This window comes from Ursus maritimus, unplaced genomic scaffold, assembly GCF_017311325.1.
Source record: "Ursus maritimus isolate PB19 unplaced genomic scaffold, ASM1731132v1 scaffold_30, whole genome shotgun sequence".
NCBI classification, from domain to species: Eukaryota; Metazoa; Chordata; class Mammalia; order Carnivora; family Ursidae; genus Ursus; species Ursus maritimus.
Window position 1 is genome coordinate 18,808,851 of NW_024425564.1, and position 72,089 is coordinate 18,880,939.

Genomic DNA, 72,089 nt, shown 5'->3' on the forward strand with positions numbered 1-72,089 from the left:
CCCCGAACCATCATAATTCAGTAGTGATTCCGCATCCTTCTTCAAGGGGACCTGTGGACATTTGCTCACAGTAATCATGCGTTGAGGAAAGGGGAACACCCAGACCTTTGGAGGATTGTTGGACACAAGATCTGAACTGATGTCATATCCAGGACCTAACTTGCCAGCATGGCCCCCTTTTAGGGTAGGAGTATAAGGGAGCCAGGCAATAAATGGAGTCCCACCCTGGGTCCAGCCAACAGTGGGTCCTTTAGGTTATCAGACCCACCCATATTTGGTGCCTAAAAGTACAGATGGAATGGGCATACTTGGTGGTTGAAAGAACGCTTACATTGGTTCCTAGGGGAGCCATCAAGAGTATTATGGTAGGCATTTGGGTGGCTCAGTCAGTTAAGCATCTGACTCTTGGTTTCAGATCAAATCATGATCTCAGGGTCGTGAGATCAAGCCCCAAGTCAGGCTCTGCGCTCAGCGTGGAGTCTGCTTAAGATTCTCTCTCCCTTTACCTCTCCCTCTGCCCCTCCCCCATTCATGCATGCGCACTCTCTCTCTCTCTCTCTCTTAAATAAATAAAATCTTAGAAAAAAGAGTATTATGAGTAGGAAAGGCTGAATGGAAGCTTCTCTAACTGCCACTACCACTCCCCTTCCCGACAGAGAGAGTAAATTAAAAGCACACTCACATCCCAGGGGAAGGGGAAGGTGTGTGCCACTCTCATAGGGGCGGTGGTCTCTGTCAAATTCCAATTTAATTTGCCAGCGGGCCCCTCCAAAAACTAGATGGATCATGGCAGATAACAGTGAAGTACCAAAAAGTAACCGAGTAGCAGCCTCAATGCCCCACGCTCCAGCACAGCAGCTGATCAGTTTGTCCTACTAACCCTTCTCTTGTATATTCCCCAAGAACAAGACTGACCAGACTCCTGGGGGGGGGGGCAGTGGTGAAAGCAGTGATTGACTACAAATAGGTTGGAGGAGATTTGGGGTGTGTGATGGAAATTTCCAAAACTAGATTGTGGTGATTACTGCATGACTTTAAATTTACTTTATAAATCACCGCGTTCTACACTTAACAGAGGACTTTAAAAAAAAAAGGTTTTATTTATTTGAGAGAGAGAGTGAGTGAGTTGGAGAAAGGACAGAGGGAGAGGGAGAAATAAGCTCCCCACTGAGCAGGGAGCCTGAGGTGGGGCTTGATCCCAGTACCCTGGGATCATGACCTGAGCCGAAGGCAGACACTTAACCGACTGAGCCACCCAGGTGCCCAACAACAGAGGACTTTTACAGTATGTAAATCAACCTTCAATAAAAGGAAGAGTATATTTAAAGATTTTATTTATTTATTTGTCAGAGAGAGAGAACACAAGTAGGGGGAGCAACAGGCAGAAGGAGAGGCAGGCTCCCCAACAAGCAAGGAGCCCGATGTGGGACTCGATCCCAGGACTCTGGGATCATGACCTGAGCCAAAGGCAGACACTTAACCAACTGAGCCACCCAGGTGCCCCAGGAAGAGTATATTTAAAAAAATGTATGTATTAGTTGTAGTAATTCCTTGCGTATTTATGCACCGTAGTTTTTATACCTTTTTGTGACATAATAGAAAATACATATACTGGTCTCTGCCCTGGTTCCTAGCATAGAGCACCTGACCCTTTTGTATATTCCTAAGTGCGAAAAGCACTAGGAGCATCTTTTGTTCTAATGAGGCAACTCTGGGTCAGCTCCTGGATGGCTCCTGGATGGGGACTGGTCACTAGAAAGGCCAAACCATGATTAGAAGGTTGGAATTTGCAGCCCTACTCTCTATTCTCCAGAGGGGGAAGGGGTTGGAAATGGAAATAATGATTAGTCTTGGCTACATGAGGACACCTCCATAAAAATCCCAGAAGGATAGGATTCAGTGAGTACCAGGAGGGTAGCACGCCCCGACTCCACGGGGATATAATCTCCTGCCCTCAGGACCCTCCCAGACTGTATCCTGTGCAACTCCTCATCTGGTTGTTCGTCTGTATCCTTGAATAAAGTGTTAAAGGTACATGTTTCCCTGGATTCTGTGAGGTGCTCTAGCAAATTAATCAAACCAGAGGAGGGGTTTGTGGCAACCTCTGATTTGTAGACCAAGCACAGGGAACAACTTGGACTTACGCTGGGCATCTGAAGTGGGTGGGGGCAGTCTGGAGGGACTGAGCCCTTAACCTGCAGAAGCTGATGCTACCTCTAGGTAGGTAGTATGAACGGAGTTAAATCATAGGACCCCAAGCTGATGTCGCAGAGAATTGCTTGGTGTGTGAAAAAACACCAGGTACCTGGTGTCAGACTGTTTTGAGTGTGGTAGTAGCACGAGAGTAAAGGAGAAACATGGGAGGGAAGGAACTGTGCTCTTCCTAGACACAATTCTCCCGGTACCAAAGGTCTCTGATAGGGAGATTCAAATCCTCTAGTCCACATGGAAGTGGAATGTATCAGTGCAGTGGTTGTGCTATGAAATCATGGAGATTCTCTTCTTGGAACATCTTCATTGACCTTGGCCCCATTTATTATAAGGACCCCCAAGAGTACACCAGTGTCACTGAATTTTTCACCATATCGTGCTCACTGGAATTTCTTTAAAAATACATTCTAATTAAGGGGCACCTAGGCAGGTTAGTCAGTTAAGCATCTGACTCTTGATTTCAGCTCAGGTCATGATCTCAGGGTTGTGAGATCGAGCCCTGCATTGGGCTCTGTGCTCAGAGCAGGCTCTGCTTGGGATTATCTCTCTCCCTCTCCCCCTGCCACTCCAATAAATAAATAAATAAATAAATAAATAAATAAATAAATAAATAAAATCTTTAAATATATATATATATATATTCTAATTGTTCTTCATGTAAGCTTGGCCTTGCTAAATACAAGAGGATCTGTGTTAAGTTTCACAACTTACCCCTGAGGTACAATCATGAATTCATACTGACTCCCAGAGTCCTTTGTAAATATTTCAGGGTGGACCTGCTAGCTTTGAATTACATATGTCACTTGCTCATAACCCAGAGTTGTGTTTCTATAGGCAAATGTCACTATCTTTCAAAGATAAATATAATGTACAAAATATTTACATTTTTACAATAACACAGTCCTATAATTGTTTTTTTTTTAAAGATTTTATTTATTTATTTGACAGAGAGACAGGAAGCCAGTGAGAGAGGGAACACAAGCAGGGGGAGTGGGAGAGGAAGAAGCAGGCTCCCAGTGGAGCAGGGAGCCTGATGTGGGGCTTGATCCCAGAACCCTGGGATCAGGCCCTAGGCCAAAGGCAGACACTTAACGACTGAGCCACCCAGGCACCCCAGTCCTGTAATTGTTCTTAACATAATGTGACTATAAACTCTGTTCTCACAACAGCTATATGGAGGAGCTGGGTCTTGAATCTAAATCTTAATGATTCCATGGTGCGTGCTCTTTTTCCTGTAGCCTGCTGTGTTCCGTGTGCTGTGGTTTAGAGAAGAGTGTGCTGAATACCTTTAGAAAGTCTCAGGTAGGGGCACCTGGGTGGCTTAGTCGGTTAGGAGTCTGCCTTCGGCTCAAGTCATGATCCTGGGGTCCTGGGATCAAGCCCTGTGTTGGGCTCCCTGCTCAGCTGGAAGCCTGCTTCTCCCTGTCCCTCTGCCTCTGCTGCTCCCCCTGCTTGTGCTCTCTTGCGCTCTGTCAAATAAATAAATAAAAATCTTAAAAAAAAAAAAAAGTCTCAGATAAAATAGAGGAGGGTTGCCTGGCTGGCTCAGTCGGTGGAGCCTGTGACTCTTGATCTCGGGGTTATGAGTTTGAGCCCCACGTTGGGTGTAGAGATTACTTAAAAATAAAATCTTTAAATAAACAACCAAACAAGTAAATAAATACACTTTATTGCTTTCAGATAGGATGAGGGTGACATTTAAATTAGGCCTTGAAGGATATAAATGTGTTAAATACGAGGAACTGGTTGGTGGAGGTGGAGAAGGGAGGAAGTTTAATTAGGGCAGGGAAGGGCATTCCCGGGAAAGGTAACAAGATGGCCAAAGGCATACAAGTAGTGTGGGGCCAGAGCATGTAAAGCAATAGATGTGGGACTACAAAGAAAGAATTTAAACCAGCCCTTAAAATATAATTCAATAAATTATGACACACACACATATATAAACTCCATGAAATATTATACAGCCTTTAAAAATGAGGGGCATATTGAGACTGGCAGTATGGAAAAATATTCATCAGAAACACTATGAGTCGAGATGCCTGGTTGGTTAAGATCATACGTGAAAGTGCTTTGTAAACTGTCAGTCCTTTCTCAGAAGGTATAATGGGGCGTGAAAAGAGAGCAACCACGATAGCGTTAGAGGAGAAGAGGACTGCAGGCAGGATATTTTTGGGTGAGAGCAAGAATTCCGTGACAAGTTAAAAACTAAAGGTGGGAGAGAATCAAAACAATTGATGGGGCAAGTCCTCAAGAAGATGCAATGGGTCAGAATCACGGGAACGAGGAACTAGAAGGAAGAACAAAGTGGAGATAAAAACAGAAATCGTGAGGCAGAGAGGAAATTGTACCTCCTTGTCATATCCTGTGGTGAGAGCCAAAGCTCTGCTCTGTGAAGGCAGAGGCTGTGCCTGTTTCAAACCTTCGCCTCTCCCCTTGAGCCTCCCACTGCAGGAAGAGAGTGAAGCTTTCAGCCATGACCTCGCACTTACCGCGGCACAGCCCCTGGCTGCCCTGAGCATGCCTGTCCTGATTTCCTTTCTTCCAGGCACAGCGGAAGAGGTGCCCCTGTTCCTATGAGGTGCTGGGGAATCGAGGCTCTCTTTCCTCCCCTGAGACCTTGACTCACCAATTAACCCTGCTCTCCCCCTGGCCACTGGATCCTTCTCAGCATATATATAATATCTCCTGGATGTTTCACGGCACCTCACACTCATGCTGTCTTTCCCTGCACACCAGCTGTCCCTCTTGTGTTCTCTACTTCAGTAAGGACGACACACCCAGAACCCTGGTAGGCTTCCCAGCCTCCTCTGTCTTCACCCCCGCAGCTAACCAATTACCAAATCCTTTTCACTTTACCTTTGACATCACGGGGCATCCCTATCTTCCTCTTTACTCTCACTGCCCCGATTTGAGTTTCTGGTATCAGTTTTCCTTGCCTGGAGCGCTGTGGCCAGATCTCAACAGGTGCTCATGATTCTGACATTACCCATCATCAGCCCCTACCCTTCACACCACTTTTAGGGTGAGCTTTCGAAATGCATTGCTGACCACGTCATGCCTCTACTTTAAATCTTTCAGAGCTTCTCATGAGGATAAGGTTCACATTTTTTGGCAAGGCATACAATGCTATTCACGATCACCTTCGTCTCCTGCCATCTGAAGAACGTCAGTTTTAGATACGACTTGTAGTTCAGGGCATGTAACCCAGTGCCCGTCAGGCCTCCGCATGTTGAGTGTGCTGTTGCTTTCCCCTTCCATCTGTCCAGGGAATATCCATTCAGCGATAGATTTGGCTCAAGTGTCACCCTCTCTGGATGAAATCTCCCTGAACCTCCCGCACATAATCCTGGGCCATTTCATCCATGCTTCCAGAGCACCGGGGACAGGTACGCTGGCATCCCACTCTAGACCAGAGTCTATCCCCTTGATGCTCTTTGCCTGATTTTACATTGTGTCCTTGGCATCTAACACTGAGGCTGTCACATAGTTTACTGAAAGTCACTAAATGTTTATTGAAAGAAGCCCAGGCTTAGACTCTGTGTCCTTGAGTCATGTACCTAAGGAGGCACATTCATTTTGAGACAACCTGCGGGTAAAAGATCATAAATGTCTAATAATATACATGCTGAATGTAGCGCTTATACACACGCTCCTGTTTGCAGACGACCTGTCTTAATTCCTTTCCAACTGCTTCATCACCTCCCCGTGTGGATTCCAGAACTGCATTAGCCATCTTCACCTTAATATTTGCCCTTCTCCTACGATATTTTAAATTATCCTTAGAGGATCCCCTAAAACTATTAATAATAATGTGTCTTTTTAAAATTTGAATCACTTCCAAAACTTTCAATTAATTTTCTAAAACACAGCACTGTCACAGCTGCGACAGGCTGTGCATTTCTCATTTGTCTTAAATGGTATTGCAACTTGCTGAATTTGCGAAGTTAAATTTTGTCTCAAAATTCACGTAAGATTTGTCTTACAGAATTCCTCGGCAAAAATAACAGTAATAATAATAGTTTTTATTTATTCAGCACTTCCTTCAAGGCCAGATATATATATTCTCTGCATATTTTCCTCTTGTACTTACCTAAGTAATTTAAGTGAGCTAAAATCATTTCTTCCCTTCCAGTAGTTGATTCAAAAGCTACCTCTCTATCCTGGCTCTGGGATTTATCAAAAAGAGTATATGCATGTATGCACATTTGTTTTTCTGATACATCTCACAAAATCAGTTGTCGCTGGTTCCTTTGTTTAAATTCAGAACTAATTCCTCAAAACTGTGTTAAAGTAGAAATTATGAGGGTTACATCTCAGCCCAGTCTTCTCCATTCACCTGGGTTTTAATTCCAAAGGATTTCAGAATTAGTGTCTTAAAATTTGGTTGGTAGTAGGAAGAGCCTGTCTGCTTAGAGAGAAAAAGGATATCCTGCAGGGGGAAACAAAAAGTTGAAATGGGATACATTACTATTTTTATGTGTCATTAAAGGCTTGATAATATGGAAGTGGTATTCTGTGTGAATGAAAACAGACATTTGGAAAAGAAGCCACTGTATTCCTCTGTTTATGCTAAATTAGAATATGTTTCATTGTTCATGGGAATAAATTAGAAGAAAAAGAATCACATTTTTGGAATGTAAATTTCATCATTTATATAGATTTTAATGTATCATTTGTATGAATGACCTGGGTACTATACTTAAGTAATGACTCTGCTCCTGGATCGGTTGACAAAAATGAATAATGTTTAATCTTCAGTCCTGTTTAATCTAAATAATTTCTATTTCCTTCTAAAACATCTGGCATCTAAAAATGAAAGGAAAAAATGTATCTTTAATTTTTAGGAAACGTAGGCATTCAGTGACAGAGCAACTGATTCTTGATTCCCTATGGAATTCTTGATTACATATACAATTCTTATCCCATAAACAGCTAATTCTTAAATATACATGGAAAAGGGGTACAACCTATAGATAGAGGAACTTCGCAGATAATACCAATACAATAGTTTAATAAATATTTTGTTTGTTTCAACCTTTTTTCCCATTAAGGAACATAACAAGGAAAAAGGGTGTTTGAGTTTCATCTTTCTTGGTTTGGTTGCCGGCTGGCAGAATGAAGAAAAAGGAACAGAAGCAAGAATCTAAGTAATTCATGAACTGACTTATCATAACAGCATAGTATTAAGGTATTCTCATAACTCAACTATAAGAACAGCTGGGGTTCAGCGGGGCATATAGAGACATACCCTTTGATTGTACTCCTCTTCCACTAAGCTATGCCACATATAAGCCATGGGTTTTCATGAATACATACCCTTGGCCCAGACTGGGATAAGGGCAACAGTGGCTGTATCTTCTATTGAGAATTATTCCAGCACGGGTAGCATTGGTCCTGGGTCCTGAGTCTGCCTAACACTGCCTCCTATTTCATACCTATTATGGGATAGGTGCTTGGGAATACCAAAATAAATATGAGACAATCCCTATGTTAAAAGGGTTCTAGTCAAGCTGGGACTTGAGCTGGCAGGTAAATTTGTGAGGTGGGAACTAAAGTAAGGGAACACAAGGAATCGAGAGAGAGCATTCCTGGCAGGGGAATCTGTATGGGCAATAACAGGAAGGCATAAAAATAACATAGCATGTTTGGAAAGTGGCAAGTGGTTAGATATGGTTGGGTGTATGATGACAAGGAGGAAGCAGTGAAGGAGAAGAGTGGGTAGGAAGGTGAGGGCCAGGTCATAGAGGACCTTACATGTTGTGTTGGGGAGCTCCATCTGATCCAGAACGCAGCGGGGAACCACTGAAGCGTTTTATGTAGAGAAGGGGCATCATCCTATTTGCTTCTGAAAGATCATGGTCTACTCAGTGGAGAATGGAAGGAAGGGGCACCAAGCTAGAGGCAGAAGCACCAAGTAGAAGACCGTCATAGGCCAGGTAAGAAATGACGAAGACCTGACATTAAGCAGTGGCTGTAGAGATGAAGTGAAGATACCGATAAAAGGAAAATTTCAGAGGGAGCGCTTCCCAATTACAGGATGAATGATGATCAGAGGCCGAAGAAGCCTCATCTGAGGACAGAAAGGAAAGCTAAGCTGAACATTCCTGAAATTTAATCTTGTGCTACTGTTGAATTACATGAAGATATAACATTCTTTGTAACGATCATCAATATGACCTACCATGGTCAAGGACTTTGGATGATTTTCTAATCTGGGCCTGTAGGAGAGAGAAAGAGAATGAGGTAAAAAACCAGGGTGGTGGCAGTGGTGGCGAGGAGGGCTAAAACAGTGAACTTAGTGAACAAGGACGCCATTATTTGATAAATTCTTGCCCCCACTTTCAAGGGGAAATTGCTGCTTAGGATAGAACCATCAGACCCTAAGAGTTTAAGCTTTTCAGTGTGTGTGATATATGGATCAGTCTCACTGCAATTGAATAAACATATTGAGCCACTGTCTTGCTATGTTTTAACATTCTCATGGGTTTCTTTAGGATAAGATTCTGGCTCCTTGAAAGTGATAAAGAACTAGAGGCAAAAAAAAAAAAAAAAATCTGAAACTACTAATGTGCTGTGCTCACTTTTGTCTCCTTATTTCCCGGTCTTCCACTCCTGAAGACAACCAGCACCAGGAGCACCGTAATTCTGAGACAGTGCAGAGGTAGTCTAAAGCACGTTCCCATTGCTGAATTTACTAAGGCCCATGGGAAGCTTCAAGGATGGTGGCTGAAGGATCCTGTAAGTCATGGGTTTTCTAGGAAACAGCCTTGATGAGTTGGAAAGGGTCTTGTGAGCTCTTCTGCTCCAGCTCACCCCCTGGCTTCAAGGCCAGTCTTAATCTATACAAATGGGCCTCAAATCCACCATATAATCGGCTCAGTATAAGTAAACAACTACCTGAACTAGTGAAATATGTAAACTTATATGCTAATTTTCTTATTTTAAAATGATTCTGGGAAAAAAATATTCCACAGTTTCTCTCAGTAACACAGAGAAGATTCATACTCAGGTTAAACCAGCAGTTACTGAACATCCATAATATGCCAGGCATCAGATCATAGTTAACCTATTGTTTTGCAAATACTAGTATAAATCTGCCAAGGGATTTTAATTTTTAAAACATAGTTGTATTGCAAATGGTCTGCTGAACATTCATGACTCACGACATAGTCAAAATGCAACTTTAATGTCTGCCGCCCATTTCTGCTCCAGGGAGCTTTTCCTCTGCCATTGGCTGAATATGCAGCAGGCCCAGTGAGGGTTTTTGCTTACTCTAAAATAAGGTCAGTCCTCACCGTGAGGCATGCACACAATCTCAATTCGGTAAGCAGAATGTCCAGTCTTAAATATTAATCCTTTACTTGTCATTCGAAAGTAGGGTTTGTCATCCCCCTCTCTAAGCTAAGCCTTGTAGTTGGTGGATAGCACCTGCCACTGGAGGTCAATTTCTGCTCTCTCTTCATTCTCCACCTTCTCCATTTGCAGAAGGAGGGAGAAGAAGTACGGTGATAGGACATTTTTATTTGGCTTGGTGTCTTCAGAGTCTCTGGGTATGGAATGTAGCTAAGCTGATTCTTTCTCTGCAGAGCTTGCCACAGCGAGGGACCTCTGTCCTACAGTTGCCCTTGACCGAGGCTGATGCATCTCTCTTCGGGTGCTCACTTGATACTCCTTCATCAGCCCCTAAGAATCTGGCATTCCCTTCCAGCCTGTTGCTGCTGGTGTCCATCCAGGCAGCTTTGGGCAGAGCCCAAGATAACTCAACCCCCTCCTGCTTGGTTCTTAACAAACTATCACACACATCTTTTGTCCTGGTGACAAGCTCAGAGAGAACCGGCCACCCCAATGCAGCCCCTCTGTGGGGCTGCCACAGCTTGCTTTAGTGTTCTCAGGGATGGTGCATCACTGATCCTCTGTTTCCCAACTTTTAGGCAATGCAGATCAAAGCTCTCCAGGCGATCTTCTGGAAACCCCCTCGCCAGGCTTTAGATAAAAGAGGTGAATTATTTGGGGGCAATGGGAGTCCACAACATGATGGATTCAAAGAAATTTCTTCTCCAGTCTTCCCTACTCTCCACACTTTTTATATATTGGATCTGGCCAAGAGATACGAGTCATCAAACAGGTTCCTTGACATTTCCTTCAGAAACTCTGCATGGGGGGAAACTCACTCTCACTTTTAAGGACTGGCGACGGTTTTATTAACACCTCAGGGACTAGGCCTGGAAGAATCCCATTTTAACATCCTACTATGGTCTTAATCAACCCCATAGAGTTTGTGCGTATACCTTGTAGCATGCATCAAATCTACAGAAATAACGGATTATACGTTTAACATTGGTGTCAGAAAATCTGATCATAAAGTACGTATGTAAGCTGTTTTGCTGTAGACACAGTTGTAGGTCATAATCTTTATAGTATCTTCCTTAGGGGTGATTGTAAGTTCCACGAGGGCAGGTATTCTGGTTTTCCAACTCAAGTTCTACAAAAAACATTTATCAAGCAACTATTTATGCTAGGCAAAATACCAAACACCTACATATAGTTTATCTTAAATTAAGAGAAGGAAAAAAGGTTTTTTGATGTATTATTTATATACTTATGTTTTAAAGCTAAAGACATTATTATTTAGAAAAAAAAAAAGAGAAAAACTCACCTTGGTTTTCTCACTCTCTCTCTGGGCCTCCTAATTAAATCTTCCAAATGTTTATTTCTCTCTTCTAAACTGAAGGGAGAAACAATTGAGTTTTATGACTAAAATTGACTTTTCTAAACTATATTTTGTTGGACTCACTGGAGGATTTGAAAAGATGAATATAAATGGCAAATCTAGCTTTTTGGCAAAGTCTTTCATCCATCTACCTCACTGTACGACAATTTGGGATTCTTTCCTAGCAACTCCAATAATTTAATCAGTTTCTCCCTTTAGGGGTTCCAGTAGTGAGGAGGGAAAGTAGGCAGTAGTAAAAATAAAGTGACAATTCGATATTCTATTCATTGACACAGATAGTACGTAGAGAACTGATTCCTGGTTCCCTGATTCCCCACAAGGAAACCCAATATAATCCTAGGGGCTAACATGTTAAAAACACAGCCCCTGAACCGTGAACTGCTTTAACATGGGGAAATGTGTAACGGTGTCATAAGAAGGATCACAGCACTCAGGTGCCCGTTAGAGATTTACTTATGTTTTCTTCTATGGCTCCTCGCGAGAGAGATACCGGCAGGTTCCCTTCTTGCCTCTAGGAGGGCAAATTCAATTAAAATGGTCTCTTCCCAAACTCGCTTTCCCATCCAGGGACAGTTTATTACTTTCCTGAGGCTGCTGTAACAAATTACTACCACCTTGGTGGCTTGGAACAACACACGTTTATTTGGGAGGTTAGAAGTCTGAAATCAGATGCACTGGGCTAAAATCGAGGTGTCAGCAAAGATGTACTCCCTCCAGAGGCTCAGAAGAAGTATTCTTTGCCTTGCCTTTCCCATTCTGTCTGGCTGCAGTCCTAATTCCTTGCTTCCTGGCTCGTCAGCACATTGCCTTTTCTGCCTGCTTCTTGCCTGATCACAGTGCCTTCTTCTGTCATCAAATTTCTCTCTGCCTCCCTCTTGTAACAACAATTGTGACTGCATTTAGGGCTCCCCTGAATAAACCAGGCTAATCTTGCCATCTCGAGATCCTTAATTTAATCACATCTGCAAAGTCTCTTTTGCCAGATAAGGGCACATTCACAAGTTCCAGAGAATCAGATTCGGGTATCTTTAGGAAACCATTACTCAGCCTACCATGGAGATAGGAAATTCTCTTGCAGGAGTCATAACCTCAAATGCAAATGTCTATGGAAGAGTCAGGCAAGTATGTGAAATGAGTGAAGCCAGCTAAGGAGGGATTGGGGGCAAACCAGAGAGCATATACCCCTGTTGTAGAGGCCTCCTTTAGACAACAGGCTTGAGCAATGGAAACTTGATCAAGGCAAAAGGGCCCAAGGCGACCCTGACCCCCGAACTGAAGAGAGGCCCATCAGGCAACCCACCTCGAAATATCCATAAGCCCTAGCTGACCAACGGGTTACTTACAACCAGGCAAATTTACCCAAAAAGGGAAAATTCCAAATGTCCCACACCTCACCTTTCCCCTTTAAGTACAGCCCCCACCCACTGCCTCATGGCAGATAGGCTCTGCTTTGCTGTCCTGCCCACTGCTCCTCTGCAGTGTATTCAGTTGAATGTATTGAATAAATGTCTCTCTCCTTTGTTCTGCCTCCAGTGAATTCTTTCACTGCCTGAGAGCCCCAGCTTCCGCCGGATCAGGTCACCCCACGTTTGGGGGCTCCCGTCTGATGGGGAGAGACACTACACCTATTACCTGCCTAAAGGACAAAGTTGCTACCTGGCTTTTGCCTAATGTTGTCGTGTGGGAATGTTGCAGCTATGATGTCAGATCTTACTTTTAAAGAGGAGACGGAAATCTAAATTTTTACAGGAAATCTTCTTTTTTAAATATTGGCAGTATTTCAAAAATAAGTATCATATGGATGAAACAAAACACATCTGCCTCAGGATAGACTTGTTGGGTGTCATTTTGAAACCTCTGCATTATTGATCAGAGATATCAGGCTTTTGTTTTCAAAGGTTAAAGAGGAGACGTTGTCCAATCCAGGAGGAGATGACAATATTAAATAGGCCCTCTGTTTCCAAACAGCTTGAATCAATCATTTTGTCCTTCTTTCTCAGTTCTTTTGACCATTCTGCAGTCCTTTGAATTTCCATATGAATTTCAGAATCAGCCTGTCAATTTCTATTTTGAAAGCCTGCTGAAATTTTCACTGAGATTACATTGAATCTATAGATCAGCTTGAGGAGAAATGAAGTCTTAAGAATATCGAGTCTGAAAAGCCATCTCTCCATTTATCTCAGTCTTCTTTATTCTCTCTCTACAGTGTTTTATACTTTTCAGTATACAGTCTTTCACATTTTTGGTCAAATTTATCCCAATGTAACTCATATTTTCAGTGCTCTTAGAAATGTTTTTCTAAATCAGAAATACAACTGATTTTTACATATTGATCTTGTGTCCTGCAACTTTGTTCATCTCTTATTAGTTCTACTAGCTTGTTGTAGATTTCAGTCAGATTTTGTACAACGATAATCACGTCATTTAAAAAAGAAATTCATTTTTGCTTGTTCATCTTCAACATTAATCTTTTATTTCTTTCTGATTGCACTGGGCAGAACTTCTAGCACAATGTGGACAGAAGTCAGATTTCTGATCTTGAAAAAGTATTCAGTCTCTCATTATTAAGTATGATTTTAACAGTATTTTTTCTATGGATGCTCTTCATCATGTTGAATGAGTTCCCTTCTAGTTTGTTTGGAGTTTGTATCAGGAATGGCTTTTGTGAAACGTATTTTTCTATCTGACGATTACATGCTTTTTCCTTTTTAATTTTTAATATGTTGTCTTATGTTAATAGGATTACTTTACATAGAGCTGAGTCTCCCCTTTTTCTGCCCATATAAGGGAGCATTCACAGGTTCAGGGATTAGGAAGTGGATATTTTGTAGGGAGACATTTTTTCTATCTGCCATAATTATTGTTCTGCCATTTACTTTTACCTCCTTTTTCTCATGCCAACCTTTTTTCACTAAAAAAGAAAAAAAGTCAAAGAAATACAATGGAATTGTGACTATAAATACAGCAGTATCAATGCTTTTTAAATATGTTATATATTTAAATGTGGCTATTTTGTTAGGGTTACAAGTTTTAAAGGTAAACAATTGTTCACTTTTTTCTCTGATCAAGGTATTATAAACCATGGATTTTTTAAAAAGATTTTATTTATTTATTTATTGGGGCAGAGGGGCGTTAGGGGAGGGAGAGAGAGAATCTCAAGCAGACGCTATGCTGAGCGCTGAGCCTGATGCAGGGCTTGATATCATGACCCCGAGATCATGACCTGAGCCGAAACCAAGAGTTGGACATTTAACTGACTGAGCTACCCAGGTGCCCCAAGCCATGGATTTTTTTTTTTAAGATTTTATTTATTTATTTGAGAGAGAGAGAGAATGAGTGAGAGAGAGAGCACACAAGCAGGGGCAGAGGGAGAGGGAGAAGCAGACTCCCTGCTGAGCAGGGAACCTGATGCGGGGCTCAATCCCAGGACCCTGGGATCATGACCTGAGCCAAAGGCAGACGCTTAACCTACTGAACCACCCAGGTGCCCCCAAGCCATGGATTTTTAATAGCATGTTCAAGTCACCCTGTACTCAGACTATAATGGAATTAGGAAGAAAGGTTATGGATTTACACTCTGGAATTTTCTGTGACTTCTGATTTGGTTTTACATGGAAAGACATTTATACGGACTTCACGTGGGTAGAAACCACAGTTGCTGTGAAAGGGCAGGAACTGTTGTCTATGAATGCAGTGTTGTCTGTAGGAGACATGGCCTTGGGGGTATTCTTCAAGGACTCAGTGGGTACCCTATGGATGGTAATAGTGAATATATTAATGTAAAGGACACTGAGAAGTGTCCTCAAAGCCTTTAGACTACAGTCCATGATGGACAGGCAATGAAATGGAAGATCACCCAGAACAACAAGGTAGCATGGCTGGAGCATATGGGAGGCCAGGATGGGAAATGAACTGAGACTTTTTTTTTTATTACAACTTTCTACCCATTACTCCATGAATATTTTATCGTCCCCCGCTTACTTATTTTTTAATCTTCCAGTAAGGACAAACATATCTTCCCAAAGTTCATGCACATTTTTCGTTGGGAACTTTTGTTTGCTATTATATAGAGAGTTTTAAAAATTGTACTTATTTATAGTGTGTTGCTCATGTACAGAAATTCAATTGACTTTGGAAGTTTTTCTTGCAATTGTCAATTTTACTGAAGTCATTTAAAATATCAATAATTTATATGTAGATTGTTTTGGGTTTTCTGTGTAGGCAATTATATTATTGGAAAATAATGACAATTTTGTTACTTTCAGACCAATCTTTACATCTTTTCTTTCTTTTTTAAAAAAGATTCGTGTATTTATTTGAGAAAGAGAGAGAGAGAGCATGAGCAGGAGGGGCAGAAGGAGAGAGAATCTCGGTCACACTCAGTGCTGAGCACGGAGCCCAGTGCAGGGCTCAGTCTCACGACCCTGAGATCATGACTGGAGCTGAAACCAAGAGTCAGATGCTTAACTGACTGAGCCACCCAGGAGCCCCTACAGTTTTCATTTCTTTTCTCTTTTTTTGGCACTGGTCAGGACTGCTAGGATATTGCTAAATAGAATTGGCAACAACCATGGGTTTATATATCTTGTTCCTGATTTTTAGATGACATACTTGGAGTGTTTCAGTTGATTACTCTGTTGGCTTTAATTTTTTTTGGCAGAGGAAGGTGATGGGAACATAACCCTTAATCAAAAAGTGGAAGATTCCCTTACTTGTATTTTTGTCATGAGCTCTACAAAATAAACTTTTAATGTATACTGCGGTAGAATTCCTGAACCTACTGAAATGATATTTTCTCCTTTAATCAGTTGATGTGGTAGACTTTCTAACATTGAACCTTTCATTGCTGTGATAAATTTAATTTCCTCAGGATGCACTGTTGTTTTTTTCATTGCTGGGTTCAGTTTGTTTATAACTTGTTTATAATTGTTGCGTCTATATTTATGATGTAATTAACTTATCATTTACTTTTCAGGCTGTCCTTGTCTGACTTTAATGTTAAGGTTATATTATTTTTCTATCTTTTGAAAGAATTTGCTTAAGATTGGGTTTATCTGTTTATTAAATGCTCCGGAATACGCATCCATAAAATCACTGGGCTTACTATTTGTGGGGAAAAATTTCATACAACTGCTTTAATGTTTAATAATTCAGATTTTCTTTCTTCCCTGAATCAATTTAAAAAGATTTTTAAATTTTTTAAAAAATTTAAAAAAGGTGACTCAGTCAGTTCAGGTCAGGGTCATGAGATGGAGCCCAGCATCAGGCTCTGCATTCAGTGGGGGAGTCTGCTTAGGATTTTCTCTCCCTCTGCCCCTCCCCCCTGCTCTCTCTCTAAATAAATAAATAAACAAACAAATAAACAAACAAACAAACAAACAAAATCTTAAAAAAAAAACCTTTAGGGGCGCCTGGGTGGCTCAGTTGGTTAAGCAACTGCCTTCGGCTTGGGTCATGATCCCAGGGTCCTGGGATCAAGCCCCGCATCGGAACTCTGCAGGGAGCCTGCTTCTCTCTCTCCCTCTGCCTGCAGCTCCCCCTGCTTGTGTGCTCTCTCTAATAAATAAATAAAATCTTTTTTAAAAAGTTTAATTAATTTAAAAATTTTTAATAAAAATATTTTTTCTATAAACTTTCCATTTCACCTAATTTCTCAAAATCATTGGTACAAAGTTTTTATTATATCTCCTTAATCTCTGCTGCACCTGTTTGTCATTTCTCCATTTTCATTTCATTTTGAAGTTTCCAATAGTAAAGTCTTATTGTCAGTAAATGATCTATGTTTTTGTCTGCAATTTCTGTAACTCATCTGCATTTCTTCAAGAGTTCAAGTGGATCAAACATTCTCGGTTGGCACTGATTCTTACCAGCACTTTGCAGACAGTATTCCATTCTCTGTTGGCTTTTATTGTTGCCATCAACAGGAGAGCAGTCAGTCAAACTGGCTTTCATTTGCAGAGACCGTCATTTCTCTAAGTCTGGTTTTAAGACCCCCTCTTACCTAGCTTTCTTTAATTTCTCAACAACCCTGCTAGGTCTTGGCTTCCTTCAGTTTATCCTGTTCAGTTATGTAGGGCTCCCTAAACCTGAGTATTGAGTGGTGTTTATTCTGAAAAATCCTTCATAGGTTATTCTCCACTATTCTATTCTCTTTTTCTAAAATTCCAGATATTTTGGATCTTTCTACTCTGAGCAAACAGTGTTACTGTTTCACTTGATCTTTATTTCATACGAGTCTGTGTGATACAGTGTATGGATTTTTTTTTCTCGAACTCACTAATTCTTTCTTATTCTGTGACCAGTCTGCTGTCTATCCTGTTCATTGAATATGTATTACGTACAGAGGTATGTATTTCTGTGACACTGAGGAACCGAAAAAGGGTCACGTTAGATAGTGTGGTCACAGAAGGGCTTCTCTGAGAAGGTGACATTTGAACAGAGACTAAAGGATGAGAAGGACAAAATGCCAGCTCAGGGGAAAACATTCCAGGCAGAAGAAAGAGCAAGAGTGAATGCCCCGAGACAGGGAAGTCTTGCCAAGTTCTAGGAACTAAAAGGAATAATGAGGTTAAGGAGAGCCCAAGCTGAAGTGGGAAGAACAGTACAAGGTAAGATTATGAAGGGTTTTAGAAGCTATAGTGAAGAGTGTGCATTTATATTAAGTGTGGAGGGGAGGCTATTCAAGGGTTTAAAGCATTTTAAAATAGTGCAATCTAACTTGTAGTTTTTAAAATTATTTTTAGAGCGGTATAATTGACGTAACATTTCATATTAGTTTCAGATGTACAACATAATGTTTCAATATTTGTATATTTTGTGAAATGATCACCACAATAAGTCTAGTTACCATCTGTTACCATATAGTTACAACATTTTTTTCTTGTGATGAGAAATTTTAATATTTACTCTCTTAGCAACTTTCAAATATACAACACAGTATTATTAACTGTAGTCACTATGATTACATTACATCCCCATGACTTATTTTATAACTGGATGTGTGTACCTTGTGATCCCTTTTACCCATTTCACTGCCCCCCCCCCAGCTCCCCCACCAACCACTAATCTGTTCTCTGCATCTACGAACTTGTTTTGTTTTTTAGATTCCACATATAAGTAAGATCAGATGGTATCTGTCTTTCTCTCTCGGACTCATTTCTTTTAGCATGATACCCTCGAGGTCCATCGATGGTGTCACAAATGGCGGCATGCCTTTGTTTCTATGGCTGAATAATATTCCATTGCATCATATACCATGTTTTCTTTATTCATCCACTGATGGATACATAGGTTGGTTCCATATCTTGACTATTGTAAATATTGCAGCAGTGAACATGGGGGTGCAGATATCTTTTCAAGATAGTTTTCATTTTCTTCGAATAAATACCCAGAAGTAGAACTGCTGAATCATATGGTGGTTGTATCTTTACTTTTTTGAGGAACTTCCATACTGTTTTCCACAGTGGCTGCACCAATTTACATTCCCACCAACGGTGTACATCTCCCCATCTTAGCCAACACTTGTTACTTCTAGTCTTGTTAATAATAGCCATTCTAACAGGTGTGGGGTGATTTCTCATTGTGGTTTTGATTTGCATTTCCATGATGCTTAGGGATGTGAGCACCTTTTCACATACCTGTTGGCTATGTGTATGTTGAACTGGGGTATTCTTGTGAGAGGATCTACCTCTCACCATGATGTTGTCATAGATGTCATGGGGAGTAGCGTAGAGAGAACAAGTCTAACATTTCATGGAAAAGTGTTCCTGAACCAGGCGTGTATGGAGCAGGGACTTCTACATCTGAAACTGATCTAGCCATAGGTGTTACAGAGGAAGCAGTGTTTGGGAGAGAGATGCAGGAGTACTTGAATCTCTGCAGTGTTGTGGAAAAGCTGCCTTACTCAGACTGGGAAGAAAGTGAATGTACCTCTAAGGAAAGGGCGTTTGAGTGGGGATTTGAAGGACAGTAGGAAATAACTGGGGGGAGGGTAGCCTGAGCATTCCAGGTGGAACAGCCTATGCTAATGCCATGAGGCAAAAGGGAATGCGATGCATTTGAGAAGTATAATATCTCCACTGTAGCTGAAAGCAAGGCAGGGGGAATGGCAAGATGTTATTGGAAAGGCAGGCAGAAACCATATCTTGAAGAAACTTCCAGGCCATGCTAAGAATTTTTGCCTTTATCTAAAAGTGATGGTTTGTCTCCCCTCCTTCCCCCCCCCCCATAGGTTCACCTGTTTTGTTTCTTCAGTTCTGCATATGAGTGAAATCATATAGAAACAAACTATAAGAGCCTCTTAACAATAGAGAACAAACAGGGTTGATGAAGGGAGGTGGGTGAGTGATGGGGTAACTGGGTGATAGGCATTAAAGAGGGCACTTGTTGTGATGAGCCCTGGATGTTATATGTAAGTGATGAACCACGAAATTCTACTCCTGAAACTGCTATTGCACTGTATGTTAATTAACTAGAATTTATTTTTTATTTTTTTTAATTACAGTACATCATTAGCTTTTCATGTAGTGTTCCATGATTCATTGTTTGCGTATAACATCCAGTGCTCCAAGCAATACATGCCCTCCTTACTACCCATCACCGGGCTAGCCTATCCCCCCACCCCTCCCCTGTAAAACCCTCAGTTTGTTTCCCGGAGTCCATAGTCTCTCAGAGTTCGTCTCCCCTCTGTTTTCCCCCCTTCGTTTTTCCCTTCCTTCTCCTAATGATCTTGCTGCTATTCCTTATGTTCCACAGATAAGTGAAACCATATGATAATTGTCTTTCTCTGCTTGACTTATTTCACTTAGCATAATCTCCTCCAGTTCCATCCATGTTGATGCAAATGTTAGGTAATCATCCTTTCTGATGGCTGAGTAATATTCCGTTGTATATATGGACCACATCTTCTTTATCCATTCTAACTAACTAGAATTTAAATAAAAATTTGAATGAAAAAAAAGTGATGGAAGAAATCACTGAAAGTGTTTTAAGGGGCATGATCAGATTTATATTTCAGAAAGATCACTCTGGCTGCATGCACAAAATGGACCCTACCAAGTTCCTTCTTTTATTTAGTCTTTTAGAAAAGTCAAATATCATTAATGGTTTTTATAAATAAGCAGCTGTTTCTAAAATCCAAGACATGTAAATTGAAAACTTACAGACTATCCAGTGAAAATATTTGAAGAAAGATACTTCAAACACCACTAAATTTTAACAGAATAGACTAGCACCAATTGAAAGAAACATTGCTCTAATGATGTATTCAATAATTTTTGAAGCAGTATATACCTTTTAATAAGATAAAAGCTAATTCACTATAATTTTTTTAAAAAACTGTCTTTGTGAGTATAATAGACTATATTTGATCAAAAAGATGACAATTCTGATCACTAAATCAACCCACATGATATCTGGCGGTGGCTCTTGAACTGTCCAGACATTATAATCTCCTGGACAGGTCTTGAAATACACTGATGCCCAGAACCCACGTGGTATTTTAGCTTATTGGATTGGGGAGTAGGGTCTGGGCATTGGATTTTTTTTATAAAACATTCAAGGGAATTCTAATAAGCAGCCACCATTGACAACCATTTTAGTACAATTTATAGAACTTAGATGTCAAGTCTCTTCTTGAACACAAACTGGATATATTTTCTGAAATATAAGTTTAATTTAAAATTTTGAATTTTAAAAATAACTGGGGCAAAGCAATGTGGCCTGAGTGATAGTATGATATTGTTTTAGAAATATTCGGTTATTCATTATTTTTATATTTTATGAGCCCATGATGATTGAGCATTGGCTGAGTTTTCTTGGTTATAAGTTAAAGAGGAGTCTTATTTTACTTCTCTTGAGTGTCTAACAACATTCCCTTCCTCCTTCAAATTTAAATCTTGTGTCAGTCTGAAAAATCAGAAAATTCTTTTAACATTCATTCTGTTTAGAAACAACATTGAAAAGCAAAAACAAACTTCTCAAGGCTTTCAATTACGTTGTGGTGAGTTAGCCCTATAGAAAGTTCTTATTTGGGGGTATCTTTCTATGTAAGATTAGACCTTTTGCTTAAGCTCTAGTGATAGCCAGCACATTATAAATGAAATTGTGGGAAGGATGAGGAAACAGTATATGAGAAATGAGGATAATAAATGAGTGAAAAAATTTTTGCAGAATTTTAAAACACTAATTTTGGAGTGTTTTCAAGCTGAATCTCATTCCAATGAGAGTTTAGTTGGTTCTTGATAAACATACATGTATGTTTCATTTGGTGTGCGTTCAAAAACTTTTTTGTGAATAAAGTCTAAGCATTGCAAGGTTATTTTACTACCATGGAATATCTTGTGAAATTTTTGGATCTCTCACTAATTCCATCACCTCCCCCCTCCCTGAAATCAAAGGGAGCGCTGAGAAAGGAAGATGAAAATCCAGTTATTCTGACTCTTCAAGTAGTCAGACATTAAGCAGACTATTTTATTGAAGAAATGGTCTTAATTTATAAAAACTGCACATTTTTCCTCTTCCTAGGAGTCTAAGAACAGGAACTTGGCAAGCCAGAGAACGAAATAAAATATGAGTAAATGTTTACAAAATTAAAAACTAAGCTTTTTCAACTTACTGTGCAATCTGGGAGTGGGATATCACGAGCCTTTGGTCAGCACATTCTATGATTTCTTCATATGATGTAACCTTGAAAAAAGAAGCTAAAAATTATTCTCTGATAAATTGCAGAATTTCTGTTTATTTTTTGCTTTTAAAAAAAATCTCTACACACTGACATTCAATCATGTGACTCCCACCAGTAGTTTTACAGTAGGCAAAACATCTTCCTTACAGTTTGAAATCAGGAATATGAACAGAAATAGAATTATAAAGTGCGTAGTCATCATGAAGGAGTGAAGTGTCAGAAAGTGGACAGCTGTTGTGGGTCAACTGTAATCCACTGTCTTCCACACAAGGGGTGGATGTAGCCACTAAGGGTTACTGCCTGTTTGGTTAAAGTGAATGCACCTTTTAGGAGGTAAACTAGAATGTCAAGTTGGCAAGATTTATAATTACCCACAAAATGAAGTCGCAATACTAAGACCTGAAATTGCTGATGGCAGAGGTAAAGATACACAGAATGTTCTTTGCTAAGTGTCAGCTAAAAAAGCTAATGGCAGCATTTTATAATGTCATTAAGAAGTAGAATCAATATAAATATATTCCATCATTCCTCGGATCCTTTGCAGCACCAAAATTCTATTAAAGTATTTGGCATAGTTTTTATTTTATTTTATTATTTTTTAAAGCTTTTATTCATTCATTCATTCATTCATTCATTCATTCATTCATGGGAGACAGAGAGAGAGAGAGAGGCAGAGGCAGAGGGAGAAGCAGGCTCCCTACAGAGCCCCGATGTGGGACTCGATCCCAGGACCCTGGGATCTTGACCTGAGCTGAAGGCAGAGGCTTAACCGACTGAGCCAGCCAGGTGCCCTGGCATAGTTTTTAAAGACAAAGATTTCTATAAGAAAATGTGTACCTTATTTATTAAGTTGCCTAAATGTCTTTGATATTTGTCATTTTCTTCAATGAGTCTGTTGCAGTGGTCTTCTTTTGACTCTAGAAGACTTCCCAATTTTGCAATCTATGGAGAAACATAGTAAAAATACTGACCTGGAAACTGTCGTGAAAACCATATACTGAGAACAAATGAGAACAGTGACCTAATCTTTATTCCAAGATTCTCATAAACCAAGTTGTACCATAAGTGAATCAATAGTTGCTAATCCTAGTTAGATTGCACGTAGAACAGGTAAGGAGAAATTATTTTATTAGTTATAATTCTCTTGAATTTCATATTATGAAACAGGTTTGCAAATCATTTAACACTTGTTAGTGAATATAAATATCAGCCCAAATCTTCACTATCCTCTTTCTTTTTTTTTTTTTTTACCCTCTTTCCATTTGTAACCAATGCATAAACATACTTGATTCTATCTGAAGTAAAGCACCAATGTACTTGATGAAGCATTTTCAGGTTTGATAAATATTCTCAACTTGCATTAATGGTGGCAAGTTGTTTTTTTTTTTTAAGATTTTATTTATTTATTCGACAGAGAGAGAGACAGCCAGCGAGAGAGGGAACACAAGCAGGGGGAGTGGGAGAGGAAGAAGCAGGCTCATAGCAGAGGAGCCTGACATGGGGCTCGATCCCATAAGGCTGGGATCACGCCCTGAGCTGAAGGCAGACGCCCAACCACTGTGCCACCCAGGCGCCCCAGTGATGGCAAGTTTTAAAAAAAGGTTCAGCTCATATGTCATGTTCTGACCTAAGATCCAATGTTTATTTGCAATAAATAAATAAATAATAAAAATTTTATTTCTAAAAGTATCATCTTGGATTAATTATCTGGAAAGGGTATTCCCAAGTTCCCTTAGAAGTTACCTTAATTTTTAAATCAGTTATAGAAGAAAAATGACAGAAATATCCCCATTAAACACCAATGTTAAGGGGCATCTCTGTGGCTCAGTTGGTTAAGTGTCTGCCTTTGGCTCAGATCATGATCCCGAGGTCCTGGGATCGAGGCCCACATTGGGCTCTCTGCTTAGTATGGAGCCTGCTTCTCCATCTGCCTCTCCCCCGACTCGTGCTCTCTCTCTCATAAATAAATAAAATCCTTAAAAAAATAAAAAAATACCAATGTTAAGAATGGCCATCAATCTTGTAATGTTTTAGATATACTTGTGTGTCTCGAGTGAAATCCCCTAGGAGAAGCAATGGCAAAATAAATTTGCTGTAGTAATGGCAACTTTCTTATTCTTACTTCTTTTTTTAAGATTTTATTTATTTATTTATTTATTTATTTATTTATTTATTTATTTGACAGAGAGCGAGAGAGCGCTTGAGCATGGGGAGAAGCAGAGGAAGAGGGATGAGCAGACTCTGTGCTGAAGAGAAGAGCCCGATGGAAGGCTTGATCTCACCACCCTGAGATCAGGATCTGAGCTGAAATCAAGAGTCGGACGCTCAATTGACTGAGCCACCCAGGCTCCCCTTATTCCTACTCTCTTGTTAAATTAATGGGGACGGTACCAAGTTAGTGGTGCTACTCCTCTGACTACATACATTATTTAAGGTAGGGAGTACGGATATTATGACCTCATTTTAACAGAGGAAATCAAGGTGAAGAGAATCTAAAAGTTTTTGAAAGGGTATGTCTAGAAGTGCAAAGACTAAAACCCATATTTATTACCCATTAATACAGGGCTTTTCTCATTCTAGTCCTTTGCTTCTCCTCACCTGAACTCCTCACCTGCAGCCTCACCTATCTCATGGCCTCTTACTGAAACAATATGAAATCGCTTCTCACTTCTGTTTCTCATTATTGACTTCATGGCATGTTTTGGATTTCTTTAATGGCTTTCAAGATCAAAGTAAGAACCCTTTTAATAAAGTCCTTGGGTTGAGTTTTTTAATTTCCTAACCTCAAATTAAAGGAATTAAGGGATATTTGTTTTAGAGAAAAAGGACTAGTTCTTGTAAAGCAGTTTTTTGAATTATAGTGAAAAAAAAGTTTCTGCTGAAGCATGTAAAGTTTAACTGCTTCAAGAGTGTAAGTGACATACGATAAATTGCACGTATTTAAAAAGGACGGTGAGGTAAATTTTCACATATGTATACAACTATGAAACCATCACCACAGTCAAGATAAACATATCCATCACTGCCCCTCCTCTTGTCTTGGTAGCTCCTCCCTCCTGCCTGCCTGTCTTCCCTGACTCCCACACTCTATGCCAGCCCTAGGCAAATACCAACCTGCTTTCTGTCACTAGTGATTAATCTGTATTTCCTAGAGTTTGAGAGAATAGAAGCAAACAGTATTTACTCTTGTCTGGCTCTCATTCCACACAGTTTTGAAATTCCTCTATGCTGCATGTGTGTCAGTAGTTCTCCCCTTTTTCATTGCTGAGTACTAGTCCATCACACGGACGTGCCACAGTTTGTTTATGCATTCCTTAATCAGCATTCGAGTTGCTTTCAGGTTTTGGTTATTATAAATAAAGCTGCTAGGAACCTTCGTGTATAAGTCTTTGTATGAACATATGCTTTCTTTTTTAAAAAATATTTTATTTATTTGAGAGAGAGAGAGAGCATATACGGTGGGGAAGGGCAGAGGGAGAAGCAGACTCCATGCTGAGCCTGGAGCCTGACAGGGCGCTTGATCTCATGACCTGACATCATTACCAAAGCCAAAATCAAGAGCCAGACGCTTGACCCACTGTGCCACCCAGGTGCCCCTTTTGCCTACTTTTTAAATTGGGTTTCTTTCTTTCTTTCTTTCTTTCTTTCTTTCTTTCTTTCTTTCTTTCTTTCTTTCTTTCTTTTTTTGAAGATTGTACTTATTTATGTGACAGAGAGACAGCCAGCAAGAGAGGGAACACAGCAGGGGAGTGGGAGAGGAAGAAGCAGGCTCCCAGCGGAGGAGCCCGATGTGGGACTCGATCCCAGAACGCCGGGACCATGCCCTGAGCCGAAGGCAGACGCTTAACGACTGCACTACCCAGGCGCCCCTAAATTGGGTTATTTTCTTATTACAATGTTTTGAGGGTGCTTGGCATATTCTAGATACAAGTTCTCTATCAAATCTGTGATTTTCAAATGTTTTCTCCCAGTTTCTGGCTTGTCTTTTCATCAAGAGCTCAAATTTTAAAGTTTAAAAAAAATTCCAAAATAGAAAAGTTTTAGAAGACAGTGTATTAGAGTCAAATCACTGAAAAAGTCTAAAACATTTTCGTGAAAGCGTACCAAAAAGTACTTTTTAATATGTAAAGTAATATTTAAGTAATAATTTGAAGGATGGGGTGGTGGCAGCGTTTCTCTTTGTTAAAAGAAGATATTACAAGATAACCTTGAATGTGGCTATTTGATTAATATTAATGAAAGCTGTCCTTTAATGTGGAGTCTTTTCCTTGATGTCTCAGAGATGCTGTATGCTTCAGAGCTAAATGCCAGGAAATCTGAACCCCCTCCAAGTCTCCACCAAAAGAAAGCAGATTTGAATGAAGGGAGAGAAACTGAACATTAGTAAAGTGACTTTCTATGCACTTGGCTTAAAATGGCAGGAGATAGGGGCAGCTGGATGGCTCCATCGGTTAAGGGTCTGCCTTAGGCTCAGGTCATGAGCCCCACATGAGCCCCACGAGCCCCTGCTCAGCAGGGATTCTGCTTGTCTCCCTCTCCCTCTGCTGCTCCCCCTGCTTGTGCATGCCCTCTCTCTCTGTCAAATAAATAAATAAAAGCTTTAAAGAAAAATGGCAGGAGATATAGACTGTTGTGAGTCAAAGAGATGACAGAACTCCCATTCACAAGAGGGTTCACAGAGAAGAGCCTTCCCTGAATTCTATTCTACCTGGCCCTAGATTTCTTCATCCACAGATACTATGCCTGGGGCCACTACCCCCCGCCTTCGGTCAGTGATTCTTGTGGCTTCCCTTCTAGGCCTTTCACATGGCATTCCTGCATGGGTTTTGGCCCTGTTTAGTTTCGGTCCTTGATTTTGTTATGCTCTGTTGCCCCCAGTGAGAATCTCAGCTCTCACTGGGAAACTTCTCCCCCTGCTCCCACTCCTCCAGCCTCCCCAGTCAGTCACCATAACTAAGTGAAGATAGAAGAGAAGTCAGACTTGGGGACAAGCTAAATTGAAGAAAAAGCAAAACATCTTTAGATGGGTATCAGGCCCAGGAATATGTACTGTAACAGATTTAAAACACTTTGGCTTGGAAAGCAGTTTGGAATCTGGGCATAGTGGCTATTATTTATTCTATCACAATTCTTATTCCTTGAAAACATAATGCATGTGTTAAAACCTGTGTTAAATGACAATTGTTAGGGGCGCCTGGGTGGCTCAGTCGTTAAGCGTCTGCCTTCGGCTCAAGGTGTGATCCCGGCGTTCTGGGATCGAGCCCCGCATCGGGCTCCTCCGCTGCTTCTTCCTCTCCCACTACCCCCGCTTGTGTTCCCTCTCTCGCTGACTGTCTCTATCTCTGTCAAATAAATAAATAAAATCTTTTTTAAAAAAATGACAATTGTTAAACTGCACATACATTAAAATCTACAGGTGAGACTGTCCCACAAATATAACGGCAAAAGCAATACACTGAAAAATGTTCCATCTTACTATAAGTATACAGCGAAAGGCCAATTGTTTGGAAAACTTTCAAGTGATAATATTTAATACTGGAAGGTTTTGGTGAAATAGTACCACAAACACACTGATGTCTGCAAGGTAAAGTTTAAGTCTTTTGAAAATTCATTTGCTAGTGTACATAAAGACCCACATGCTTATTTATAGCTTTAAAAGCAGTAATCCCACTTCGGTAATTTATTCTAGGGAAATAACTCACAAAGGAACAAACTCTACAGATAAAAGTAAAAAGAACCCAAATATCCAACAAGAGGAATGGCTAAAAAATTATTGTCATTTCACTCTATGGAATCTAATGCAGTCACTGAAAATTATATACAATCTATAAGGATAGCATAGTAACGTAAAAAATATGCGATATATTTATTAAAACAAAATTCAAAGTTTACATACAGTGAACTCTGTAAAAGTGTGTGGACAAAGACTGGATGTATCTGAAATGTTCTAGTGTTAGCTAGGGTTTGGTCATATGTTAAAATACTACACAGGAGTGAAAAAGGGTAAGTTACAGCAACACCTATCACAAAAAGAATCTTGCAGTTATAAGATTGAGAGGGCAAAACTTAGAAAATGGTATATAAGATACAATAAAAAAATAGGCAAAACAATACTGTCTGTTGTTTAAAGATAAATATGTGAGCAGGAAATACAGACACGCCTGGCGAAGTTAAACACTAAATTCAGGATAACGTTACCACGGGCTGGAGGGGAGGAAAATGCAACTGGAGAGGGCCACAGGGGCTTCAACTATATTCATGTTTCATTTCTTTACCTGGGCGGTAGATACATGGCTATTTATTATATTAGTTTTTACATAGTTTGGTGTGCAATATTTAAAATACATACTTTTTAAGATAGCATCAAAGCCCTTACATAAGGTCCAACAAGACCTCCTCACCCCATGGTGCTTGAGGGCTGACAACAGGTGCAGTGGCAGGCTCTCCCATCTCCCTAGCACCTCCTTTCCTGTAGCATCAGCCCACGTGTGCTGGAGCGCATGGCACAAATGCAGACCCACAGCTGGAGTGATGGGCCTTGACAATCATCTTGAAGCAGGCTCCAAAGGTAGGGCTGAGTAAGGAAGAGGAAGAGTATCCATGTCTGGCCCTGTCCATAGCAACATACACTTGCCCAGAGCGGAGGAGGAAGTCTTCTTGGAAAGCTGCTTTCCACTCTGTGTGGACATAGCACTGAGGGGTGGATGGAGAGGTGGAGAAGCCAGCTGGCTGCTGGGGCTGGATGAAGGACCCTCAGTCCAGGTGTCACTGCTCGGTCATGAAGTCCTCCAGCAGAAGATTTCCTAGGTTGGGTCCCCGCTATGGCCCCTCTGTGTTCTAGATTTGTGGACATAGTTCCAAGTTAATAATGTATTAATTGCCCTAAGATACTATGAGTCACTGAAATCCAGATTGCTAAAAAAAAATAAGGTCAACACATCTTGTATTAGTTTTTTTAATTGCTGCTATAAGAAATAACCACAAACTTAGTGGCTTACAACAATAAAAATTTATTATCTTACAGTTCTGTAAGTTAGAAGTGTGACAGGGGTCTCCTCATTTGGCTAAAGTTAAGCATCAGCAGGGCTGTGTTCCTTTCTGAAGGCTTTAGTTCCCACCTTCTGAAGGCTGCCCACATTCCTTGGCTTGTGGTCCCCTGCCCTCATCCTCAAAGCCAGCAATGTTATGTCTCTAACATTCTTCAAAGTCCTATCTCTCTCTGATACGGCTGGATGCACGAGATTAGATTGGGCCCATCCTGATAATTCAGGATAATCACCTCCACATCTCAAGGTCCTTGATTTAATCACACCTGCAAAGTCCCTTTTGCCATAAGTGCCTAGATTTCTTATTTTATCAAGGGATGCAAAGTCCCCGTTGCCATGTCCGAGGACCAGGGTGTGGAGATCTTTGGGCGGCCATTACTCTGCCTACCACCAGGATCACTGAGGCCTTCTATGATGAGGGGTACCAAGTGTCCTTGTAATACTGTCAAGCTGTTTAGCTCTACCTAGTTCATAATTCCGGGTTTCCTAAGGAAAAAAAATTTTTTTTGCTTCCATTAATACTTTTTCCTCATATGGGGTTGTCTTATACTCTGCTACTGTCGACTTACAGAAGAAGTGTGTCAAGGTAGACATAACATTTCACCAGGACAGTAGATGTATCCATCATTGTTATGAACAGCCTAGGAGATTGGGACATCTGAAGGCTGGCTGATTGATTAATTGATTGATTGATTGACTTCCCAATTCTTTCCACACAGGTTTTGAGATTGAATACATAGAGTAAGATATACATTAAGTACAATTCAAGCAGAATGTACAGAACAAGTGAAGGACAATATGCGTCTACAAAGACAGTGAACACCTGACTATACTCTGCCATGTGTTTGGTACCGAACTTCTCTGCAGCTAAAGCAAAACTGAAATCTGGCCAGTTACATGATTTTCATTATTCGTGTGATGAAAACACACCTGTTTCTAAAGACAGGTTTTTCCTAGTAGGTCTAAGGTCTCCAAGGAAGTTCTCATCCCTGTGGCACTAAGTGAAATAACAATCTCTCTGTAACAAATGGAGAAAGAGGTTTCCTAGGATTGCTGAGGGCATAACACCAAGCGCTTGGTAAAAGCAATTCTGTGAAGGCCAAGCCAGCATGTCCCACGCAGCAACTTTCTGAGAATCATCGGGACCCAGGTTGTGACTCTTTATTAAGCAGTGAAATGGATTTATGACCAACACAAAAACATGGAATAGAACAGAAGAATAAAAAACCAGTGTTTCTTCTGTGTGTGGGGACATGTGTATCTGACCATGAAGCGAACTGTGTTTTCCGCCGTGCTTACTCTGAGAGCCATGAGACAGCTGCACAGATCATCCTTCAGGGATGAAGAGTCCTTAGCAAGCTCCGAGTTGGTCAGTGAATAGGCTGATGTTAGATCCTCCAGCAAGGCTCCGTCGTGCAAGCGTTGCTTCTTACACCAGCTTCAGAATACGGTTTAGGAAAATCGAAGCCAGGAAGGTGAGGAATAGGGTCATAGTATCCCGTGAGGGCCCAGGGTGCTTGAGAGAGCAAGGAAACTGATGGTAAGGTTGACGTCTTCCTGTGGAAACTGAGGAGCAAGCATTGTGTTTGACGGGACAGCCATCGCATCTGTGACCGGAGTTCTAGTGAGCCCTCAATCTTCCTCAGGAGGCTGTTCAGTGGCAGAAAGGGCCACTAACTATAAAGTTTGCTCAAGGGAATACTGTGTCCAAATCCAGGAACTGGTGGGTATGTTTAATAGTTCAGAGGAACCATGAGACGCTGGGTTGTGATTGTTTTCTTTTGGCTCACTTAGAACATTCCTCCTAGAGTAGTAACTCTCTGCCTTGCATCATAGGTTTCCTTATTTTACGATTAAAGGAGATGAATATGAAAATAATCTGCTACCTTCTGAGTATTTCCTTGACTAGAAATAAACGTCTAACTTTAAAGACTACCAAAATAATAAATTAAATAAATGTTTCACGTAATACAGAGAGTACTGCAGTAAAGTGTGTGTGTGTGTATACACACTATATACATAGTAAAGTATGTACACATGTAGTAAAGTTTAGTGACATATATGGTATGTTTTAGGATAGTATTTCAGTTTTTAATCTTCAACTATTATTATTATTATTTTTTATTTTTTAAAGATTTTATTTATTTATTTGACAGAGAGAGACAGCCAGCGAGAAAGGGAACACAAGCAAGGGGAGTGGGAGAGGAAGAAGCAGGCTCCCAGCGGAAGAGCCTGACATAGGGCTCGATCCCAGAACGCTGGGATCACGCCCTGAGCCGGAGGCAGACGCTTAATGACCGTGCCACCCAGGTGCCCCTAATCTTCAACTATTATAATAACAGTTAAAGGGTATCTTCTGTATTACTGGTTTAAAAACATTTTGTTTTTTAAGGATTTTATTTATTTCTTTGAGAGAGCAAGAGTATAAGCAGGGGGAGCTACAGAGGGAGAGGGAGAAGCAGGCTCCCTGCTGAGCAAGGGAGCCCGACGTGGGTCTTAATCCCAGGACCCTGAGATCATGGCCTGAGCTGAAGGCAGATGCTTAACCAGCTGAGCCACCCAGGTGCCCCTAAAAATATTTTATTTTTATAAAAAGATTCCTATTTTACTGAAGATGGGCTCTAGGAGGACCTTGAGAAATCATTACTATTAGCCTAACCTGAACCCTAAACCCCAGCACTGCTAACTAGATTCTTATCTGTTCCCTCTGACCAACTCCCTGACTTCGGTGTACCTTATCAAATGCTTCTAGGATCAGGAGACATTGTGCACTTGACAGTTAAATACCCACAGCATTAGAGCCTGGCAGTAGGCAAAGCTGGGGTGAAGACCCTGTCTCAAGCTAGAGGAGGTCAGGAGGTGAAAGGAGCAACAGGAAGTTCAGAATCGTGAAGAAGAACCAAAAGCAAGGGGTCAGAAGGGCTCCAAGAGAAGCACATGGCAAAGCAGTAGAGGACGTATGAGCCATCAGACTCAGCTCCAGCAGACCACGTCTTGCTGGCCTAGAGTTCCTTAGAGAATGAGAAGTGAGCCTTCCAGAGCACGCTTCTGCGTTTCAAAAACAAAGAACACAACCAAAACTCTTTATTTCAGGAAATTCCAAACACATAAAAAGGAAAGCGAGAAGTATAATGAGCCTGTGTGCCCATCACTTAACTTCAACAATCATCAATATTTTTCCATCAGTTTTTCATCCATCTCCAACCTCCTGCTGCCCCAGCCCTGCCATCTTTTCATTCCCCTGGAGTATTTAAAAGCAAACCTACCCACTCTATGGGAGAAGATATTTGCAAATGTCTTATCAGATAAAGGGCTGGTATCCAAAATCTATAAAGAACTTATCAAACTCAACACCTAAAGAACAAATAACCCAATCAAGAAATGGGCAGAAGACATGAACAGACATTTCTCCAAAGAAGACATCCCAATGGCCAACAGACACATGAAAAAATGCTCCGCATCACTAGGCATCAGGGAAATACAAATCAAAACCACAATGAGATACCACCTCACATCAGTCAGAATGGCTAAAATTAACAAGCCAGGAAATGACAGACGTAGGTGAGGATGCAGAGAAAGGAGAACCTTCCTACACTGTTGGTAGGAATGTAAGCTGGTGTAGCCACTCTGGAAAACAGTATGGAGGTTCCTCAAAAAGTTGAAAATAGAGCTACCCTACGACCCAGCAATTGGCACTACTGGGTATTTACCCCAAAGACATGAATGTAGTGATTCGAAGGGGCTCCTGCACCCCAATGTTTATAGCAGCAATGTCCACAATAGCCAAACTATGGGAAGAGCCCGGATGTCCACTGACAGATGAATAGATAAAGAAGATGTGGTATATACATACAATGGAATACTCAGCCATCCAAAAAATGAAATCTTGCCATTTGCAACAATGTGGATGGAACTAGGGGGTATTATGCTAAGCAAAATAAGTCAATCAGAGAAAGACAATTATCATATGGCTTCACTTATATGTGGAATGTAAGAAACAGTGCAGAGGATCATAGGGGAAGAGAGGGAAAAATAAAATAATATGAAATCAGAGAGGGAGACAAACCATAAGAGACTCTTAATCATAGGTGATGGATTTTAAGGAGGGCATGTGATGTAATGAGCACTGGGTATTATATGAGAATGATGAATCACTGAACGCTACCTCTGAAACTAATAATATATGTTAAATAATTGAATTTAAATTTAGAGGAAAAAAATGAAGCAAACCTACCCATTCTATTAATTCACTCATAAATACTTTTCAATATGTAACAGATAAGGGCTTTTAAAAACACAATGATATTCGGGCACCTGGCTGGCTCAGTCAGAGGCGTATACAGCTCTGGATCTCAGGGGCTGTGAGTTTGAGCCCCACATTGGGTGCAGAGATTACTTAAGTAAAACTTTAAAAAATAAAAAATAAATAAATAAAAACATAATGATATCAAAGATATTAAAATTAACAATAACTTAAAATTATCTAACACCCAGACTGTGTTCCTTTCTCTGCTATTATATCACAAATACCTTTTTAGAGTAGGTTTGTTCAAATCAGGACCTACAGGTGTCACCCACTGCATTTGGTTGATTTGTTCCTCGTCTCCACCATCCTTTAGTCTATACCAGCTATCCCTTCCCTCTCCCTCCCTTCTCTCGTGCCAAGTGTTTACTGATGAGAATCTTCCACACTCTGGATTTGTTATCATGGTGTCATCTAATACGTCTCTTTACCTACAGTCAAGGTAGTCTAGAAGCGTCCTTGCGGATCCAGTTGTTTCGGTGAGAAGACTTCACAGATCTGCTGTGTCTTGTCCTCCTGCATCACATCGGGGGCACAGGGGTGCGTGTCTCACCTTTAGCGGCTTGAGACTGATTAGCAGGCTCAGGGGCTTGCCAGTTTGACCCGTTCATTAAAAGCTCCCCCTCAGGGGCGCCTGGGGGCTCAGTCGGTTAAGCATCGGATTCTTGATTTCGGCTCAGGTCGTGATCTCAGGGTGGTGAGACTCAGCCCCATGCTGAGCTCCGCATCAGGCTCTGTGCTGGGTGTGGAGCCTGCTTGGAATTCTCTCTCTCCCTCTCCTTCTGTTCCCCCTCCCCACACCAATTCTCTCTCTCAGAAAACAAAAACAAAACCAAAAAAAACCCAAAAAAACAAACCTCCCCCAGTCTTGAATATAAGGTTTTAGCAGCCATTATAATTGCCCCCAAAAGATCCCTTTTCTCTTCTGTTCTTAGTAGCTTACCTTTTCAGTGAAGGGCTCCCTCCCTCATGGATTATTTGGTTTCTCTGACATACAGTTTGTACAAGTAGACTGTAGCACATTTTAGAAATGACATAGTGTGTCTGACGTGCTTCTAGTTGTGTCCTCTTTCTCATGACAGCTTCCCACTGCTGGGAAGATGAAGGTCCACTCGAATTATCTTTTATGCCCGAAGCACAGAAACTACTAATGAATGACAGAATTGACTGAGGGCTCTCCTCTCATCTCCCTATGCTCAGACTTTACTAGTTTTCAAAGTCCAGCTGCCATTCCCTTCACGAGGTGTCCCAGGACTCCCCTACTTGGACAGTATCTGTTCCTCCTCTGAGCTTATCATTTGACAAACATCACCTCTGTTAGACCACTGGCCACTGTATCACTTTTTAAGGAACTTCCCCTTCACCCTTTGTGAACAGTTACTTACATATTTTATCTTCTTTTCTAGGTTTCTTAGAAGCAGAGATCATGTTTGATTTGGCTTTCTGCCTCCATAATGACTAGCATTTTTAGCCTTTTGTGAGATGCCAATAATTACTTATTGAAATTTTAAAAAATAATGAATTATGAGAAACTTTTGAGCCCTCACCACATTGGACTTTTTCTTCTCTCTCAAAGATGAATGGTTATGCTATGGATGTTTGGAGAATGCCAATTTTTAATAATTTAGAAATATGATAGACTTCTCTAATTAACTGCTATTAAAAAATAAACTACATTAATTAATCACCTTTTTGTTTTAGTGGGATCAACTCTGTAACTACCTAGATACCGAGATCACATTTTCCCTTTCTTACCACGTATTTTTCCTGTTTTATCTGCCTGTATTTTCCAGCTTTTTTGAGTTATAACTGACATATACACTGTGTAAGTTTAAGGTGTCCAGCACGCTGATTTGATACACTTCTCTGCTGCAAAATGATCACCACCACAGCACTAGCTAACATCTCCATTAAGTCACATAATTACCGTCTCTTTTTGTGGAGATGCCTTCATCTTTAGATGGCATCTAAAGTGAACGATTTCCCAAAGTATCCCTTAATCATAGTTGTTGTAAACAGCTACTGGTACACTGATATTTAGAATGGTGGGAGCAGGGGGCCTGGCTGGCTCAGTCGGAAGAGCATGCAATTCTTGATCTCAGGACGGTGAGTTCTTGCCCCACGGTGGATGTAGAGATTACTAAAAAAAATAAATAAAACTTAAAAAAAAAAAGAATGGTGGTAGCATATGCAAAAATATAAATGTGTTTCAGTCACTGTGGAAACTAGCATCCGTTTTTTGATTTCTGCATTTTGAAAGAAATAAATCTGATTAGTCTAAACAATAATCAGGTAGGACAATATGTAAAATCTCAAAACCTGAAAATGCAAACTTCAATTGTATACTTTTATGGTCGAATAACGCTGCCACAGTGCCAGTGTGTGACCATTTTAATGAACAAATTTTTTGAACGTTGATAGTTTTTTTTTTTTTAAGATTTTATTTATTTGACAGAGACAGAGACAGCCAGCGAGAGAGGGAACACAAGCAGGGGGAGGGGGAGAGGAAGAAGCAGGCTCATAGCGGAGGAGCCTGATGTGGGGCTCGATTCCAGAATGCCGGGATCACGCCCTGAGCCGAAGGCAGGCGCTTAATGACTGAGCCACCCAGTTGCCCCTGAAGGTTGATAGTTTCTTAAACTTGTTAATAAAATGGTGCTATGGATAAGAATGCTAGCAAAGCAACAAAAGGTCTTCCTTACCAAGAAATCAAGCTCTTCATTCAGATTGTGGTACTTATTCAGTTTGGTTCCCAATAAGATAGGCACATCTCTAACATTCTTGGCTTCATATGAATCAAAACCTGTAACCTGAGATTTAATATATTTTGCTCACTTCCAATACTTTCACATTCCTTGGGAAATTTGACAATAAATACTTTATAAGTTTAACAATCAAAGAGCTCTTCAGTGGCTAGAATAATAGAAGTGTAGAACTTGGAGCTCGAAGGATTTCAGCAAATATACCAAAAGAACATAAATATTTGAAATTGTATTTCTGCATGTTAAAGACAGTGCATGGTAAAAGTTAAACTCACCTCAGTAACCTGATCGTGAAATGCTTTTTCTTTTGCAAGTAATTCTCTAAAAGCTGTAATTTTATCTTTATGTTCCAGTAGCTAAGGAAAAAAGTGTTTCATATTTCAGAAAAGAAGAAATAAAACTGCATTCGATAACATTTATAATAAAATCATAAAGCCATGCACTGTCTAGTCCCTGGTTTCCAAAGAGCTACTGTTTTTACAGCTCTTGTATAGAAGAGAGTTCACACAGCAGATCCGAGACTGCTCCCCTCAGGAAGGCCTGCTCTTCTGCTGCCGCCTGGCTGGCATCTGGGAATGTGGATTACAGGAGAAGTTCCATCATTCTGTAATCTGAATGGCTTGTTGTGCCTAACCCATTTGTACAGAGAGTGTCGTTTATACTGAATGCCTCTTTCCTTCTGGAGGGTCTAGAGTTTTACAGTGTGCTAGGGTGACATGCCTATCTGAGCAGCCCCCAATAAACCCCTGGGTCCTGGGTCTCTAATGAGACCCTGTTAAAATTTCACACATATTGTCACAGCTCATTGCTGGAAAAATGAAGTGCATCTTGTGTGACTCCACTGCGAGGGGGCTCTTGGCAGCTTGAATCTGGTTTCCTCTGGAATCTTCCCCAAGCCCCTTTTCCCTGTGCTGACTTTGCTCTGTAGTCTCTCACAGGGAAACACAGCTGTGACTATGACCATATGCACAGTCCCACGGGTCCTAGCAGATCACGAACCTGAGGGTGGGCTTGGGATCTCTGGGAGCTTATCCCAATATTCAATTGGGGTTTTTGGTTTTTGGTTTTTTTTGTTTTTTTATTTGACAGAGAGTGACAGCCAGCGAGAGAGGGAACACAAGCAGGGGGAGTGGGAGAGGAAGAAGCAGGCTCCCAGCGGAGGAGCCTGATGCGGGGCTCGATCCCAGAACGGGATCACACCCTGAGCCGAAGGCAGATGCTTAACAACTGAGCCACCCAGGCGCTCCACAATATTCAGTTGATTTTATAGTTAGGCTATCAGAATTCTTCTTTAAAGAAAAAAAAAAACTACCAACTTTTCCTAGATGTAAATTATAATCATTTCTTATTTGTTCATTTGCTCCTTCATGAAAATAACAATAAATTTTAATATTCAATATTCAAATTTCTCCAAAAATCAGTGAGGTAAACTGTGAGGCACAGAATTATTTTTATTATGAACTATTTTCAATATTTATTTTATTTTTTAATTTTTTAAAAGATTTATTTATTTATTTAAGAGAGAGACAGAGGGAGAAGCAAACTCCCTGCTGAGTGTGGAGCCCTACACAGGGCTTGGGGTTCAATTTCACCCCTGAGATCATGACTGAACTGAAATCAAGAGTTGGATGTTTAACCGACCGAGCCAACCAAGCACCCTAAGAATTTCCAGTATTTAAAAAAATAGAGAAAAAACCTAAATGAACCTCGATGTAATAATCACCCAGCTTCAACTATTGATGGCTAGTGGCCAATTTTGTATCATTTATACCCCCAACCATGTCTTCTTCCCTCCAACCCCCCTTCACGGAGTCAAATTACAGAAACCACATCATTTCAGTAAATTTACCAAAACAACACAAATATCTGAAATTGTATTTCTGTAACATCCTGCTCCAACCCTCAGTGGGGCTTATTTTTGAAGGCTGGTTTAAGAAATAGAGAACAGGAGTTTCTCTGTGTATCTGTTATTCCTTGATCAGGTTAGACAGGAGACAAAGAGACTCCCCAGAATACCTGCAACAAATTTTCTATCCATCTCTATTCAAAGAAGTAATTTCCCTATAACACAGGACTGAATTTGTTTCTATGTTCCAAGATCCCATATTTGAGTACGTTTTCATTTCATTAGCTGTAAACTTGACACTTCTGTTTTCCTCTCACATTAGAACTGGCATAAGTTAACCTTCTGGTATCACCTTTTATTTTAGAGAGAGAGAAAATGAGTGGGAGGGGCAGAGGGAGAGGGAAAGAGAATCTCAAGCAGACTCTGAGCTGAGTGAGAAGCCTGATGCGGGTCTCAATCTCATGACCCTGAGATCATGACCTGAGTGGAAACCAAAAGTCAGATGCTTAACCAACTGCACCACCCAAGTGCCCTGCCAAAAACAAGTCTTTTAAAAAAGTCCAAATTTGGAGAATTTCTTTATACTTTTATGTTATCTTTTTGACTATTTTTCTACCAAAAATGATACAATTTTTAGAATAAAGAATAAATATGGTACCTCTTTATCTAAATTTTTCTTTTTAAGATGGAAGTGCTTCAATTTTTGTAGCATTGTATCATTAACTTTCTTGCTGTCTTCGAAATGTTCAATATCGGGAGTGGTGATGTCCTAGGAGTAACAGTTTGAGAAGCTGTATTAAAAAGGTTTCAGTAAAGCTAAAGGGAGGACAGAAAACACACACACAAAATTTCCAGAATAAGTGACCAAACCAAAAGAGATAAAATACTGAACTCAATTCTTCAATTACTCATAAGATATCCAATAAAGAGTTAGTATGGAAAGAATTCTTATAGATTCACACTTGGATATAAGTAATTGTTTTGGGGACAGATTAGTATAATCGCTGGGAAGTTAATCCCCATCTATAATAACAATACATGCTTACACATTCGCATCTACATCACATCTTAGCCTAGCCTGGTCAGGTTACAAATCCAAACTTTAGCCAAATTGCTATATCTGACACCAGAGTAATCAGACATCCTCAACAACACTGAAACTCTAGATATTTCAAGGGTGCCCAGAAAAAGGTATTTGTATGTATGACCTCAGGGTCAAAAATATGTGCATGAGTTGGACTGCCTGAGTTTGTATCTGAGTTCTGCCCTTCCATCCTATGTGAGAATTTGGACAAGAAACCCAACTGTTCGAAGCCTCAGTTTGTTTTTCCATGTTTTTATTTTATGTTATTTTACTTAGTTTATTTTATTTATTTATTTTTTAAAAGATTTTATTTATTTATTTGACGGAGATAGAGACAGCCAGCGAGAGAGGGAACACAAGCAGGGGGAGTGGGAGAGGAAGAAGCAGGCTCATAGCGGAGGAGCCTGATGTGGGGCTCGATCCCATAACGCCAGGATCACGCCCTGAGCCGAAGGCAGACGCTTAACCGCTGTGCCACCCAGGCGCCCCTCCTACTTAGTTTATTTTTTATTTTTATTCTTTTTCCATTAAAAAAAAAAAGCCTGATAATACAAAGAATGGCGTAAGGACTGGAGGAGATAACTCATGAAAAGCAGGGAGAGTAAACTCAGAAGACTTCAAGGACAGGCTGGGAAGTCAAGAAACATTTGTTGAGTGCCGATTAAGGGCTTAACCTGTATTATGTACAGGGCATACAACGTACCAGGTCTCTGATGTTGAAGGCTTCCGTTCTAGTGGGGGTGGGAGACCCAGAACAAGCAAACATAATATTTGTTTGGTGTGGGATGACATCTACCGACAAGAGGGCTAGGACACATTCCTCCTTGGGAGGTGTGGTAGAGAAGCGGCAGCCTACAATTAAGGCAGAAAGAATAGCAGCTTCTGGTGACAGATTGGGGGTGGGGAGGCAAGCCTTATGGTGAGTAAGGAAATGTTTGAAGGAACGAAGTGGGATGGGAAAGTTTGTAGCTAAGAAGAGTCTGTGCCATATGCAGACTCACGTGTAAAAACAAAATTTCTGGTGGATATAGTCTGTGGGACACCGTTTTGTGATTTCTGCATAAAATGCTCAGCTCAGTTTCTAGCACTAAATAAACGCTAGTGTTCAACAAACTTTAGCTGAAGCACAATGGAAATAAGCATTGTGTTGGATCAGGAACATCACGGACCATGGCCCTCAATTTTGGCTCAGATGACCACACTTAGGATCAAAGAAATGGAGTGCCTGGGTGGCTCAGTTGGTTAAACATCTGCCTTGGGCTCAGGTCATGATCTTAGGGTCCTGGGATCGAGTCCCATATCGGGCTCCCTGCTCATCGGGGCGTCTGCTTCTCCCTCTCCCTATGCCCCTCCCCCTTGCTTATGCTCTCTCTCTTGCTCACTCTCTCTCAAATAAATTTTTAAAAAAAGATCAGAGAAATGGACATTAATAGAAGAGGAAGAAAGACAACTAGCTCATTTGAGAAGCTAGCAAATGCCATGCCCCGTAACCAGGTCTCTCATTAAATGCAGTGCTTGTCACCTCCCAGGGCAGTGGCAAGTATCATTTCCCCTACTTAGGAAGAGAACACTAAGGCTGATAAAGGTAAAAGTCACTTGGGCAAGTCACACAGCCAGGAGGTGGTGAAGTCAGGATTTGAACTCACCTGACACCAACTTCATTCTTCAGTCCACCAATGTACACAACTCCCTACTGTCCCCCCTGCTGCCCCAAAGCTAAATTTTAGATGGGTGAACAGCTCACTGATGGGAACACTTACCAATCACTAGGAGCAGACTGAGCCAGACAACAAGACTACTGCTCTGATAGAGCTTCCAGGACATGTAAAAAGTACTAAACGAAGGGTCTTCCATTTCTTTCTCCCATAACTTAACTCTGTGGCTTTAGATTGCCCCTGTGGTTTAGTCCAACCTCGATATATCTCCCTCCCCCAATAAAAAAATTTTTTTTAATTACCTGGGATGTGAGAAGTCCTACCATCAGAGCCAGAACACTGTGAATTTTGGAGACAAGCTGAGAAGTTCTTTTCACATCTGGGGGACTCAGGCTCTCCTCTTCACCAAGTGAGCAATTCAGGAACAAATCAGAATGCACAATCTTTGCATCCTATGTGTATACAATTCACATGTGTCAGGATAAAGACAAAGAGTCTGGATTGCTCTTTATTTATTTTTTTAGAAATTTTTTATTATGTTATGTTAGTCACCATACAGTATATCCTTAGTTTTTGATGTCATGTTCCATGATTCACTGTTTGTGTATAACACCCAGCGCTCCATGCGATATGTGCCCTCCTTACTACCCATCAACAGCCTATCCCAATCCCCCACCCCCCTCCCCTCTGAAGCCCTCAGTTTGTTTCCCAGAGTCCATAGTCTCTCGTGGTTCATTCCCCCTTCTGTTTATCCCCCATTCATTCTTCCCTTCCTTCTTTAATCAAAGTGCTGAATTAAACACCACTCTCAAAAACTCTGAGCAAGGGTGCCAAATGAGAAAACTATGCAGCCAAAAATACTTTATCCAGCTAGGATGTCGTTCAAAATAGAAGGAGAGATAAGAAGTTTCCAGGACAAACAGAAACTGAAACAATTTGTGATCATTAAACCAGCCCTACACGAAATATTAAAAGGGGTCCTCCAAGCAAAGAGAGAGCCCCAAAGTAACATAGACCAGAAAGGAACAGAGACAATACACACAAACAGTCACTTTACAGGGAATACAATGGCACTAAATTCATATCTTTCAAGAGTTACTCTGAATGTAGTGGGCTGAATGCCCCAATCAAAAGACACAGGGTAACAGATTGGATAAAAAAGCAAGACCCATCAATATACTGTCTGCAAGAGACTCATTTTAGACCCAAGGACAACTCCAGATTGAAAGTGAGGGGGTGGAAAACCATTTATCATGTTAATGGACATCAAAAGAAAGCTGGGGTGGCGATCCTTATATTAGACAAATCAGATTTTAAACCAAAGACTATAATAAGAGATGAGGAAGGACACCATATCATAATTAAAGCAACTTTCCAACAAGAACATCTAAGATCTAACAATTGTAATTTATGTAATTTATGCCCCTAACATGGGAGCAGCCAATTATATAAACCAATTAATAACAAAATCAAAGAAACAAATCGATAATAATATAATAATAGTAGGGGGCTTTAACACTCCTCTCACTGCAATGGACGATCATCTAAGCAGAAGACCAACAAAGAAATAAGGGCTTTGATGACACACTGGACCAGCTGGACTTCACAGATACATTCAGAACATCCCATCCCAAAGCAAAAGAACACACATTCTTCTTGAGTGCACATGGAACATTCTCCAGTGTAGATCACATCCTTGGTCACAAATCAGGTCTTAACTGGTACCAAAAGATTGGGATCACTCCCTGCATATTTTCAGACCACAATGCTTTGAAACTGGAACTCAATCACAAGAGGAAAGTTGGAAAGAACTCAAATACATGGAGGCTAAAGAGCATTATACTAAAGAATGAATGGGTCAACCAGGAAATTAAAGAAGAATTTAAAAAATTTATGGAAACAAATGAAAATGAAGACACAACTGTTCGAAATCTTTGGGATGCAGCAAAGGTGGTCCTACGAGGGAAGTATATAGCACTACAAGCCTTTCTCAAGAAATAAGGAAGGTCTCAAATACACAACCTAACCTGACATCTAAAGGAGCTGGAGAAAGAAGAGCAAATAAAGCCTAAACCCAACAGAAGAAGAGAAATAATAAAGATTAGAGCAGAAATCAATGAGATAGAAACTAAAAAAAAACCCCAAAAAACACAAAAAACCAAAAACCAGTAGAACAGATCAATGAAACTAGGAGCTGCTTGATTGATAAACCCCTGGCCAGACTTAGCAAAAAGAAAAAAGAAAGGACCCAAATAAAATCATGAATAAAAGAGGAGTGATCACAATCAACACTGAAGATATACAATTATAAGAACGTATTATGAGCAACTATATACCAACAAATTAAGCAATCTGGAAGAAATGGATGCATTCCTAGAGATGTATAAACTACCAAAACTGAACCAGGAAGAAACAGAAAACCTGAACAGACCCATAACCAGCAAGGAAATTGAAACAGTAATCAAAAATCTTCCAACAAACAAGAGCCCAGGGCCAGATGGCTTCCCAGGGGAATTCTACCAAACATTTAAAGAAGAATTAATACCCATTTTTCTGAAGCTGTTTCAAAAAATCGAAATGGAAGGAAAACTTCCAAACTCTTTTTATGAAGCCAGCATTACCTTGATCCCAAAACCAAAGACCCTACCAAAAAGGAGAATTCCAGACCAACATCCCTGATGAGCATGGATGCAAAAATTCTTACCAAAATACTAGCCGATAGGATCCAATAGTACATTAAAAGGATTATTCACCACAACCAAGTGGGATTTATTTCTGGGCTGCAAAGTTGGTTCAACATGCACAAATCAATCAATATAAAACACTACATAAATAAAGGACAAGAACCATATGATCTTCTCCATAGATGCAGAAAAAGCATTTGACAAAGTATAGCATTCTTTCTTGATTAAAACTCTTCACCGTGTAGGGGAGCCTGGGTGGCGCAGTTGTTAAGCGTCTGCCTCCGGCTCAGGGCGTGATCCTAGCGTTATGGGATTGAGCCCCACATCAGGCTCCTCCGCTATGAGCCTGCTTCTATCTCTCCCACTCCCGCTGCTTGTGTTCCCTCTCTCGCTGGCTGTCTCTATCTCTGTCAAATAAATTAAAAAAAATCTTAAAAAAAAAACACAACTCTTCACCGTGTAAGGATAGACGGTACATACCTCAATATCATAAAAGCCATCTATGAAAAACCCACAGCGAATATCATTCTCAATGGGGAAAAACTGAGCGCTTTTCCCCTAAGGTCAGGAACACAGCAGGGGTGTCCACCAAAACCACTGCTGTTCAATGTAGTACTAGAAGTCTTAGCCTCAGCAATCAGATAACAAAAAGAAATAAAAGACATCCAAATTGACAAAGAAGTCAAACTCTCATCCCAAAATTGCTAGAATTCATACATGAATTCAGTAAAGTTGGAGGATATAAAATCAATGCACAGAAATCAATTGCATTTCTATACACTAACGAGATAGAAGGAGAAATTAAGGAATCGATCCCATTTCTAATTGCACCCAAAACCATAAGATACCTAGGAATAAACCTAACCAAAGAGGCAAAGGATCTGTACTCAGAAACTACAGAATACTCATGAAAGAAATTGAGGAAGACACAAAGAAATGTAAAAACATTCTATGCTCATGGATTGGAAGAACAAATATTGTTAAAATGCCTATGCTACCTAGAGCAATCTACACATTCAATGCAATCCCTATCAAAATACCATCAACTTTTTTCACCAAGCTGGAACACATAATCCTAAAATTTGTATGCAACCAGGAAAGACCCCAAATAGCCAAAGGAATGTTGAAAAAGAAAACCAAAGCTGGTGGCATCACAATTCCGACTTCAAGCTCTATTACAAAGCTGTAATTATCAAGACAGTATGGTACTGGCACAAAAACAGATACATTGATCAATGGAACAGATTAGAGAACTCAGAAATGGACCCTCAACGCTATGGTCAACTAATCCTTGACAAAGCGGAAAAGAATATCCAATGGAAAAAAGGCAGTCTCTTCAACAAATGGTGTTGGGAAATTGGACAGCCACAAGCAGAAGAATGCAACTGGACCATTTCCTTACATCATACACAAAAATAGACTCTAAATGGGTAGAAGACCTAAATGTGACACAGAAATCCATCAAAATCCTTGAGGAGAACACAGGCAGCAACCTCTTTGACCTTGGCCACAGCAACTTCTTGCTAGATACATCTCCAAAGACCAGGGAAACAAAGGCAAAAATGAACTATTGGGATTTAATCAAGATAAAAAGCTTTTGCACAGCAAAGGAAACGGTCAAAAAAAACTAAAAGGCAACCTACCAAATGGGAGAAGATATTTGCAAATGACATATCAGATAAAGGACTAGTATCCAAAATCCATAAAGAACTTATCAAACTCAACACCCAAAGAACAAATAATCCAATCTAGAAATGGGCAGAAGACACGAATAGACACTTCTCCAAAGAAGATATTCAAATGGCCAACAGACACATGAAAAAGTGCTCCACATCAGTCGGCATCAGGGAGATACAAATCAAAACCACAATAAGATACCTCCTCACACCAGTCAGAATGGCTAAAATTAACAAGTCAGGAAACAACAGATGCAGAGAAAGAGGAAGCCTCCTACACTGTTGGTGGGAATGCAAGCTGGTGCAGCCACTCTGCAAACAGTATAGAGGTTCCTCAAAAAGTTGAAAATAGAGCTACCCTACGACTCAGCAATTGCACTCCTGGGTATTTACCCCAAAGATATGAATGTAGTGATCCGAAGGGGCACCTGCACCCCAATGTTTATAGCAGCAATGTCCACAATAGCCAAACTGTGGAAAGAGCCCTGATGTCCATCAACAGATGAATGGATAAAGAAGATGTGGTATATATATAAAATGGAATATTACACAGGCATTAAAAAAGAAATCTTGCCACTTGCAATGACATGGATGGAACTAGAGGGTATTATGCTAAGTGAAATAAGTCAATCAGAGAAAGACAATTATGGTATGCTCTCACTGATATGTGGAATTTAAGAAACAAGGCAGAGGGGGCACCTGGGTGGCTCTGTCGTTAAGCGTCTGCCTTCAGCTCAGGGCGTGATCCCAGGGTCTTGGGATTGAGCCCTGCATTGAGCTCCTTGCTCCACTGGGAGCCTGCTTCTTCCTCTCCCACTCCCCCTGCTTGTGTTCCCTTTCTTGCTGGATGTCTCTCTCTCTCTGTCAAATAAATAAAATCTTTAAAAAAACAAAAAAAACAAGGCAGAGGATCATAGGGGAAGAGAGGAAAAAACGGTAAGATGAAACCAGAGAGGGAGACAAACCATAAGAGACTCTTAATCTTGGGAAACAAACTGAGAGTTGCTGGAGGGGAGGGAGAGGAAGGGATGGGATAACTGGGTGATGGACATTGGGGAGGGTATGTGTTGTAATGAGCACTGGGTATTATATAAGACTGATGAATCACAGACCTGTACCCCTGAAACCAATAATACATTATATGTTAATTAATTCAATTTAAATTAAAAAAAAAACAAGAAAAAAAAAGGGGAAAAAACCCAAAAACTTCTGAGCTGCCCTAAAAACATGGCACTCAAATTTAAATTTGAAGAGATAAATGTTAATATTTATTAAAAAAAAAAACTCTGAACTGTGGTTCTCAAACTTTGGATTCTTAAGACCCCTTTATAGACTCAAAAATTATTGAGAATCCTAAAAGGCTTTTGTTTATGTGGGTTATATCTATCAATATTTACTATATTAGAAATTATGACTGAGAACATTGAAAAATTCTTTGCTTACTAATCCATTCAAATAACAATAAATCCCTTGTGTCAATGTAAATAATAATTTTAATATGAAATTACCACATTTTCCAAAGGAAGAAATTAGTGAAAAGAGTGGCACTGTTTACATTTTTGCAAATATATGTAATGCTGAGTTCATAGAAGACAGCAGAGTTCTCACATCTGCTTCATACATTGGTCAGACATAAAAGCAACGAATGACACAGTTTCTAGAAAACTCCACCGGAAGCCCTTATGAAAAAAATGAGAGTGGCAAGGTCACAACATATTCCTATGACTATGAAAATACTTTGACCTCATAGACACACCAGACCACACTTTTGAGAAAACATACCTAGAGTTCATGAGACGCAAAACTAAACGCAGAATAAGGATGATTTGGGGATATTAAAGAAATTGATTTGTCAATATAAAACAAAGAACTTCACTTTTTTTTTTGAAAGAAAGCTCAAGAAAAAAAATAACGTACTGTGATAAACTTCTATACAGTTGTACTAATTCATTCAGAGTTTACCAATACAAAAAATTTGTCATGATTTGGCTAGCAGCTATTTTGGAAGACAAAATACAGACCCTTAAGATGAGCTATGGACTACAAGAAACAAACTGAGGGCTTCAGAGGGGAGGGGGGTGGGGGAATGGGATAGACTGGTGATGGGTAGTAAGGAGGGCACGTATTGCATGGTGCACTGGGTGTTATACGCAACTAATGAATCATCGAACTTTACATCGGAAACCGGGGATGTACTGTATGGTGACTAACATAATAGAATGAAAAAACATCAAAATTTAAAAAAAAAAGATGAGTTAAGGTCATCTCTGCTTGGGTTAGTGGTTCTCAAAAGTGTGACCCTTGGCCCAGCAGCATTGGGGAGACTCAGGATCTTGTTAGATACTGTATGGTGACTAACACAACACGATAAAAAACTAAAAAAAGAAAAAAGAAAAAAAGAAACTGGGATTGGGCCCCGCATCGGGCTCCCTGCTCAGCGGGGCTCTTTCCCTCTGCTGTTCTCCCTGCTTGTGTTCTCTCACTCTCTCATGTCAAATAAATAAATAAATAAATAAATAAATAAATAAATAAATAAATAAAATCAAACTGAGGGCTTCAGAGGGGAGGGGAGTGGGGGAATGGGATAGACTGGTGGTGGGTAGTAAGGAGGGCACCTATTACATGGTGCACTGGGTGTTATACGCAACTAATCAATCATCGAACTTTACATCAGAAACCAGGGATGTACTGTATGGTGACTAACATAGTATAATAAAAAAAACATTAAAAAAAAAGAAAGAAAGAAAGAAAGAAAGAAAGAAAGAAAGAAAGAAAGAAAGAAAGAAAGAAAGAGAGAAAGAACAACGCATTCTCCAGCCCCATGGCACACCTACTGATTCAGAAACCCTGAGGCAGGCCCCAGCAATCTGCATTTTCACAGCTAAGGCTGATGAATGCTAACGTTTAAGCACTGGTTTAGATAATCCTAACTTCTTTCTGGAGAAAAGATTACAGAGAGACTTTTTTAAATGTAAGAGAACAATATTTTCCTGAGAATCATTAAAAAATAATAGAACTATTTACTTGCCAACAATACTTGTACTAATTATGGATTCCTGAAAGAAAGTCCTCTAAGGACATCCTCAAGGCAACATAATCAGCTCAAGTTGTTTTAAGAGTTTTAAACAAACATACATTTTTCTAGTTCATATCAGCCTTCTTTCTAGCTAGTCAGAATTAATAAGGTTGTACTATAAATATTTTAAGACAGGCCTACAAAACTGAAATAGATGCGCTCTGGCTTGTGAAAAGGATCACTTTCAGGTTCATGGAATGCCAAATGCCAAAAAAGCCATTTGAACTGCAGAGATTACAATATTACAGTGTCTCCAAACTTATAGATATGAGGCTGTCATGTTGTTTTTATTAGATGTTAACTAGACTTATTGTGGTGCTAGTTTTGCAACATATACAAATATCGAATCATGCTAACAGACCTGAAACTAATGTTATATATCACTTACATCTCAATCACGAAGTTTATAACATCATAAAATTAACATGTGATATAATATAGGTTTGTTTGACCTTGTAAACCAAATATGTAATTGCATTACTTAGTTTCGTTATTAGGCAGACGTGGCATGACAACACTGAAATGCCCACCTAGAAGATCTTTTCTCAAGGGATGCTTCAGACCATTGATCATAGGTACCCAGAAAATTCCCACGTTAATTTTCACCTCTACCAAAATAGTCACAAGAGACCAGAAATGGCTCTTCTTTAATCTGCGTACCCAGGAACCGGAGAAGCTTCTCCAAACCTGTGCTACGTTTTCCGTTCCCTTTTCTTTTTGTTAGTAATTCTTTCTGCCAACAAATGTGAGCGCCATGTCTAAATGTGCATCAGCAGACTGCTAGCAACTCATGAAATTCCGTGTTCGAGATTCCGAATTTGTGTCTATACCTCTGCGGTATCTGCTCCCACCGCTTCCCCGGAGTGCTCGGTTAACCAAGGCATCTCAAACCGAGGGCCATCAATTTGCTGCTGGCTCCTCGCCACCTGCTGCCGAAGCCTTGCGTTCTCCTGTTTTACTTCGCTGACCTGCTGCTGGAGTTGGGTGTTCTTTGCCTTCTTGTTTTCGGATATGAACTGCAAATGAGTAATTTGAGCGAGCAGCGTTTTGAGTGTCGATTTCAGTTTCTGTCTTTCTTCCAGGTTTTCCTTCTCATGCTTCTGAAATTCCTGATATAAAGACAGGAACTCTTGTTCTCGGGTCTTTTTCTCCCTTTTCAGCAAGGCCAGCGCGGAGGTGGTGGCCTTTTCCAGCTTCCCCTTGAGTTGCTGCAGCCTCTCCACCTCTTCTTCTTTCTCGCTTAGGGTTCTGTCCATTTCTAGGCACTGACTGACAGTTTTGTCCTTCTGCTGCATTTCAGTCATGTACCTTTCCTGGAGGTGAACGTAATTGCCCTGGATCTTCTTAAGCTCCAGCTGTAAGGTTTCCTTTTCATTCCTAGCTTCCTGAAGTTGCTTTTGGGTGTGAGTTAAGACCTCGTGCAAATTCTGCAGTGTCTTGTCAGCGTCACTCTTTTCCAGCATCACCCTGTATTTGTCTTCAATTAATTCTTCCACCTTGGTCTTCAGCTTATTTATGATGTCCACAAACACATGCTGTTTGGTAGTCTGCTTCTGTAGTTCTTCAAACTTCCTCTCTAAATACTTGTTGCTACTCTGCAGGTCTTGGATCCGAGTTTGCTGCTGTTTGTTAGTGTGCTGTAATTTCCATAAGACTTCATTTAAAGCCATGTCCTCTTCGGGAGGTTGTGAGCTTTCCAAGCTCTGCTTCATGTCGTGCATATTGCTGTCCTCCAGAGACGCTCCACCACACCAAGAAACGCCTGCAGGAGACCAAGGTGAGGCCATCCCTGGACTGTCCACACTCTCCACGGTGACCTCCTTATGGTGACAGACTGGCGTCTCAGGAATATCCCCAAAGCTCTGTATTCCTTTCGAAGACACTGTGATCTGTAAATTAGAGTATGTAAGTGTGAAAAAGAGTATAAAGATCATGAGTTTTGAAATCATATATAGCTGGCCTTGAATCCTAGATCTCTAGTGTGGTTTCCTCAGCTATAATAGAGCAATGATAATGTCTGCTTCCAATAATAATACCAACTTAACAAACATACTTAAGTAATAACTGCTAAATGTATATATAGCACCCAATAGCACAGCGGAGCACAAACAACAGATATATGATAGAGGTATGTATCACATTTACTTTTTCAGAAGATAAACTCAGCTTTGATACTCTCATCAACTTTCTATGATATGGACTTTTCTGAACACATGTGAGGTACTTTCTTTGACTTCAGATGAATTAAAACAAATTTATCAATTACCCTACAGTCTGTGAGGCCACTTTTGAATGAAGACTTCTTTTCTTGCTCATCAAATCATTATCTCATGGGTATGACTTCTGTGAATGTAAGAATGTCAGATGAATATGCCTCGTGATTGATTTTCTCCCACAAAATAGGTTTTGGGGGCTTTTTAAAAGGATAATAAGTTGTAGTAGGAAAACACTCAAATGAATATGATATATAACCCCGTAAAAGGGGGTGCCTGGGTGGCTCAGTCAGTTAAGCGTCTGCCTTCGGCTCAGATCATGATCCCAGAATCCTGGGATCGAGCCCCACATCAGGCTCTCTGCTCAGCAGGGAGCCTGCTTCTCTCTCTCCCTCTGCCGCTTCCCTGCTTATGCTTTCTCTCTCCCTCTCACTGTCAAATAAATAAATAAATAAATAAATAAAATCTTAAAAAAAAAACCCATAAAAGATATCTGCAGGGGTGGGCTATATAACTTTCTAGAATTTAGAGATACTTGACCCCTATATTATAACGGTTTACCATTGTTCTGGGATAAAGACAACTATCCCTACTGAGGCCTACAAGATTCCGATGTCTGATCTTGATGCCTGACCCACGCTACCTGTCCATCCTCATCTACTACCTGCCACCTTCGATCCAAAAACATTGGACTCCCGCCAGGTCGTAGTGGGTGCCATGCTCCCTGAAGCCACAGGGTTCTTGCACATGTTACTTCTGCATGGAATGCTAATCACACCCACAGTTAATTAACTCCTAACTCATCCTTCAGAGCTCAGCTCAATTACCACTACTTCAGGAACAGTAAGATTCCCATCATTTTATTCACAGCACTTATCATGCTTACGGTTTATAGTTTATATGTAATATTATATAACACACACACACTTAACATACACTTTATATAACTATTCATAGCACTTACCATAGTTGACAGTTTACATTTACTTGTGTGATTATTTAATGTGAGTTTCCTCTACTAAGGTGTTATTTTATGAGGACAAAAACCACATTTTTTAAAACCGTTACATTATATAACCAACACATTGTACAAGGCCTAGCACATAATAGATTCCTGAAAGTATTTATTGGCCGAATAAATGACTAAATGCAGTGGAAATAGGAAGGAGCAATCTTGAGAAACGCTAATTAAACAGACTTTTTAAATGCCCCAGAATCAACATAGGGAAATAAAATTCTCTTTTACATACTGCTTCCAAACAAATGAGCAAAAAAAGGGCTCACACCTGCAAATGAAACATAATAGTCATAGCTTTTCTCATCAGACTTACAATAAAATGGTACTATTTTTGCTATTCCTGGATTTTATCTATTTGCCCATACCAATTCTGAAAATTGTTACTTTTTTACAAATTTTCAGAGTATGCAGAATTTATACTATTGGTATCTTCAGTGTTCTTAGGATACTACATGTGTGCCCAGAAAGAGTAACTCAAAAGACGAATTAATATTTTCACTTTGGTAGAAAAATTAGTATTTTGTGCTTGTCAACAGAAATCCCTTGATAGAAAAATTTTAAGATTTTCTTGTCAAATGACCTAATGTCTCTCTCCTTCTTCTTCTCAACCTTTTGCTTACTATAAACTCCGAATTCCAGCTAATCTGATTCACCACACATGACAGCCTCTTATATTCAAGGCACTAAGTAGATGCTAAGATACATAAAAGGATGAGCAAGACAGAGCCCCGATCCTCAAAGAAATTATCATTTCGTAGAGCTAATCTTCAAGTAATGGACTTGATTTTATTAGGAAAAATTTGTTTCTAAATTGATTAAGATCTCAGAAGGCATTTTCCCCCAGAGAAGCAATGTCCCTCATACTGATTAGATTATCTAGCAGTACTTGGAAAAGTCTCAGATTATATTTTATATATATTCTATATATATATGCATATATATATAGGAAAGCACATATTTTAACACTCTACAAATTATACTGACCATCAAAAATCTTACCTCCTCTTTTGTATAATTAGCTCTCAGATCAAGGAGGTTAAAGCTATTCCCTTGATAAAACGGTTTTTCAACATCTCTGTGTACATTTTCCTTATATAAGAAGTTTTGAGGTTGATTAGGTTTGAGTGCAGACTCCATGGAAGTACTTTTAGGCAGTGACGTTTCCATGAATTTCGGTGTCTCTCCACTGCTGAGGACTAGAGGAGGGCTTCTAGAAGGTTGTTTGACCCACTCGTGAGCAAGTTGGTCTTCATTTGTGGAGGTGCCAGTTTCCACTGGATTTTCTTCCTTAATTGAATCTTCCTTCATATTGGTGTCTTTTGCACAATTATACACATGACTTTGCATTTCTGGTTTCTCTGTGTAAGGTAAGCTTTCTGTCAGATTTTGAAATGGTATCATTTCATTATTAAATGCTTCTCTGTGATGAAATTTGCAAATGGGTTCCAATTGCCTGAAGGAGGAAATGCTGGTGTCAACTGGCTGAGTTAGTAAGTTCTGTGAGTCACTTCCAATGCTGACATCTCATTAGAAAGAGAAAGATGGAAATAAGAATTAGTTGACCATAAATTTATACGTTCACCATTATATTTACATTTATGACACTGTTGGAGTCTATTTAAAATTATATTAATTTCAACATTTTTTATTGATTTCAGCATGACTCTGTTAGCAAACAAAACAGAACTACTTATACTTGGGGGCCGGAAGTTCTCATATGACTGCTACAGAAAAGCTTGTTATAGTCATTCTGGTCAAATACCATTGCAACAAGTCCCAAGATATCTTCAAAATTCTTTTGTTATAGTGTAATTTTAAAATGTTTTGATTATGTTTCCAAAGAATACAAAAGCACAATAGAATAATAACAAACACGCATAAACTTGTTTCATCTCACAACAATCTCATCAGGGAGGCATTGTTATCGTCCCTGCTGTACAGATAAGGAAACTGAGACACAAGAGATATTAAGTCACTTACTTGCCTAAGGTCACAGAGTGGGTAAGCAGTGCAGCTGCAATTCTAGAATACTGTTTCTTTTCTTTTTGTTTTCTTAAATTTAAATTCGAGTTAGTTAACATATAGTGTAGCATTAGTTTCAGGGGTAGGCTTAGTGGTTCATCACTTACTCACAACACCCAGTACTCATCCCAACAAGTGCCCTCCTTAATACGCATCACCCATTTAGCCCATCCCTCCCACCTCCCCTCCAGCAACCCTCAGTTTGTTCTCTTAATTACGTTCTCTTATTGCTTGCCTCCCTCTCTGTTTTTATGTTTTTTTCTTCCCTTCTCCTATGTTCATCTATTTTGTTTCTTAAATTCCACATGAGTGAAATCATATATTTGTCTTTCTCTGACTGACTTAATTCACTTAGCATAATACCCTCTAGTTCCATCCACATCGTTGCAAATGGCAAGATTTCATTCTTTTTGGTGGCTGAGTATTACATTGTATATTTATACCACATCTTCTTTATCTACTCATCTGTCAAAGGACATCTGGGCTTTCCATAATTTGGCTATCGTGGACACTGCTGCTATAAATATCGGGTCGCATATACCCCTTTGAATCAGCACTTTTGTATCTGTTAGATAAAAATACCTAGAAGTGAAATTGCTGGGTCATAGGGTAGCTCTATTTTTAACTTTTTGAGGACACTCCACACTGTTTTCCAGAGTGGCTGCACCAGCTTGCATTCCCACCAACAGTGTAGGAGGGTTCCCCATTCTCCATATCCTCACCAACATCTGTTGTTTCCTGTGTTGTTAATTTTAGCCATCTAGAATACTATTTCTAAATGCTATGCTATACTGTTTCTCAATATGACAAATTATCTAGACTTAATACGTTTTTAAAAATCGGAAGCAAGTGTAAAGAAATAAAGTGTTACTGGGGCGCCTGGGTGGCGCAGTGGTTAAGCGTCTGCCTTCGGCTCAGGGTGTGATCCCGGCGTTATGGGATCGAGCCCCACATCAGGCTCTTCTGCTATGAGCCTGCTTCTTCCTCTCCCACTCCCCCTGCTTGTGTTCCCTCTCTCGCTGGCTGTCTCTATCTCTGTCGAATAAATAAATAAAATCTTTAAAAAAAAAAAAGAAATAAAGTGTTACAAAATTAATGATGTCTTCCTTCTATCTCAATTCCCTCCTTTCCCCTTCCCAGAGATAACTACTGATGAGCTGAAGCTGCTTTGTGTTCATTCTTCCCACCCGTATTTTCCTCCTTTCCCTATCCTTTTATGTACCTTAAATAATACATATCAACTTCCCAGAATTTCTCATTTTGTGACATCATCCCGTCTCAGTGATTTTTCACAGCACCAAAAGGCCAAAAGAAATATCTAACTGTACCATTTATTAAGTAGTTAGGCTCAACTTAAGTATTTGCCCTAACTTAGTAGATGTTTGAAAATAAACTGAAAGAAAAACATAGTGTTTTATATCATTCTTATACAACTGAACTGAGTACTTGGATGCACTATTGGGCACCACACAGTCTCAAATCTTGGAATCAGATAGGATGATGTCAACCCTCACTTTCTAGTCCACATTGATTTTCATACAATACTTGCTTTTTTTCATAGCAACCTCCAAAAACCCAGCTTTGCAAATAATATTTTATAGAATGGGCTGTAGTATGGTTTTACATTGAAGTAGTGAACTATCTCAAGCTAGTAGTTGGTGGGGTCCAACTGATGTCCTATACCACTGTTTCCTAAATATTTCAAAAGACCATGCAGCACCCTGGGTGAACTGTGGATCTATAGTATTATTTTCTGTGTTTTAAAATTGTATATAATTAGAATCAAATTATATTTGTAACCTCTATGTTACACATAAAAATATATATGTATATCCATATGAAAGTCTTTAATTCACTTAAAATTTTGCTTTTCAGATTTAGCCACATAAATACATGTAGATCTAGTTCATTTTACTGAAGGATTACACTTTCTTTCCTTTTTGTTAGGTATTTGTTTCTAATTTTGCTATTAAAATCAACCCTTTAGTGAACATCCTTATACACGTTTCAATGTACACTAAGAATTTTTGTTCAGGTTCTGAATATACCCCTCGAAGTGGAATTGCTGGATTATAGATAATATATATCTTCAACTTCACTAGACATTGCAAAATTACTCTCTAGAGTGCTTGGACCAATTTATACTTCCGCCAATAGCAGAAGAGTTTCCTTGCTCTGTTACATCCTTTCAGGCACATTAAACTGATATGTATGAAATGGAATTTTGTGGTCTTTTTAATAATCTTGCAGGTTTCCTTTTCTGTGATCTGCCTACTAGATACTGTTATGGCCTGCACTGTATCTCCTCAAAGTTCTTATGTTGAAGGCTTACCCCCCAGTACCTTAGGATGTAACTATATTTGGAGATGGAGCCTTTAAAGAGGTAATTAAGGTTAAATGAGGTCATAAAAGTGGGGCCCTAATCCAATATGACTGGTGTTCTTATAGGAAAAAAAGACATCAGGGAGGCACAGGGAAAAGGCCATATGAAAATACAAGAAGATGGCTATCTGGGAGGTCTCAGGATAAACCGACTCTTCCAACACCTTGATCTTGGACTTCTAGCCTCTAGACCTGTGACAAAATACATTTCCACTGTTGAAGTCACCTGGTCTGCGGTGTTTTGTTATGGCAGCTCTAGCAAGCTAATACATATTTTTGCCTGTTTTTCTATCAAGTTGTATGTGTCTCTTGCTTATTGGAGTTCTTTATCTGGGATACTAATCTTGTCAATGTACACATTGCATATATCTTAGTCTGAGTCTTGTTTTTTTTTATTTTGTTGATTATAATTTGGTCATAAGCTACTCTCTAAGGCTCATGTTTCTCATCTGTAAAATAGAGACAAAACAACCCTTATTTAAAAAGAAAAAAAAAATGCCCTCTTTCATAGGATTTTTTATAGATTAAATGTGATCATGCATATAAACCATGTATTAGCACCTGGCTATTACTATTATTGCTGTTATCACAGCACACACACACACAAATCTTAGTTTCTCTGTTTGTGCACTGACAACAAAGAGATACTCACCACCTAACCAATCGTCTACTGTGCCATAAATTTCTTCGCAAAGTGTGAATTTAGACTCATTTTCTCTTTCAGCATTCTTTGTTTCATTCTGTATTAATAAAAAAGGCATTAAAATTAATACTTCAAACAAGTATCGTAAGCCTCTTCTGAACATGTATATGCATTGCTACATAACTTGTTAGTATTTTTGGTTGCATGGGTAGAATGTGCTTTCTGGTACTCTTCCCTACTGTACATCCGAATTCCTTTTTAGTAAAACCATGCTAATGTGGTCACAATATTAAATGGCATTAAGCAGGTATCTTGCTATTTTAATATTTTGATTTTTTGGTAAGTCCAATCATGTTACTATAAACATAGGGATGTATGATAATGTATGTATCTCTGCTCATCCTTTGAAGTTTGCTAACCCTGCTCTACACGACTATTAGGATAGCTGTTATTCAGGATTTTTAGCAGTGAAGATACAGGATTCCGGTAATGAGGTGAAATATGATTCCAATAGATAGAAATCTATAGAAATTCATGTAGGGCTTATTTTCGAATTTACCTTAATGCTATCTAGGATAAAAGGTTTTGTGAGGTAACTTAATAGTATAAGTAAGACAGTAAAGAAAGTATTTTGAATGTTTGAGGAAAGCATTGGTTTAATCACCCACAGTTATCAAGTATGTGAGACCTAGAGGATGCTCTAAAAAAAATTGTATCTCTTACTAAAGTCAGCTGGTTACAAACCTCTCTTCAATCATGCTTTTTATAACATTGTTGCACTTATTGAATGTACCTCAAGTATGAGAAAAACTGAGTTATATTTTAGAACAATTTGTTTTTTAGACTTCTTGCTAATTTAGACCATTCCTGCTAATGAGATTTTAAAAGTATCAAGAATAATTAACTTGAAAAATAAAATAGCATTATTCACATGTATTGATGTTATATTTACACAAACTTCTTGAAACTCCACTATTTGTCAAATTTCAGAACTCACTTCTAATTCTAGCCTTCTATGATAATACTGTTTTTAACCAAAATATCTCTTTCGTTCCTTTAGTCTGTAAATTCTTTATAAAGAACAAAATACTCAGTGAATTCTAAGAAAAGAATTCCAAGAAACTTTTTATATAATTTAAGACATTCATTCTTTATAATTTGATAAATTTGATAAATTATGTTAGACCCTGATTAACACTATAATACTGTAACCAAATTTTCTTTTAAAATGAAAATATGATAAAATTATCATTATAAAAAAGAATCTTTAACATTATTTTTTTTTTTTTAAAGATTTTATTTATTTATTCGACAGAGATAGAGACAGCCAGCGAGAGAGGGAACACAAGCAGGGGGAGTGGGAGAGGAAGAAGCAGGCTCATAGCGGAAGAGCCTGATGTGGGGCTCGATCCCAGAACGCCGGGATCACGCCCTGAGCCGAAGGCAGACGCTTAACCGCTGTGCCACCCAGGCGCCCCTAACATTATTTTTAAAAAGAAAGTAAAAAACACTCAAAAGCTCACTACCCAGTGAGAAGTAATGTGATCATTTTTCTACATCAAGAAATATACAGTTCGTCCTTGAACAACACAAGTTTGAACTGCCCAAGTCCACTTATAAACAGATTTTTTTGATAAATACAGTATAGCACTATAAATGTATTTTATCCTAATGATTTTCTTTTTTAAAAAAATTAATTTGTTTATTTGACAAAGAGAGAGAGAGAGATAGCATGTGGGGGAGGGGCAGAGGGAGAGGAAGAGAAGTCTTAAGCAGACTCCATGCTGAGGGCTGAGCCTGAGGCAGGCTCACAACCCTGAGATCAGGACCTGAGCTGGAACTGGGTCAGATGCTTAACCAACTGTACCACCCAGGCACCTTCCCCCATGATTTTCTTTCTTTTTTTTTTTTTTTTAAAGATTTTATTTAGTATTATTTATTTGACAGAGAGAGACAGCCAGCGAGAGAGGGAACACAAGCAGGGGGAGTGGGAGAGGAAGAAGCAGGCTCATAGCAGAGGAGCCTGATGTGGGGCTCGATCCCATAACGCCGGGATCACGCCCNGAGCCGAAGGCAGACGCTTAACCGCCGTGCCACCCAGGCGCCCCCCCCCATGATTTTCTTAATCGCATTTCTTTCCTGTAGCTTACTTTATTCTGAGAATACAGTATATAATAAGTATAACACACAAAACATGTGTTAATTGACTATTTATGTTATTGTTAAGGCTTCCGGTCAATAGTAGGCTATAAGTACTTAGGTTTGGGGGGCCTCAAAAGTTATATGAAGCCTTTCAACTATGAGGGGAGTTGGTACCCCTAAGCCCTGCATTGTTCAAGGGTTAATTCTGAACCTGTATTACCATATTTAAGGTTTGCATATTCACTGTACATCTGTGCCATAATTTAGGTCCTTACTGATAAAATTTAGACTGCTTCTAATGTTCACTTATTTTTTGTCTTAAATGATACCTTTTTTAAAGTTTATTTATTTTTAGTAACCTCTACACCCAACACGGAGCTCGAAATTAATGACCCTGAGATCAAGAGTCACATGTTCTTCTGACTGAGCCAATCAGGCATCCCTAATGTTTATTTATTAAAGGTAATTCTGAACATATCTCATTTGCATACTTCTTTGAGGTAGAATTAAAAATAAAATGTGTTTTCCTAGCACTAAATAGCCCTTTAGATAGGCTATGCCAATTTATGGGCTAACCCACATATTTGTCCATTTTTGACATTATTTGTCCATTTTTGAACTACAAAAAGTCAATTACATGTGGCACAACCTAATTCATTCCTATTATTTACATACTTGCTAATAACTGTCAAACATTTAGAAAAACATTAATCATTATTTGGGACAGTATAATCTTTTGTGAGAAAGGGCACTTGGTATTTTCATTAAGATAGAAAATCATTTATATGCAGGGATCTGTCAATGCCATTAGGAATGACATTTGAATCATTTGCCTGCTGACATGTTAGAACTTGCTTTAGACCTGATGTCCAGTCCCTTGAACTCTTTTCCTGCCCCGTCACTGAGTTGTCATGGCCATGTCCCCTGGTTGCACACTTAAGACTTCACGTGGAGGCTAGAAAGGATCAGTTTTAACACTACTTGTAAAATTCTCTCTTTCTTTGTACACTAAGGGAACTGGGAAAACCAGACCCTGTATTCCTCTCCTCTGAGTCTCCACTGGAAATTCTTTTATTGTTCCTTATATTCTTGAGGAAATTTTCATATGGAAGACAATGTGAAAGCTGAATACATTTGTATCTCCTAGAATTTATAAGCAAGGCACACCTGAGGCAAGTCTGAAGTGGTACTGCTGGTTTCCATATAGAAGGGAGAGTTTGAGTGGGTTAAGTCTTGAGAAAGACTGATGAAATTCATGGCCTCCGCTGCTGACACGCTTTCTAATTTTTCATGAGAAACATCCATTTCAAAATGCACAGGATCTGAAGATGATGACCGAACTTTTTGATAGTCCTTGTTCCTAACTGTTGAATGATGGAAGTCTTCTTTTTAAAAAACATAGTTTTAATGTTTATTAGTATATGCAAAAAAGGATCCCCCTGCCCCCCATCCCTCCTCGCATTTAGAAAGCAGCAACATTCATTGTCCTAAGTTTTTAAATGTCCATTGTCAGGTTATTAGAAAAATAAAATTTTTTAGTTTGAGTATACCATGGTCACTTTGTGTAGTAGTAAATACTGATTTGGACAAAAACAAGTCAATGTATATGTGGCTACTATCCATTAATTTCCTAAAAGACAAGGGACCCAGAAGATGAAGGGACCTCTCAGTTACTTAAAAGATATTTACAAAGTATTATCAGAGGACTATCAGGTTCACAAAATAATATATTGCTATTTATCTGATACCCTCTATTAAGTCATTATCAAATCAAATCCAACATTGTAAATCAGTTTTCTCCCACTTTCCTATCCTACACTATTCTCTCAGGCAGTTGGGTTTGAAAACTTGGAGACACCTGTCGTATCTTCCTTCCTCATCATCTGGGCTATCCAGTTACCAAGTCCTGTCCATTTCTCCTTTAAAAATGTTTTTCATAACCCATGTTTTCTTTCCACCTCTTACATCATCACACTGGCCCATACTCTTGTGATTTCCTCAGGTCTGTCAGGGGATGGGAGTGGAAAGGATGTCCAATTACACGGAGTCCAAGTTCTTCTGCTTGACTTTCTAGGTCTCCCATAGCCTGGACCCACATTACCTATCCAGTACTCCGCTGTTCTAGTCAGATCCGGCTTGCTTTCCTGTAAATAGATCATGCTCCTTACTACTTCAGTCTGACATGGCAAATGCTTCTCTCTCCCAAAATCTTCCTATCTACCCATTCACCTGTCTTTAAAATTCCTGCAATGTTGTGTCTAAATCTCTATCACAATTCAGCACCTATTCATTTTACTGTTTTAGTCTTTGCCACCTTTTCAAGGGTGTTAGTATTCACAGATTTTTTAAGTTTTATTTATTTAAGTAATCTCTACACCCAACACAGGGCTTGAACTCAAGATCAAGAGTCTCATGCTCTTCCCACGGAGCCAGTCAGTGCCCCAGTATTTACAGATTATAAGTGCCTCCAGAGAAATCCACGTATGATTTTTCAGTACCCTTACAGCAAACAGCAATGTTGCTCATAGAGTCAATATTGATTGAATGAATCCTGCAGTCCAATGACTTATTTCTATGAAAACTTCTCAATCTACAGATTATTTTATTGAATTATCGAATTAATGAATAATTTATTGAGGTTTGATTTTTTTTCCCCCCAAATCATGTCATCACTTGGGAGTATAAAAAAGCCAGTGAGTCAAGCAGGCTAGCTGGGATTAGTGAAAGGCCCAACTTTATGCTCACCTTTTCCATCTTCCAAACACATAAACACTGCCTGGGTTGTGATGAAGGTAATCTGAAAAATCTTTGTTTTTCAAATGCACAAGAAGGCAAGAGCCTTATTTCTTACATTTTTTTGGTGGTCGAGAGCTTCCAATTACACTTTTAGAACTTCGTTCACATGGCACAATATGTCAGTTTACTTTTTAAGTTTTCCATTTTCATTCTGTCCTTACTAGATTTATGCCACACTTTAAAAATATTTATTCAGATATTTGGATAGATATTCCAGGACAATCTAACACTGTTTTAAGATGGGTGTTAAAAAAGTCATTGGGCGTTACCGCCCAAAATTCTAGTTTTGTTTTAAAATTTTTTCAGTTGTACGACAAACTTTCCAAAATCACTTATCTTATTTTCCCCACAAAACAATGCACCAAAGTGTGCTCACTTCCAGCCAGGGTCCATAGTTTCTTGGATCCGCAGTGAGGATTTCGGGCTTCCTCCCTCCGCCCGGTGTCTTGCGGGAGGAGGAACAACACTTTAACGCCTCTCCCACCGAAGGCTTTTAAAAACTAGCTGAAGGCAAGAAGGCGGGCTGGAACGACCCTCTGTGTCGTCATCCCGCCGCGCCGGCCAATCTCGGCGGAGAACTCCGCCCCCCGGGCTCCCACGCCCTCGTCCCCGCCCCTCGCCCCCTTGGACGAAGCTGTGGAGGGGCGGGACTCCTGGCAGGGCGGAGACTTCCGGTCAGGCGGGAGTTCCGGTCGGGGAGACCCTGCTTCCTCCGGTTGTAAGTGCGTTCCTCCTTTCAGCACGTGGCGCTCGGTTTTAGCCTAGGAGCTTCCGAGTGGTTTGCTAGGCGGGCATCTGCCGAAAGGCGGTTTGATGGGCCGTGGGTAGGACTGTCTGTGCGGTCCCTATCCCAGCGCGGGGCGGACGGCCTCCCGGGGCGTCGAGGCTTTGCGCGCTTCCGTCATGGACTACCGGCGGCTGCTGATGAGTCGGGTGGTCCCGGGGCAGTTCGACGACGCGGATTGCTCCGACAGGTGGGCGCCGGTTGGACACCCTGACTCGGTTGGGATTCTGCTGTCTCCTTCGCCGCCTCCCCTTAGGCTTTTGAGGGAGACCGGTACTTGTTTCACTTCTTTCTCCATACCAGCGGGTCTTTTATCCCTGTTTGCGGCAGAGTTAATGAAAGCCACTTGTCAAAGGAGTCCCCGATTGGTTATCATCGCTGACAGGCCGAGTTGGGGATAGCGGTTAGGAAACATAGATTTTTGCTCTTTACTGTATTCAGTGCTCAAAAAATATTTGAGCACCTACTGTGTGCCAGGTTCTGTCCTCGGCGCTGGAGATGGTGATGAACAAGACTAAGTCCCTGCTGTCATTGAATTTTACCTTCTACTTGGGAGGGACTAACAGTTGAGTACCTAGAGATATTTAAAAAACAAAAACAAAAAACAGATATTAGACACTATGCAAGTAATTATAATCAGTTAGTAGACTAATGACAATGTCAGGAGAGAGTTAAGTCTAGATCTGAACGACAAAAAGGAACTGATCTCAAGAGCAGAAGGAACAGCAAGCAGTTCAGCAAGAGGAGACAACAGTGCAGAGGCCCAACGTTGATACCCCTCTTTGGCGTGAAGGGAAGATTTAGAGGCCATTGTACTTAGAGCACAGCAGAAGTAGTTGAGAAGATGGCTAGGTACTGATGTAGAAGTGAGAAGGGGCCAGATTGGGTAGAGTTTTGTAAGTGTTGAGGAGTTGGGATTTTTAGGTCTTGATAGAAAGCCATAGGAGAGATTTTAGCAGGGGAATGACATAATGTGATTTATGATTTTAAGGAATTACTCTGTTATGGAGAGGATGGTTTTGGAGGGCATGAGTGGAAGCAGTTCAAAACTGATAAAGTAGGGGTGCCTGGGTGGCTCAGTCAATTAAACGTCGAACTCTTGATTTCCACTCAGGTCACAGTGTCAGGGTTGTGAGATTGAGGCCCGTATTGGGTTCCACGCCCAGCATGGATTCTCTCTCCCCCTCTCCCTCTGAACCCCCCTCTTTCTCTAAAAAAAAAAAAAAAGGATTAATTTAGTTCAGACATGACGGGAGCTAGATACAGGGTCACAGGGTTATGTGTTGGAGGTAGAAGTGACAAGATTTGGTGGTGGATTGGATGTGGGCTGTGAGGCAAAAGGAATTAAGGATAACTCCTACATGAAGCACGAGAGTGCCTTTGGAATTCCAAGAAAACGGTTTTTGCTTTGTGTTCACAGTAAGGATTCATAACACGTAGATTTTATTAATCAGTTGGGGATTTTTTTCAATAAATATATTTGATCATTTTCTGTGTGTCAGATCTAATGTTAGTGGGTAGGGATTCCTTGGTAAATACCACCCTGATTGACACAGGGCTTGCATGGTAGGAGGGGAAACATTAAATGATTAGACAATAGATGTTTGTATTATAATTGGGTAAGTAGTACAGAGGAAAAATGGGTGAGGAATAGGGAAGACTTCCCTGAGCAAGTGATCATAGGCTATTACTGGAAGGTTACATTGGATTTAACTGGAGAAATAAGATTTTATTTCAAATGCATTCCAGATTTTTGTTTCTAGATAAGCATGTATAAGGCTTGAGGGAAGAAGTAGGAAGATGAAACACAGCCCAGTGTGGCTCGTGAATAGTTAACAGTAATGAGTGGGCACTGTTTACCATCCATCCCTGGATATTGTGAAGATAAACCAGTGGATTTTTGTGACCCCACCACACTCCAGGGTTTCTTGGCAATCTTTAGAGACATTTGTTTGTCACGACCGGGAGGTGGGGGGGAGTGCATAGTGACATCTGGCTGGTAGAGGCTAGAGATGCGGCTAAACATTCTGCGAGACACAAAATGACCTTTCTCAATAAAAATTGCCCAGCCGAGGTACAAATGAAGTATAACCGAAACATGCTACTCTAGGTTACTGGCAATTGAAAGATCAAATTAAGGATTGTATTCACAAAATCATAGTAAATATAAATAGCAGGTGTGTAATGATTATTTTCTTCCCACCCGTATTTATGGAGATTTGGAGCTCTGTAAACTGTGGCTAATTAATAATCAGGATTGATCATCTGAATTTACTAAACTCTTGTCTGACTGTTTTTAAGCTAGTAGTTCACATTATCAGCTGTTCTTTGTGGTTCCTGTCTTTGTTCTCTACATGAGAGGTCAAAACTGGTAGTACCTCTTTTGAATCTGACCTGCAGACATAGTTCGTTTGGTATGCAGTGTTTTGTTAAAATTAAATGTACCAGTTAAGTAGGAGATTTACCACAAAAATCCACACTTCTGACTTCTCTTGAATAACTAGGAAGATATGGTAGCACTGGTCTGAATTTTCACATGGCAAGAAAACACCCTTTAAGGTTGTGCTCCCTTTACTCTGGACCTGTTCTCTGGGTTTGAGAATCACCACTTCTCGTACTGAATTACACGCAGACTCCAACTCTCATTCGTGGTGCCCGTGTTCACCATTCCTTCCCTTCACGAACAAGGGTGTTTTGAAGTTGTGTGACACAAATCTTGATACAGCTCCTTTTGTTGGAGTGGCATTGAGTTCAAGGTAGGCTGCTTTAGACTTACTCTTAAATTTTAAAAGCTTCCCCCCCCCCCCTTAAGGCATGTCCGCGGATGGTTTTCCTAGAGCTGGGTCTGGTGTACAGGTCAGAGTCCATTCATTCAGCAGAGAAAATGACAGTGTAAATCCTAACTTCATTAAGGCAGAAGTGGGTTTCAAACTGGATGTACTTCTTCTTTAGTAGGACCTGGAGAAGAAGGAAACAATGGGAATGGCACTCAGAATCTGGCGTTGAGTTTATGGGGAGGTACGTTGGAAGGAAAACTTCTAGATTTATTGGTATACATTTAGTCTGTTGTATCACAAATAAATACATGTGTAAATCCAATTAGAGGTATGTGTAAACGTGCTGAAACATTGTTATTTCTAGTGAAAGCATTGACTTGAAGGCCATCAGAGAGCAAGATGGTGTTCTGTTTGAAGACCTGCAGAAGAATGTGTCTGAGAAGATGGGGGGACATGAAATGGAGGAGGAGGAGGAAGAGGAGGAGTACGATGATGACGATGACTGGGACTGGGATGATGGAGTTGGGAAATTCACCAAGGGTTATATCTCGAATGCAAGGAGTAACCCCCAGGTAATTTATAAATGATTCTGTACATCTTTATGTTATTGTTTATGTCGTCTTTTTTCAAAGGACTTTTTGTCATTCTGGAATTGACCAACTGAAAGATTTCCCTTGGGTTATGTTGCCCCATAGCCCCAGCCTTTAACCATTTTCGTTCTCCATCCTTTTCGTATTTCTGATAATTTCCTGGATGTAGATTCCTTTCATAATCGGTACATTTAAAAAGAGTTATTTAAATTATGATAAGATGATGAGCTTTAAAATCTGCATGGGAAAGGACGTGAATAGGCAGTTTACTACAAATGGTTAGGAAACATGGAGAAAAAAGTTCAACTTCCTTAATAATTAAAGAAATCCAATTAAATATGTAGAGATGCCATTTTTTTCACCTATGAAACTGATCAAGACCCAAAATATATAATTGTTGATTGAACAAATATGCACAATTATTTGGAGGATAAACTGGTATGTGATAAAAAGCATTTAAAACATAAAATAGGGACGCCTGGATGGCTCAGTCGGTTAAGTGGCTGCCTTCGGCTCAGGTCATGATCCCAGGGTCCTCAGGATTGAGTCCCGAGTCAGACTCCTTGCTCAGCCAGGAGCCTGCTTCTCCCTTTGCCTGCTGCTCCCCCTGCTTGTGCGCGCTCTCTCTCTCTCTGTCTGTCAAATAAATAAATAAAAATCTTAAAAAAAAAAACACCATAAAATAAATACTTTGACTCAGCAGTTCTTCTAGAATTGTGCCAAGAATGTTACAAGAATGATCCTCCAGTATTGCTTATAGAGAACCATTGGAAGGAACCTTGATTAAATTTAGTGAGGGACTGATTTCACATGATGGGATATTATGCAGCCTTAAAATACGTTGCAGTGGAAAACTATATTAATGACATGAAGATGTGTTTATGATTGAACATCATCTACCATGTACAAAACACAAGTTACCAAACTACATAGAGCCTTCTTCTCAACTGGAAGTACTCAGTGTTTCAGGAGTTTGCAGAGCCCTAGGATTAACATGGTACCATCTTAATGGAGCATAAAGATTTCTGAAAGAGATGGAGGGGGAGAAAACCAACAACATTTCTTTGAATATTAAGACTGCTATTTCATGGACTAGAATGTGAGCAATTAAAAATAACCAGATGAATTTCACACTTGTGGTCTTGTTTTGGTAACTCCTCCATTGATTCATTGGTGAGACGTTGAGCTATTTCAACGTAGAATGTAATCCCTTTTAATAAAGCTAGACATAAAGTAAGTATATTTGCTTGAATGTTAACTATTATCTTGGGTGTTGGGGATTATAAATGATTAAAATTTTACCTGTGTTTTCTACTGTGAACCTGTAGTTAAAAATGTTTAAAAAGTTACATTTAGTAGGAAAGTTTCAAGAGGTCTATGCAAACAAGAAGCAAGTCAGCCACACACTTTCAACTTAACAGGATTAAGTCAGTAATTATTATGGGCACTTTTTCTCTGTACTATATTGTCTTGTTTATGGGTTCTTTCTTCTCTTTTTGCTATTACTTAAGTTTGTGCATAGTGCCCGTGCAAGTTGTTAAGCCTCAGACTTAATCTTTCCCTTTCTTGAAACAGTAGGCCCAAAATGAGATTCCTAGAACCAGTTTAATGTTGGTCTAAGCTCTTTGTTATACACTTGGGGTGTAAATGAACATTTTCAAATTCTAAATCAATAAAGCAGTCGAATGAGAAAAATGCATCTAATTTTAATTTGTTATGCATAATAATGAGGAATACACTGTAGAGAGGTTAAAAAAACGTAGATGGTACAGACTCCTTTAACCACTATGTCTTATTTCAAACGTCTTTTTAAAAGATTTCTTGTGCAAATATGATTGATTCTTAACCTTAGGGTACTCATTCAAGTATTGATGCTTTAGTAGTCAACTGTGAGCTAGGAAAAAGAACCCTAGGTCTTTAATTATAACTAGTGCCTTTAGCTCTGAAACTTATTTCTTCTAGGCAAATCGACAGATTTCCAATTGCAATTCAGCCAAAATGTCTACTCCAGCAGACAAGGTCTTACGGAAATTTGAGAATAAAATTAATCTAGGTGAGTTCATAAAATATATTTGGGCTCTGAGGAAGTTCTTCAGAAACCATAAAGTGCTATGAAATGTTATTAGATCAAGAAAGGAGCGTATTCAGTGTTACTGGCTGATTACTAACATTTAGAAAAGATAAAAACTCAGTGATTTAAAAACTTGGCTTGAGGAAGAGACTTTAGCTTTTGCTTTTTTAGTTCTGTTTTCTCCTCTGCTTTAGAATTATAAAGTTACAGGTACCTGTTCAAGTTTTCATCTGTTTGGTATCAGATTTTATAGTAAGATTATCACATAGTAGGATGTAGAAAATACACTTGACCCTTGAACGTGGGAGTTGGGTTGTTGACTCCACACAGTCAAAAATCCATGTATAACTTTTGACTCCCCCCCCCCCCAAAACTTAACTAATAGCCCACTGTTGACGGGAAGCATCACCGATAACATAAACAGTTGAAGACACATAGTTTGTATATTATATGTGTTATATACTTAATTCTTACAGTAAAGGAAACTAGGGAAAAGAAAATGTTAAATCATGAGGAAGGGGAAATACATATACAGTACTATGCTGTGAAAAATCTGCATGTAAGTGGGCCTGTGCAGTTCAAACCCATGTTATTCAAGAGTCAACTGTCCTAGAATATAGAACCTAAGTACATTTTGTTTTACTAGACACTTTTTATGTAGACAATCATTTAGTGAGCTATGGAATGTTGATTTGAACCACCACCTCTTGAAAAATGCAGTGTCATCTTTGTCTTGCAAACACTGACTCATTATAAACCTAGCACGTCTCTCATTGCCTATCGTTGACCTATAATTTAAAATGAAACTTGAAGTTTTTAGAATTAAACTTGGAATTCAGGCAGTTATATTATCTGTATTAGTCATATAAAGTATTAACAAGTGTCTGAAATTCAGCATATGCAGGTGAAGTATTTTGGGGGGGGATTCCTGGATCCGGGTTTCTGTGGCTCAGAAATTATAGCTGTAAGGAGACACAACTTCTTGCACATCTATAAAAACATAGACATTTTTTTCATTATTAAAAGATATTCTCTATACAACAAAATATTTAGAATAAGAAAGAAGGAAGAAATATTCTATTCAGAATGTTGTCTTTTTGTTTTAAATGTTGTTTATACTGTGAATTTTTTAAATTTTCAGATAAGCTAAATGTTACTGATTCTGTCATAAATAAAGTCACCGAAAAGTCTAGACAAAAGGAAGCAGATATGTAAGTAATATTTTAACTATAATACATGGCTGATAGGGACTAATTTCAAACAAATTAAGTAGCATCTTGGTCATAATTCTTTTGGAAAGGATATTTCTTTGTATACTTAATCCAATTTTTTCTTCTTTTTTTCTTTTTTTAGGTTAAGCGAAGGTAGTCTTCCCTTTTATAAGTTGAAAATTTTGAGTCTTAAGAAATGTATGGTCAAACTATAATTTTGTGAAATTCATAGAGGTACTCTCAGGAGGGTAACGGGTTTAAACTAAAATGTAGATTCTGGTTTAAACTAAAATGTTAGAGTGTAAAAATGTTCCCTTTTAAGAATTTATTAAAATTTTTTCCCTTCTATGAAATATTTTTAAAAATTGAAGGGAAGATTTGAAACTAAATAGTGATATAACTAAGAACATTTTTTTATTCTTCTCAAAACCAGTTGTTTAACATCTGGCTAACTTCTATATCCTAATAACTCTAAGATGTTAACTATGTGTTGTAGAAAGTGATACTAAGATTATACAACTAGTAGTGTTGGAACCAAATTTAAAGGGCACCTGGGTCACTAGTAGGTTGAGTGTCCAACTCTGGACTTTGGCTCAGGTCATGATCTCAAGGTCGTGAGATTGAGCGCCTCATTGGGCTCAGCGGGAGTCTGCTTGTGGAGTCTTTCTCTCCCTCTGTCCCTCCCCCTGCTTGGGTGCACATGTACGTGTGCGCACTCTCTCCCTGTAAAATAAATAAATCTTAAAAAAAAAAACAAAACTGAACTTAAGAACCGATTTTCTTCTGGTTTATTGCTGTACCCGAGAAATACCAGCTTTTTTTTTCTTTTTGTAAAAATTTATTTATTTTTAGAGAGAGAGTGCGTGCGCACCTGCCAGAGCCGATGGAGGGGGAGAGGGAGAGAGAGAATCTCAGGTGGACTCCCCACTGAGCTCAGAAGGTGTGGGAGGGTGGGGGGAGCTCAATCTCGCAACCCTGAGATCATGACCTGAGCTGAAACCGGGAGTCCGTTGCTCAACTGACTGAGCCACCCAAGTGCCCCAAGATGCAAGCTTTTTGAGAACTGCCATAGTCATTTGTTATTTCATGAAAGTGTTTATTTGAATCTTTGTGTTTGAATCTTTATGAGTTTAGATGAGTGTGCTAATAGTCACTTAGTGCATGAGCTGAAGCCAATCGGAGTTTGCATTTTAATGTAGAACCCAGTAAAATCTTAAGATGATAAAAACTTGTGTCTTTGTAGAAAGGGACTCTAAAGAGAAGGCAGTATAAATTCTGTATTAATAGAATCATTAAAGATTTAAGGACAGTATAACAGTCTCAGTGTTTTCTCTTCTGCAGCATAGTTGACTTTACCCCAGCTGCTCTTTTTATCTAATCCTTCTGAAACGTGGAGCGAATTATTTTTTCTTATTGCAGTTGTGCTCCTTTTGCTCTAGGGAACTGAATTGATGATTAAGGGGACAGGAAGGAATCATCACTGAGCAGTGAAACTACAATGAGATTATGAAATCTGTTATTAATGAAACTACCTACTTAGGAATTTCACGGAATGATATACATTTGAAAACTTTTGTTTTGGCTTCTGAATTTTGAATGTCACATATACTTTTTTGGTTTTGGTTAGGTATCGCATCAAAGATAAGGCGGACAGAGCAACTGTGGAACAGGTACAATTTAAATGTGCTGCAAGCTTTCGTTTTAAGATTTTATTTATTAGAGAGAGAGAAAGAGAGCACAAGCAGGGGGAGGGGCAGAGGCAGAGGGAGAAACAGGTTCCCCTGCTGATCAGGGAGCCTGACGTGGGGCTTGATCCCAGGACCCTGAGATCACGACCTGAGCCGAAGGCAGACGCTTAACAGACTGAACCGCTCAAGCGCCCTGCAAGCTCTCATTTTAAATAAGAATTTCTTTTCTTTTGGGTTTATAGTTTGCATTCATTCTTCTTACTTAATGCTAATGTTACCTAAAATTACTCCTTGTAGTTTTAAGTTTAGACATCTACATTTTGCTTTATTTAGAATAGAACTGTTAATAAAAAGTTAAGAGTCACGCCCCCCTCTGCCACCGTGCAGTGCTTTCCTCTTCTGTGGGGAAGCAGAATTTACTGTAAGACCAGGAATCTTTTCTCTTGTCTTAAACAAGGTCAGCAGGAATTTTGTGAGCTTTCTCCAAAGATAGGTATCTGCCACAAAGCAGTTGGGGGTGTGTGTGTGTGTGTGTGTGTGTAATTTCACTTAGAAATTCCTTACTTGGTTTAGAAATTATGCTTGTTTTATTCTTTCTATTCAAGAGTGGGGAAGAATTTTCCTAATTTTCCTATATGTCGAGAGCTGTGGTTGGATGTTAGTATTGGGCCAGATTTTTGATGTGAAGAAGGTGATAGCAAGGGTCAGAACATTGCTACTGCCACCTGCCACCCTTCTCCCCACCCCTGCACAAAGGCACAAACTCACTTTGCAGTAGTAGCCTCTTCTACCGCCCCTTCTGCTGTCCACCTCAGCCCCCAAGGGAGTCACACGCAACCAAAGCTCCAGAACCATTTGTGCAAAATTCCCACCTATCGTTGGGCTGGGATCCATGTCTTCACTGTCCTCTAGTGTGTTTATTTTGTGTGATTTGTGTGTGTGTTTGTGTGTGTGTGATTGAAAACAAAGGGTAGTCCAGCTGAGGGAAGTGAGGCAGCTGTAATTGTCACAGACCCTAAAATAATTAAGGCAGGAAGTCCTTTTTTCCCCTTTCGAAATTAATGTGGAATAAGAGTGTGTATCTTGATCTTAAGTATGTATTTATAAGTCTGAAGGACAGACCCTAAAGTATAGTTCGATTTGGCCACTTTACACCGCCTCTCTCTGTGGAGCTGGAGGGGCTGCCGTGAGTGTCCCTTGAAAGTGTGTGTAACTACGTGGCTGCTTCTGTTCAGGCACGGACAGGACCAGGCTTTAAGTTCATGGCCTTCTTTTTGTTAAGGAGGACTTTGGGGGCCTTTTTCCTCAGGATTGAGTGCTCTGACTCGGAAGGAGACCCTTTCCCTGATTTACTCATCTATAGCAGAAGTGTGCAGCTCTTTCTTTAAAGGATTAAATATACACTTTGAGCATTGTAGCTCACAATTCTTCTTTTTTTTTAAACAACTATTTTAAAATGTAAAGACCATCCCTAGCTTGCAGGCTGTAGAAAAACAGGCTGTGGTCTGGATTTGACTCATGAGCTGTAGGGCGCTGACCCCTGAGTTCAAGTTGCGTACCCAGTAGAGCAGCCCCTGAGCACCTGAAATGCAGCTAGTCTGAACTGAGATGTGCCGTCGGCATCAACGTACTGGACTGTGAAGACTTGGTGTAAAAAACGCGGTGTTAAACCTCTCACTGATAACGTCTTATATCAATGGCATGTTGAAATTGATGGTGTTTTAGATATACTGGATTAAATAAAATACGTTAAAACAAATTTTACCTGCTATTTTTTACTCCTTTTAATGTGACTGGAAAATGTAAAACCAGTTGTGTGACTTGCACTATATTCTATTAGCTAATGTCCGTCTACAGTCAATTCTGCTTCCCTTTGACTTGGCAGACTTTAATTTCTGTGACCGAACATGGTGGTTCGTCTCTTGTTCCTTTGGCCTTCGTGTCGCATTTTATTTACGAAAAATCGGAGTGAGTAAAAACACCACAGTCGATAC

General features: G+C 39.7%; 2 protein-coding genes across 3 annotated transcripts in view; one reads left to right on the plus strand and one right to left on the minus strand.

Moving 5' to 3' along the window:
- Window positions 1-6,934: 6,934 nt before the first annotated feature.
- CAGE1 (cancer antigen 1) lies at window positions 6,935-52,530 on the minus strand. Its single transcript, XM_040645030.1, has 9 exons — window positions 51,989-52,530; window positions 48,589-49,647; window positions 40,625-40,774; window positions 38,242-38,352; window positions 22,464-22,568; window positions 21,558-21,628; window positions 10,868-10,936; window positions 8,393-8,429; window positions 6,935-7,017 (listed from the first exon to the last, which is right to left on the minus strand). Exons 1-9 carry the CDS (start codon window positions 52,388-52,390, stop codon window positions 6,976-6,978), a joined length of 2,046 nt encoding a protein of 681 aa, XP_040500964.1. The 5' UTR covers window positions 52,391-52,530; the 3' UTR covers window positions 6,935-6,975.
- A 9,124-nt stretch (window positions 52,531-61,654) lies between these two features.
- RIOK1 (RIO kinase 1) overlaps window positions 61,655-72,089 on the plus strand; it is a 23,682-nt gene continuing 13,247 nt past the window's right edge. The window contains exons 1-6 of one of the 2 annotated variants that reach the window (XM_008692834.2): window positions 61,655-61,948; window positions 64,711-64,776; window positions 64,900-65,107; window positions 67,088-67,178; window positions 68,338-68,407; window positions 70,035-70,077. In XM_008692834.2, the coding sequence (XP_008691056.1) occupies window positions 61,878-61,948; window positions 64,711-64,776; window positions 64,900-65,107; window positions 67,088-67,178; window positions 68,338-68,407; window positions 70,035-70,077 (549 nt within the window). In that variant the 5' untranslated portion in view covers window positions 61,655-61,877. The remainder of the gene's footprint in view (window positions 61,949-64,710; window positions 64,777-64,899; window positions 65,108-67,087; window positions 67,179-68,337; window positions 68,408-70,034; window positions 70,078-72,089) is intronic. The other variant, XM_008692835.2, reaches the window with a different exon arrangement.

Bases quoted from the DNA above. Each gene is read 5' to 3' on its own strand.
- CAGE1 (XM_040645030.1), bottom strand. From the start codon at position 52,390: ATGATACCATTTCAAAATCTGACAGAAAGCTTACCTTACACAGAGAAA. The intron at 49,648-51,988 runs GTAAGATTTTTG...TCTAATTTACAG, and splicing joins CTAATTATACAAAAGAGGAG to ATCACAGTGTCTTCGAAAGG. The intron at 10,937-21,557 runs GTAAGTTGAAAA...TTCTCCCTTCAG, and splicing joins TCCCACTCCCAGATTGCACA to TTTAGAAGAGAGAAATAAAC.